The following is a 70,415-nucleotide window of genomic DNA, read 5'->3' on the forward strand; positions in this document are numbered from 1 at the left end:
ACGTTCAATCCTTGTTACTTTTGTAGTGTGGCCCACTTGATAGTTAGATCTATCTTTTTTTTCTTCTCAAGCCTTAAGACAAACTCGCCAAAAGAGTGGACGGTTTGGATACAACACATATCTCATGATCAGATTTCTACTTTTTTGTTATATATATATATATATATATATATATATATATATGTATGTATGTATGTATGTATGTATATATATATATATATATATATATATATATAATGGTGTGGGCCACCTGAGTCCCGTGTACGGCTTATTTTTGGGGTTGACCCATTTTTAAAGGGGACCCATCAAATGCACGGTGTAGATGCTTGACATGCATCATGGTGGGACCAGTGGCGGGACCCACCGTCCCTGCCCGTTCCAACAAGCAGCAGCCGCTGCAGCGTCCTGGACGCTCGTACGTCAGCAACAAGGGGCTGATGCCCCTTGCATATATGTATTTTTAAAATTTTTTTGTTTTATTGTGGTTTTTCATAGGTGGGGCCCTCATAAAGACAATCCAACCCGTCTGTTGCATTCCCTGGCTCGTGACAAATCAAACGAGTCCAATATTCAGTATATTTTGGTGTACGGCAGGCCCTAAAAGTTTATCACTATTAAAATATTTTTTTTGATGGTGTGGCCTACTAGAGATTTGGATTAACTTCATTTTTCCTCTCAACGCCTAAAATGATCTAAAAAACATGATGAACGGTGTGGATCAGATACATACATCAAGGGGGTGGACTTGTGGGCCCATAGCCCCTCCTTTCCAATTCAAGCAGCAGGGATGCTGCTTGCTACAGCGTCCCCTAGATGCTGGCAGTAGTGTCTCTCCCTTAATTTTTTTTAATTCGTTGGATATGTGCCCGTGTGTGCATTAGTGTACATATGTGAGTTTGGCCACCCAAATGGGCTAATATTTGGATGATTTGGATGTCATACAAACATTTTTGTGGGGCCCATTATCAATGGTTCCCACATGAACTTTATAATAAATTGATTTTATATGTTTTCTCCTATCCATCCACACCATTAATAGCATCATCATCATTATTATAATTTTCTTCACCATCAATCATACTATCTCATCATCTACACCATTCCTAACATTTGAGTATCATATTCACCATCCATAAACATAATAAAAACAAAAATAAAAATAAGTGGGGAGGGTGTACTCACCTTGATGAATTACATGGATGGTTGAGATGGATGGAAGGGATGGAATTGATGGTTGAGATGGATGGAAGGGGTAGGATTGATGGAGTTGATGGCCCACTAAGATCACTCCTCTCTCTCTCTCTCCATGTGTAGAAAAATGGTGAAATGTTAAGGGATGGAGGGGTATTTGTAGAGAAATTCATAAAAATTTGGTTAAGTTAGGCTAATGTGATTAATATTAGCATAGGCTAGGATTATGAAAATTAATTCATGCTTTGTAATTAATGTTGGATTAAAGGAACATGAGATGGCATGGTGTGATGATGTCATACATGAGGTGTGACATGGAGGAGAGTTGACTTGAGGTGTACATGAGAGATGGGAAGTATGGGTGTGTGACATCACACACATGGGTAGAAATTCTCTCACCCATGTGTGGTATGTGTATTTGTGCATGACATGTGTTGTGCACATGTGTGGAATGGAGTACATGGCGCATTGCGTACATGATACACTATTGATTCTTCATGGCGTATCTCACTAACGGAGTATCGTATAGACGCACGGGTTGTACCTCCACGATCGCGGTGACGGGGCGGTCGATATGAAATAGGTTTCGGGGTCTTAAGGTTCTGGTCAGTTGGGTGTGTACTATGAATGGCCAATTCAGGTCTAGCTAAGGGCGTCAATCATTGTGTACATAAGCATAGAAAGTCGTACGGAATAGACGGGGTCTTACAACCATGAGTATTGGTTAAGAATACATGATTGTTGTATGTGTGGCAACTCCTTTGTGAAAGGATTTGCTATAATATAGGTTATAACTAATTTATTTCATCTATGATGGAATGTGTAGACTAAGTGTTCAATAAAATGTTTGAATGAGAAATTGTCTGATGAATTGTATTTATTTAGGGCGTTGAGATAGGATTCTCAACTACCTTATCTAGATATATAATTTCCTCCATGTAGTCTTAATTTCAACTATGTGATTTATGTATAAAATGCATATGTATAATGACATGTTCTATGTGGTTGATAAAATGTCTGAATGAGATATCATTTGATGAACTGTATTTAATAAGGGTGTTGAGATAGAATTCTCAACCACCTTATCTATATGCATAGTTTCCTTTATGTAATATAAATTCCGATTATGCAATCTATGGTGAAATGCAATATATGGCAATATGTGCAATGTGTTCGATGAAATGCTCGATCAGATTTGTGTTGGGAATGTTTGTTAAATGCCTATATGATTATCACATATCTCCATATGCTGCATTTGAATATGATTGGGACTACTACGTAGTCCAGGAAATCGGTAATAATTCCTGTTTGAGTGGCCGAATTAGTCTCCCCACAATTGATGCGTTCGATGAATCCAAGTCGTACGAGGAACGTCGATAGTGGTACCTTGTCGATAATTCAGCGTACGCTCGTACTAGTCAAACTCGTCTAATAAACCGATTGGCCTATTGTGTGTTTACCATGTATAGACAGTACTGCTTGAACCTAAGGTACCCCTTACCAATATAAAGACCCGTTTCAGCCATGACACCACGATCCGCTAAGACTCAAGAGCCGGGCATGGTGGTATGGGACACCGTGGTTGAGCTGTCGGCCTACGCTAGGGTGACGAGCCTCCCCATAGTAACCAGTGAGCAACCCAGACTCGTGAGCCGAATATAGCGGTATGGGACACTGTATTTGAGCTATCGGCTTACACTGGCACAGCCTGAATGTGGTTCCCAGTCAGGTTGGTGATGAGCCTTTGAAAATAGACTGTCAGTTGGTAGGGCATAGTGTTGTGACCTCGAGTACATAATAGGCCTACCCCGTCGCAGCCTGGCTGTGGTCCCCAGTCGGGTTGGTGACGAGCCTTTGAAAATATACTGTCAATTGGTAGGGTGTTTGTGGGGTGACCTCGAGTGTGAATTAAGCCTATGCTGACGGTGACGAGCTTCTCGTAGCGACCTATAGTGTAAACTCGTGAACTTGCCTATTGTATGTGATTAACTAGGAGTGACGACCCTAGATGGATCATTGTTTGGTTAAGTGACGAAAAGGAAGGTACCTTAGCTTCCCGAACCTACTGTATGAATAAACCTAATTAAGAACTTGGCTAATCACACACATGCACGGCATTTGCATGTGCCTTTGGCGTTGGAGTTGAGCACAGAGGAAGAGGTGCATACCGCGATCGTGAGATGATGTCACAGAGGGAGTATAGGCGAGGGCATACATCATTAACTCATATCATCCTTGCATTAACCAGAGTACCTAGGAATGCTTGTTGTATTGTTTTATCATTACTACTTAACTAAATTGATAACATGTTAACCTTTACCTTATAGCTCCACTGAGTTGATCACGCACTCCCACTCTGGGACGGTGTTTTAAAACACCAACCAGACTCTGTTATAGTTTTAGGGGATGACGAGGCTTGCGGGATGGAGCCTATCTTCTATAATGACGAGGGGGAGTTCTCCTACATGCAACTCTCTGGCGAGTCTACGTAGACCTAGAGTTACGCATCGGGGCTACAGGGATATGGATAGATGACATTACACTTCACCATTTTATATATTTTGGAACTATACATGTAACTATTTAACTTGGTGATGTTCATACTCTAAGGACTTACAATCACTTATATGCTTTATATACATATCACAGTCTTCCACTTGCGTAAACTAACTGTCTCTAGAGTATGATATGTTGTTTTGGTATAATCCCACTCATGTTTAATGCACTAATATGGATAACATTTAATCATCATCATCTATGTTACATAAGTGATACATTAGAACTCGGGAGTTGAGCTTCTGCTCGACCCCCAATTTTCAAGGCGTTACAAGTTGGTATCAGAGCATGATTTAGATTAAACTGGACTTGGGTTATGGTAACATAATGCACATTAACATACTTTAACTTAGGACAATGCGATGAAATGTAGAAACAGTCATAGGATGCCCAGTTTCACCAATCGAAGAAAGTGACCAAAATTGACTGTTGAAACCGGGCCCGTAGGCCTCGGTGATCATGTGAGATGGCACCAAACCTTTCCCAGATCATCTATCAACAAGTTTAGAAGAGGATTTGGTGCATTTTGCACTCAAAGAACCTAAAAGGTGTGAATATACGTGTGGTGGGACCTGAAAATGCTTCAAACGGACTCGGGGGCCCAAATGACGCAAATTGGAGGGATCTAAGGTGGGTCCCACGCACATCCGGTGTCCCCAGGGGGGGATAGCATCCTCGAATTGGGGAGGCATCCCCCAACTATCCAGCGACCGGGGATGACATCCCCGAATCAGGGATGCATCCCCGATTTTGGCCAGCGGGCCTACCGGGTCGCGCCGGGCCAGGCGGGCCGACGTGTGTGGGTCGCTGTGGGGCCCACGAAATCATGTGGGACCTCTTCCATTTCCCCTTTATGCTTCATTTCCCTTCCTCACACCACTTCAAGCTTTCCAAATTTCTCAAAACCTCATCTTTCTCTCTCAAATCCCCCTCCATTCTACCATCTTCTTCATTTTCTTCACCACCTACTCTCTTTCCCTCATCCTTGTAACGCCCTGAAATTCGGGGGTCGAGCATAAACCAGTTCCCGAGTTCCAAAACATCACTTATGCAACATATTTAATGATGGATGTATGTTGTCTGTATTAGTGCATAAAACATGGAATAGATTAACCCAAAACACAGATATAATTCAGGGATAAGTGAAGAAAGCAAGCGGAAGACTTATAGAAATATATGTGTACAAGTGCAAATCCCTGAAGTACATATACATACCAGGTCGTAATGAAAGTGTTACTATCAAAATTACAAGTATTAGATTACATCATTTAATTTCCCAAAAGAAATCCCAGCATCCCGCGCATCAGAACAAGGCTCACTAGAACCCGTCTGAAAACTGCATAAAAGAGAAAGCAGCCTCATCATCATCCATCTCCCGCTCTGCCTCAGAGGTCGCCTCAACATCTGCAACATCAACAACTAAGACAGAGTCTGGTGGGTGTTTAACACCACCCCAGAACGTGAGAGTGAGTGATCAACTCAGTGGAACAATAAGGCACAAGTTAACATGTTATCAGTTCAATCAAGCAGTAATAATAAAGCAGAACAATTAAACATGTCCTAAGTACTCTTGTTAATGCAAGGATGCATGTAGAATGATGCGTGCCCTCACACGTACACCCTCAGTGTCTTCATCTTACGTTACGCATGACACCACCTCAAAGTGCGCCACGTCTACAAAGCACATGCAAATGCGGTGAATGAATATGATTACCAAGTTGTTATTAGTCCTTTTCACACAGCAAGATTGGGAAGCTAAGAGACCTTCCTTATATCACCATCCAAACAGTGATCCATTCTAGGGTCGTCAGTCCTAGACATCTCATACGATCATATGGTTTGAGGTCGTTGCAAAGGGCTCGTCACCAATCAATGCACGCCTATCATACCTCCGTTACTACACCAAGGCTCGTCACCTCGATGCGGTATCCAGGTATGCTCGAGGTCACTACAAAGGGCTCGTCACCAATCAATGTAGGGCGACAGCACGAATATAGTGTCCCATACCACCATAATCGGCTCACGAGTTTAGTTGCTCACTGGTCACTACGGGGAGGCTCGTCACCCCAGCGTAGGCCGACAGCTCGACCACGGTTGGGTTGAACGACATAGAGTGCGCAAACACTCCGCGACCACTGCCGACAACTCTAATACGACTCGGGTTCGTCTAATCACGTCCTTCGTGGCGAAAGCAATCTCAGCCACGAACTTAAGGTCGATTACCGATTTCCTGGACTAATGCATAGTCCCACACACATTACACTACCACAGATATTCATATTGAATGTAGAACTGTAAAGGAACAACAACTCAAATCATGTAGTACTCAAGCATTTAAAGAATATCAACTTAACATGAATGGAAGCATAAGTAATACTTGAATTTAAACAACAAGGAATGTAACTTACATGAAGGAAATCATACACACTAGTGGGAGAGTTGAGAATCGCTTCTCAACGCCCATACTAGGTTGAAATATCACACTTTAGATCATTCAGACATTTCTACAAACACTTAGAATACATAAACAACATACATGACGTATGTTGAAAATACAAGCATTTGGACAATTCCTTTCACCAAGGAGTTGTCGCACATACATCTAGCATACATACTTGACAAATAATCATGGCAAACATAAGTGCATATTTTATACATATACGGTACTTTATACATACACATAGAATACACAAATCTCAATATAAAACATGCATATCAGGAACGCAAAGCAAACATAACATTTGGCATGTGAAATCTCATCCATAGTAGGAATAAACCATTAACTGGCATTGAAAGCCTTGAAAACCATAACCTATACACTTAAAGTCCGCACCTTAAGCCAGAAAAGAACACTGAACTGATTTCAGACGAGTTATCTTCGTCAACGGCGATAGAATACCCTAAAGTAAGAATAGAAATGAGATACAACAACACCAAGACTATTTTAAGCTCTAACACAGATTAGGGTTAGGTTAACTTACCCAAAGATGAACTCAGAATCGTCAGAATAACGATTCTAAAGTGAAGGTTTAAGGGTGAAGAAGAACAGGAAAGAATCTAAGATGATTCACCAACTTCTCTCTCACTTTCTCTCTCTTTTCCTTTCTCTTTCCAAGCTAGGGTTAGGGAATTTGTATGGAAAAGAGAGCTAGGGTTTTCAGGACTATAAATAGGCCTATTATTGATGAAAATAACTCCAGGGCCAAGGTATACTTAGGGTATAACCAAAACCAGCCTCTCTCGATCCAACGAAGCACTTCCGGTGGGCCTATTACCATGAAAGTTCGGACTTAAGCTCACTGACCATGGATCTAGGTCAAGCTGAGTTTCCGTACCGATCGGATCTTCAGATCAGCCGTGGCGGACCACACTCAATTCAACGGTCACAGAATATCGATCAAGTCCACAAACATAAGGACATGCCTGGGCCACCTTCCCTGATCAGAGGGTGAAATTGGGTCAGAAACCAACGGTTAGATTGCTTAAAATCGTCGCGCAAGCGACACGACTCAGATTTCATAAAATCTTAATTAATTTCCAACCGTTCTCACACTCTTCACTCTAGACTCAATCAAATCGACCCAGAACATCACATGGACTTGATTTCGAGGTGATGACCAAGTCCAACATGGTGACCGCAACAGCCTAAGATCATCGCTATCGGACTTTCGACGCACGGTCCAGGTCCGATCTAGAACTTCCAAAAATTTCCCAGAACAACTGGATTTAGCGATGGATCCCAGATTTCAGAGTAACATAGCGCTAACTAATCTACAAGTTTTGAGTCATGCAGATACAATTTAAAGTGATTGTTGCAGATTTCACAAGCAATCGAGTATAGCGCTAAATTACCCAAAAGCAACTACTTAAGGAAAGATTAGCACAAAATTTTTCGGGTCATTACAATCCTCCTCAAAACCCAATCTTCTACTATTTCCATTTTCCCTATTTCTTACTCATTTAGGCACAAAGTCCATAGCTTTGTGTCTCATCTTTCAAAAAGACCCTAAATCCACCTTCATTATAAGGCTATTTGGTTTCCACGGCTCTTTTGAGCTTGTGGCCGCCATTTTCTCTCTCTCCACAATTCTTTCCCTTATGGAAAAAAAGAGAGCTCCTATGGATGAAGTTGGGCCTAGCCACCCAACCCATCCGAGGAAGAGATCGGGCGCAGAGCCAAGTACGAGTGCCACACAAGAGCTGAGGATGAAGTGAGAGTTCGATCCCCAGGTTCCCAATGAGAGAGCTCTATAGCCTGGCATTGCGCATGATAGATTTCAGGGCCGTAGGGTTCTCTTCGAAGCGCATGTGGACGAGAAGCTGTTTGGGCTTTATTTGCTAATAGACCGCCTGTCGGAAGCCGGATGGGGCCCGTGTTCAAAGGCAAGTCATGTGCAACTGTGGACACTGTCCGAGCCTTCTACGCCCATATACGGGACCCATCGCTGGAGCCTCTACAGTTCAAGATTCCCATGGCAAGGCGGGAAGCAGTCGTCGATGTCGGTTTGATAGCTCGGGTCATGAGGATACAGCGTGGTGAGGTGCATGCTGATGAGAAGTATTTCAAGAGTGCGCGTAAAGAGATCGCCGCATGCGATACCTCTGCGGCCGCTTGGTCCACTGAAGCAACCGAGGCACTTGCCTCCCAGCGATCAAGATGACTTCTGACTTCCGACTACTCTACCATATATTCACATATAATGTGTATCCCAAGTGGAGCAACCACACTAACTGCATGCACTTGATGGTAGACTTCTTGTACCGTATTGGGCAGGGAGATAACTTGTGCTTACCTACGTTTGTCCTATGTGAGATAGTCCTGACCGCCCATTCTACTAGGACGGCTACTTCACTTCTCTTTGGCCGACTCATATGCAAGCTTGCTTGTGAGTTCGGCTACAGACTTTGCCCCGATGTGGTGACGTCGATTCACTTTAGAAATGACACCACACTCGCCAACATGAAGATTGGGCCGCGACCACAACGTGATGGGTCTAAGGACGAGGAAGGCAATGAAGAAGATGAAGGGAGTGAGGAAGAGGAAAGTGATGGAGAAGAGGAAGAAGGAGAGTAGGAAGAGGAAAGGGAGGCCCAGGACACTGACGAGGGCTCTCCTCCTGCTACACAGGTGCGCGATAGTGAACGGGCTGCTGTAGAAGCCTGCTTGGCTCGACTTGAGGAGGGTCAGGTCGCCCTGCGGCAGGAGGTCAGTGAGACCCGAGCCTTTGTAAAATAAAATTTTAAGAAGGCATCTCGCACCCTGAGAGCTATCCTGTACTGTTTACAGGACAAGGGTGCACCTCCACCATCGCCAGATTTAGACGACTAGTCGCACATGTAGTCGTCTTTCAGTTTGCTTTATTTCTTGTTTTGTTTCTATGTATAGCCTTGATAGGCTTAGTAAGGTGGTAGAGCAGTCTGTAGGTTTTAGTGTGTGGAACCTTGCTTAGATTAGCTCACATGCATCTTCTGTCATGATTCATGTAAGGCTACATCCCATGTATTGTGACGATTTTGGTTAAATGAAATGCATGAAGCTCCTTTGTTCATGGAATGTGTAGAATGCTTGGCAAGTTGAGTAATGCTATGCTAAATCTTACACATGTTGCACCTTATGTTGTATATAGGGAACGACTCCGAAAACCCCTTGGAGTGTGACTCGTCTTGCACTTGACGGATTGATTGACGGGGCATCTCCCCTGAACGGTAGCCATACGGACCCTAGCTTGGGCCCAGAATTTGAGACGATGCCGGATTCACAACTGGCCACTAGCCCCACCAATGGGCCGACACCTTTTACACCACCGGTTCCTGAACAGAACCGTGCGTCCACTTCGACGCCACACATACCTCAGTCAACTCCTCCTCCTGATGGGTTGGAGCAGATGATGCTCTTGATGCAGTAGCAGCAACAACAGCAACAATAGTTTTTCGCCACCATAGCAGGGGCCCTTGCCCAGAATATGAGTGTGGTTCCACCTGCATTACCTACACACCCTACTGGGAACATAAATACCAGTGGACTTTTTGAGCTGTAATGACCCGAAAAATTTTGTGCAAAGACCTGAGTATTGACTCTCTTTTCCTTAGAAGTTATTTGTGGGTTAATTAGCACTAAACTTGATTGCTTGTGAAATTAGCATCAATCACTTTAAATTTGATCTGCAGGACTCAAAACCTGTAGAATCGTTAGCACTATGTTACTCTGAAATCTGGGATTCAACGCTAAATCCAGTTGCTCTTGGGAATTTTTAGAAGCTTTGGATTGGACCTAGACCACACGTCGAGAGTCCGATAGCGATGATCTTAAACAGTTATGGTCACCATGTTGGACTTGACCATCACCTCAAAAATCTAGTCCAGATGATGTCTTGAGTCGATTTGATTAAGTCCGGAGTGAAGAGTGTGAGAACGGTGAGAAATTAAATATGATTTTATGAAATCTGAGTCGTGTCGCTTGCGTGACGATTTTAAGCAATCTGACCGTTGGATTCTGACCCAATTTCACCCTCGGATCAGGGAAGATGGCCCAGGCATGTCATAGTGCTTGTGGACCTGATCGAGTTTCGGTAACTGTTGAATTGAGAGTGGTCCGCCACGGCTGATCTGTAAATCCGATCGGTATGAAAACTCAGTTTGACCTAGATCCATGGTCAGTGAGCTTAAGTCCGACCGTACGTGAAGAAAGGACCACCGGAAGTGCTCCATTGGATCGAGAGAGGCCTGATTTGGTTATAACCTAAGTATACCTTGGCCCTGGGGCTATTTTCATCAATGATAGGCCTAATAAAGACCTTAAAACCCTCACTCTCTTTTCCATACGAATTTCCTAACCCTAGCTAAGAAAGAGAGAGGAAAAGAGAGAGAAAGTAAGAGAGAAGTTGGTGAATCATCTTAAGATTCTTTCCTGCTACTCTACATCCTTAAACCATCACTTTTGAATCGTTGTTCCGGTGATTCTAAGTTCATCCTTGGGTAAGTTAATCTAACCCTAATCTATTTAGAGCTTAGAATAGTCAATGTGTTGATGTAGCTCATTTCTATTCTTGCATTAGGTTATCTAGTCGCTGTTGACGAAGACATATCGTCTGAATCAGTTTAGTGTGCTTTTTCTGGTTTAAGGTGCGGACTATATTCGTATAGGTTATGGTTTTCAAGGCTTTCAATGTCAGATAATGGTTTATTACTGTTATGGATGCAATTTCACATGCCAAATGCTATGTTTATTTTGCGTTCCTGATATGTATGTGTGATATTGAGATTTGTGTATTCCTTGTGTATGTAGAAAGCATCGTATACTTATAAAATATGAACATGTGCTTGCCATGATTAACTGTCGTGTATTTGTGCTAGTTGTATGTGTGTCAACTCCTTGGCAAAAGGAATTGTCCAAATGCGTGTATTCCAACATACGTCATGTATGTTGAACTACATAGTCTAAGTGTTTGTAGAAATGTCTAAATGGTCTAAAGTGTAATATATTATCCTATTTGCGGGCGTTGAGAAGCGATCCTCAACTCTCCTATTGGTGTGTATGATCTCCTACATGCAAGTCACATTCTTTGTTGTTTAACTTCAAGTATTACTTATGTGTAAATCCATATTAAGTTGATATTCTTCAAATGCTCACATACTACATGATTTGAATTGTTGTTCCATTACTATTCTAAATTGTATATGCATATCTGTTATAATGGAATGTGTTTGGGACTATGAAATAATCCAGAAAATCGGTAATCGGCCTTCAGTTCGTGGCTGAGGTTGTTTTCGCCACGAAGGATGTGATTTGATGAACCTGAATCGTATTAGAGTTGTCGACAGTGGTTTGGCCACACGGAGTGTTTACACACTCTATGTCGTTCAACCCAACTTGCGCTCGTACTAGTCGAGTTCGTCAAGTAACCCGATTGTCCGATGTATGTTCACTATGTATGGACGCTATTGTTTGAATCTTGGGTACCAAACTTACCTATGAAATCCCGTTAACCGTTGTACCTTGATCCGCTAAGACTCATGAGCCAGACATGGTGGTATGGGACACCGTGGTCGAGCTATCGGCCTACGCTGGGGTGACGAGCCTCCCCATAGTGACCAGTGAGCACACCAGACTCGTGAGCCAATTATGGTGGTATGGGACACTATATTCGCGCTGTCGGCCTACGTTGATTGGTGACGAGCCCTTTGTAGTGACCTCGAGCATACCTTGATACTGCATTAAGGCGACGAGCCTTAAAGTAGTAACGAAGGTATGATAGGCGTGCATTGATTGGTGACGATCCCTTTGCAGCGACCTAAAACCATATGATCGTATGAGATGGCCTAGGACTGACGACCCTAGAATGGATCACTATGTGGAAATTGATATGAGGAAGGTACCTTAGCTTCCCAATCCTGCTGTATGAAAAGGACTAATAACAACTTGGTAATCATGTTCATGCACTGCATTGCATGTGCGTGGAAGTCGTTGGCACTACAGGAGGTTGTCATGCGTAACGTAAGATGAAGACGCTGAGGGAGTGCAAGCGAGGGCATGCATCATTTATACATACATCATTGCATTAACAAGAGTACTTTAGACTTGTTTAATTGTATTGCCTTATCATTACTGCTTGATTGATTTGATATCATGTTAACTTTTACGGTATTGTTCCACTGAGTTGATCACTCACTCCCACATTCTGGGGTGGTGTTTCAACACCAACTAAACTCTGTCTTAGATGCAGATCATGACGCGACCCTTGAGGCAGAGTAGGAATTCGAGGATGATGAGGCCGCGTTTTCTTTTATGCAGTTCTCAGGCGGGTTCTTGTGAGCCATGTCCTGATGTGCGGGGATTCTGGGTTTTCTTTGTAATTGTACTAGATGATGTCATTTAAAACTTGTACTTTTGAAAGCAACACTTGTAAGTATAACCTGGCATGTATACATATTTCAGGGACTTGCACATGTACACATATGTTTCTTTAAGTCTTCCACTTGTGTCTTTCACTTATCCCTGAATTATGTTTGCAGTTTGGCTTAATCTATTCCATGCTTTATGTACTCTTACAGACAACATACATCCATCATTAAATATGTTGCATAAGTGATGTTTTGAAACTCGGGAGCTGAGTTATGCTCGACCCCCGAATTTCAGGGCGTTACAAGTTGGTATCAGAGCATAAATTGGATTAAACCGGACCTGGGTTATGGTCACACACCACACGCTGTCGCCACCTTAGTGTAGGAGGGTACGAGTTTATTGTAGAATTTGTGTATGTGTTTTCGTTGCTTCTATCGGTGAAAGTTTACTAAAAACGATTGCCAAAATCTCTTCTAAACCGTTCATTGACAAGTTTAGATGGTTTATCTTCCCATCTCAGCCCTTAAAATGTTTGTAAACTCAAATCTGTATCAGATTCTAATCCTAGTGGCCCAGTATGCGTCGAATCGGACTAAGGGCCCGATCGGGGCAATTCCAGGGAGACCCAGGGGGGACCCACATCATTTTGGACCTAGGGGCCCGGAGGACCTCGCCCAAACGGCGAGTCATCGCTGGATTGTCCAGAGACCGGCGATGACCTAGCCAGTTCAGCGAGCCCTCGCTGCCCAGCGGGCCGGCTCAGGTCGACGCCTGTGGGGTCTTGTGTGGCCCACTCCTCCATGGTTGCTCGATTTTAAACCCTTCTAAACCCTATTTCCTTCACAAACTCACCCTCCAAGCTTTCCTTTTCTTCAAGTCTCTCTCAAAACTCCACAAAAATCCCTCCCTAATCTCCTTCTTCTTCCATTTTCGTGCACACCCATCCAACCCATCTCAAAAATCCATCCCCATTGCTGTTTTCTCTCTCTTTCCCTTCCATTTGAGCACCCAAATCCTTCCTTTGGGTCTCCAAATCGTGGGAGCATTACCATTCTTCCCATTCCTCCCTTTTCTCTCATTTTCCATGGCCCTATTTGAGTTTGTCACGGCCATATTTTTCATTTCCACCTTTCTCTCTTTGATAAGGAAGAAGAGAGCGCCCGTGGATGAAGCCGGGCCTAGCCGCCCAACCCGTGCACGGAGGCCGAGAAGTGCCGCCGCGAGCACGACCGCCACCCGTGAGTTTCAAACCAAGCGGGACCTTAATCCTCAAGCTCCCATTGGAAGAACCTTGTTGGAGGATCTATCTCATGGAGTCTATGAAGGCCGTAGGGTCCTTTTTGAGGCTCATGTAGATCCGCGGCTATTTGGCGAGTTTCTCTTGTTGGAGCGCCAGGAAGGGGCCGGTTGGTGTCCCTTGTTTGAGGGTGAATATTGCGCCAATGCAAGCACTGTTCGAGATTTCTGTGCCCTCATTCAGGAACCTTCGCTGGAGCCTCTGCAATTCAAGATCCCTTGTGGTAGAGATCGGGAAGCCACGATCAACGTCACTTTGATATCCCGACTCCTGAATGTGCCGCTTGGTGATGTTCATGCCAGTGAGAAGAATTTGAGCAGTGCGCGTGAGAGGGATCGCCGCACACGATTCCTGTGTGGTCGTTTGGTCGAATGGCAGCCGAATAGAAGCCTTCTAGCTACCAACATGACGGACGACTTCCACTTGCTTCACCACATGTGTACATTCAATGTTTATCCAAGGTGGAGCAACCGCAGCGAGTGTACACGCCTGATGGTAGATTTTCTGTATCAGGTGGGGCAAGGAGAGAAGCTATGTGTGCCAACCTTCATCTTACGTCAGATTATCCTTATCGCTCATTCAAATAGGAGGATCGAATCACTCCCATTTGGCTGACTCATTTGTAAGCTTGCACGTGAGTTTGGCTATAGGCTTGGGGCAGAAAAGCCGGTACCTGTTCGCTACATTAATGAGACGACCCTAAATCAGATGGACATTGGGCCTCATCAACGACAAGCCTCAAAAAGTGAGGATGAGACAGAGAGCGATGAGGAAGAGAATTATGGCGAGGGTGGAGCTGAGATTGAAGAAGAAGATCAGGACGGGGACAGGTCATCTCGTATGCGAACACCTATGATTCCCAGACCATGACCTGACTTTTAGAGTGCACCATTTCTCGGTAAGAGACCGCGGGCAGATTCTCCTCCAAGGCATTCAGTGCCGCCCGCTCAGCAAGTGCGACCTGATTTTCGTTGTTCGTACTGTGGGAAGATGGGGCATTCGGATCGCACTTGCGTTTCACATATGCGGGATAGTTGGTTTACTCCACTGCAGAGGATCAGCCGTCCGATGCCTCAGGTTATATCACCTCCACCTCTTCATTCAGTGCCAGCTCATCCATCCTTCAGACCTCCTGTACCTCGCTTCAGGCCACCTCAGCGGCCCATGGTTCCTCCGCCGAATTGCTAGCAGCAGGCTCGAGTTCACGCGCATTCAGTTAAAGCGCCTGTGGCTGACTTGGTGCCGAGATCCTTTGAGGTTACTGCTCACATCCAAGGTATTCCCGTTTCTATGTTGGTGGATACAAGGTCCACTACCTCTCTTATATCGTATATGGTAGTTAGGCGCCTGAGTTTGGGCACTGTTACTATGAAGGGAGTGACGCTCACTACCGCTACAGGGATCTCCTCTGCTATGAACAAGCGTTGTATGGATTGTTTGATTGATCTAGGGAGTGGATCGATTCTTGTTGACCTTTTTGTCACACCTCTTTACCATTACGATGTCATTATGGGTATGGATTGGCTCACGAAGATGCGGGCAGAGATTGATTGTGAAGCTAGGTCGGTGACAATCCACGGACCTGAGGGCGAGACAGTTACTTTCCCAGTTCAGGTCAGTTACCCTTTTCGTCTTGGTTATTATACTTCTCTATTGGAGAGTATTGCTGGATCGACATTTGAAAGCACACCAGTTGTTCGGGAGTTTGAAGATGTGTTCGAGTCGATTCCTCGATTACCCCCTCAGCGCGAGATTAATTTTACTATCGATCTCATGCCTGGTGCGGCACCCATTTCTTTGCCCACCTATCGTATGCCTCTGAGTGAAATGGAGGAATTGAGGAAGCAGATAGATGGCTTGTTGAATTTGAGTTTTATTCGGCCTAGTGTGTCTCCTTGGGGAGCACCTGTTCTGTTTGTGAAGAAGGATGGTTCCTTGCGATTATGTATTGATTATCGCAGGTTGAATCAGGTGACTGTGAAGAACAAGTATCCTTTGCCCAGGATCGATGATCTAGTTGATCAGTTGAAGGGGGCACAGTACTTTTTGAAGGTTGATTTGCAGTCAGGGTATCATCAGTTGCGCGTCAAGAATGAGGACGTGCAGAAGACCACCTTCAAGACTAGTTTCGGCCATTATGAGTTCCTTGTGATGTCGTTCGGTCTTACGAACGCATCGGCCGTGTTCATGGATCTGATGAACAGGGTGTTTCAGCCATTCTTGTTCCGATTCGTCATTGTCTTTATCGATGACATTTTGATATATTCTACGAGTCGGGAAGAGCACGAGGAGCACTTAAGAGTGGTCTTAGATACTCTTAGGAAGAATCAGCTTTTTGTGCAGTTCAAGAAGTGCGATTTTTGAAAAGAGGATGTAACGCCCTGAAATTCGAGGGTCGAGCATAACTCAGCTCCCGAGTTCCAAAACATCACTTATGTAACATAATTAATGATGGATGTATGTTGACTGTATTAGTGCATAAAACATGGAATAGATTAAGCCAAAACACAGATATGATTCAGGGATAAGTGAATAAAGCAAGCGGAAGACTTATAGAAAAATATGTGTACAAGTGTAAATCCCTGAAATACATATACAAACTAGGTCGTATGAAAGTGTTATTTAACAAAATTGTAAGTATCAAGTTACATCATTTAAATTCCCAAAAATAATCCCAGAGATCCCGCGCATCAGACCAAGGCTCGCTAGAACCCGTCTGAAAACTGCATATAGGAGAACGCAGCCTCATCATCATCCAGCTCCCGCTCTGCCTCAGAAGTCGCATCCACATCTGCAACATCAGAGCCTAAGACAGAGTCTGGTGGGTGTTTAACACCGCCCCAGAAATGTGGGAGTGAGTGATCAACTCAGTGGAACAATAAGGCACTGGTTAACATGTTATCAGTTCAATCAAACAGTAATGATAAAGCAGAACAATTAAATAAAACCTAAATACTCTTATTAATGCAAGGATGTATGCAATATGATGCGTGCCCTCACGCGTACACCCTCAGCGTCTTCATCTTACGTTACGCATGACATCGCCTCAAAGTGCGCCACATCTACAAAGCACATGCAAATGCGGTGCATGGATATGATTACCAAGTTGTTATTAGTCCATTTCACACAGCAGGATTGGGAAGCTAAGATACCTTCCTCATATCACCATCCAAACAGTGATCCATACTAGGGTCGTCAATCCTAGACATCTCATATGATCATATGTTTGAGGTCGTAGCAAAGGGCTCGTCACCAATCAATGCACGCCTTTCATGCCCTTACTACCACAGTTCGGCTCGTCACCTCCTTGCAGTATCCAGGTATGCTCGAGGTCACTACAAAGGGCTCGTCACCAATCAATGTAGGCCGACAGCATGAATATAGTGTCCCATACCACCATAATCGGCTCACGAGTTTAGTTGCTCACTGGTCACTATGGGGAAGCTCGTCACCCCAGCGTAGGCCGACAGCTCGACCACGGTGTCCCATACCACCATGTCCGGCTCATGAGTCTTAGCGGATCAAGTACCATAGTTAATAGGATTTCACTGGTAAGTTCGGTACCCTAGATTCAAGCAGTAGCGTCCATATATGGTGAATATACATCGGACAATTGGGTTACTTGACGAACTCGACTAGCACGAGCGCACATTGAGTTGAACGACATAAAGTGTGCAAACACTCCGTGTGGCCAAACCACTGCCGACAACTCTAATACGACTCGAGTTCGTCTAATACGTCCTACGTGGCGAAAGCAATCTCAACCACGAACATAGGGTCAATTACCGATTTCCTGGACTAAGGCATAGTCCCAAACACATTACACTACTGCAGATGTTCATATTGAATGTAAAACAGTAATGGAACAACAACTTAAATCATGGTACATACGCATCTGAAGAATATCAACTTAACATAAATGTAAGCATATGAAATGCTTGAATTTAAATAACATGGAATGTAACTGCATAAAGGAAATCATGCACATCAATAGGAGTGTTGAGAATCACTTCTCAACGCCCGCAATTAGTGTAATAAGTTACACTTAGATCATTCATGCATTTCTACAAACACTTAGCATACATGGAACAACATACATGACGTATGTTGAAATACATGCATCTTGACAATTCCTTTTACCAAGGAGTTGTCACACATGCATCTAGCATACATACATGACAAATAATCATGGCAAACACAAGTGCATATTTTATACGTATACGGTACTTTATACATACACATAGAATACACAAATCTCAATATAACACATACATAACAGGAAAGCAACGTAAACACAACATTTGGCATGCAGAATCTCATCCATAACAAGAATAAATCATTCACTGGTGTTGAAAGCCTTGAAAACCATAACCTATACACTTAAAGTCCGCACCTTAAGCAAGGAAAGAACACCGAATTGATTTAGACGAGTTGTCTTCGTCAACGGCGAAAGAATACCCTAAAACAAGAATAGAAATGAGATACAGCAACACCAAGTCTAATCTAAGCTCTAACACAGGTTAGGGTTAGGTTAACTTACCCCAAAATGAACTCAGAATCGTCAGAAGAACGATTCAAAGTGAAGGTTCAAAGATGAAGAAGAACAAGGAAGAATCCAAGATGATTCACCAACTTATCTCTCTCACTTTCTCTCTCTTTTCCACTCTCTTTCCAAGGTAGGGTTAGAGAAAATTCGTATGGAAAAGAGGGCTAGGGTTTAAGGACTATATATAGGCCTCAGAATGATGAAAATAACCCTAGGGACAAGGTATACTTAGGTTATAACCAAAGCATGCCTTTCTCGATCCAACGAAGCACTTCTGGTGGGCCTATAACCACGAAAGGTCGGACTTAAGCTCCTTGACCATGGATCTAGGTCAAGCTGAGTTTTCATACCGACCGGCTCTTCAGATCAGCCGTGGCGGACCACACTCAATTCAACGGTCACGGAATCTCGATCAGGTCCACAAGCACTAGGATATGCCTGGGCTAACTATCTGATCAGAGGGTGAAATTGGGTCAGAATCCAACGGTCAGATAACTTAAAATCATCGCGCAAGCGACACGACTCAGATTTCATAAAAACATAATAAATATCTAACCGTTCTCACACTCTTCACTCCAAACTCAATCAAATCGACCCAGAATATCACATGCACTTGATTTTCGAGGTGATGGTCAAGCCCAACTCAGTGACCGCAACAGCCTAAGATCATCGCCATCGGACTTTCGACGCGCGGTCCAGGTCCGATCCAGATCTTCTAAAAATTTCCCAGAACAACTGGACTTAGCGATGGATCCCAGGTTTCAGAGTAACGTAGCGCTAACTAATCTACAAGTTTAGAGCCATGCAGATACAATTTAAAGTGATTGATGCGAATTTCATAAGCAATCGAGTATAGCGCTAATTACCCCAAAAACAACTACTTAAGGAAAGATTAGCACAAAAATTCCAAGGTCGTTACAGAGGAAGTCAAGTTCCTAAGACATGTGGTGTCCAAGGAAGGGATAGCTGTCGATCTTGCTAAGGTAGCTGCAGTTCAGGACTGGAAGCAACCTAGTTCAGTTACTGAGGTGAGAAGCTTTCTGGGTCTAGCAGGCTATTATTGATGCTTCATACGAGACTTCTCGAAGATAGCCAGACCGTTGTCTCAGTTGACACGGAAAGATTTGAAGTTTGCTTGGAATGAGAGGGCGAAGATAGCTTTTCAAGAGCTGAAGGACAAGCTGACATCCGCCCCTGTGCTAGTATTGCCAGAGCAAGGGGTTAAGTATACGATATATACTGACGCCTCTCGCATTGGTCTGGGTTGTGTCCTTATGCAGAAGGACAGGGTGATTGCTTATGCTTCGAGACAGTTGAGGAAACATGAAGAAAATTACCCTACACACGACCTGGAGTTGGCAGCTGTCATTTTTACATTAAAGCTCTGGAGACATTACCTCTACGGAGAGGAGTTCGAGCTCTTTTACGACCACAAGAGCCTTAAGTATATTTTCACGCAGCGTGACTGGAATATGGGCAGCGCCAATGGATGGAAACATTGAAAGACTTTAAGTTCGATGTTTCTTACCATCCGGGCAAGGTGAACCTTGTGGCAGACGTGTTAAGTCGCAAGAAGGCTATAGAGTTTGCGGCTCTGCTAATGATAGCAGAGTGGGACATGTTGGAGTTTGTGTGAGACTTTAAGCAGAAACTTATGGTGGAAGAGCCGTATGAGGTTATCGCACACATTCGTATACAGCCCCTCATTGATGAGAGGATCATTGCAGCTCAAGCAGATGATGAGCATTTGGCAAAGATGAGAGAGCGGGTTGGTACTGATGAGGACTCTGAATGGAGTGTTAGTTCAGATTAGGGGCCTACGATTTCGTGGTCGGTTAGGTGTCCCAGACATTTCTGACTTGAGACGGGAGGTTCTCGAGTCAGCCCATAATTCTAAGCTTGCGATGCATCCAGGTAGCACGAAGATGTATCAAAATATGAGAAGATCTTATTGGTGGGACAACATGAAGGTTCACATTACTGAGTTCGTATCTCATTGTCTCACGTGCCAGCAAGTCAAGGCAGAGCATCGCCGACCTCCTGGGCTGCTTCAGCCTATGCCCATAGTGGAATGGAAGTGGGACTTCATCTCTATGAATTTTATTTTAGGGCTACCGAGAACGAGGAAGGGACATGACTCTATTTAGGTGATCGTCGACCGATTTACGAAGTCGGCTCATTTCTTACCGATCAGAGTCACAAACTCTGCAGACGAGTTGGCTAGGTTGTACATCAAGGAGATTGTACGGCTGCATGGAGTTTCCTTAGAGATTGTGTCTGATAGAGACACGCGTTTCACATTTATCTTCTGGACTCGTATCCAAGAAGCGATGGGTGTGAAATTGAAGTTTAGCACCACGTTTCATCTGCAGACAGACGGGCAGACGGAACGTGTGAATCAGATTCTGAAAGATATGTTGCGAGCTTTTGTTTTGGATTTCAAAGACAGTTTGGATGATTGTCTCCCTTATGCAGAGTTCGTGTATAACAATAGCTTCCAAGCGAGCATCGGCATGGCTCCCTACGAGGCATTCTATGGTCACCCGTACAGAGCACCGCATTGCTGGGCAGAAGTTGACGAGCGTAGTTTAATTGGCCCAGAGTTGGTGCAAGCGACTTCAGAGAAAGTTGACATTATTCGACGTCGACTTCTGACAGCACAGAGCAGGCAGAAGAGTTACGCTGATACGAGGCGGTGACCGCTTGAGTTTGAGGTTGGAGACCATGTATTTCTTAAGGTTTCCCCTATGAAGGGAGTTCTGCGGTTCGGTAAGAAGGAAAAGCTTACGCCGAGATTTATTGGTCCATTTTAAATTTTAGATCGAGTGGGAGCGGTAGCATACCACCTTGCTTTGCCCACACCACTTGCGGGCATGCATAACATATTTCATGTTCTATGCTGAAGAAGTACGTTCCTAATCCTTCGCATATTATCAGTTGGGAGCAGGTGCAGTTGAGCAAGGATGCCACATATGTAATGCGACCGACGCGTATCCTAGACAGGAAGGAGCAGGTATTGCGTAGCAAGGTCATCCCTCTTGTGAAAGTACTATGGGCGCATCATAGTGAAGAAAAGGCTACTTGAGAGACTGAAGCTGAGGTCAGAAAGAGCTACCCTCAGATCCTTGAGGAATATGAGAAGGTACGAATTTCGAGGATAAAATTTTTCTCTAAGGGGGGTAAATTATAATGACCCGAAAAATTTCGTACAAAGACCCGAGTATTGCCTCTATTTTCCTTAGAAGTTATTTATGGGTTAATTAACGTTAAACTCGATTGCTTGTGAAATTAGCATCAATCACTTTAAATTTGATCTGCAGGACTCAAAACCTGTAGAATCGTTAGCACTATGTTACTCTGAAATCTGGGATTCAACGCTAAATCCAATTGCTCTAGGGAATTTTTTGAAGCTTTGAATCGGACCTGGACCACGCGTCGAGAGTCCGATAGCGATGATCTTAGACAGTTATGGTCACAATGTTGGACTTGACCATCACCTCAAAAATCAAGTCCAGACGATGTCCAGGGTCGATTTGATTGAGTCCGGAGTGAAGAGTGTGAGAACGGTGAGAAATTAAATATGATTTTATAAAATCTGAGTCGTGTCGCTTGCGCGACGATTTTAAGCAATCTGACCATTGGATTCTGACCCAATTTCACCATCGGATTAGGGAAGATGGCCCAGGCATGTCATAGTGCTTGTGGATCTGATCGAGTTTCGGTAACCGTTGAATTAAGAGTGGTCCGCCACGGCTGATCTGTAAATCCGATCGGTATGAAAACTCAGTCTGACCTAGATCCATGGTCAATGAGCTTAAGCCCGACCGCACGTGGAGAAAGGACCACCGGAAGTGCTCCGTTGGATCGAGAGAGGCCTGATTTGGTTGTAACCTAACTATACCTTGGCCCTAGGGTTATTTTCATCAATGTTAAGCCTATATAAAGACCTTAAAACCCTCACTCTCTTTTCCATACGAATTTCCTAACCCTAGCTAAGAAAGAGAGAGGAAAAGAGAGAGAAAGTAAGAGAGAAGTTGGTGAATCATCTTAAGATTCTTTCCTGCTACTCTACATCCTTAAACCATCACTTTTGAATCGTTGTTCCGGCGATTCTAAGTTCATCCTTGGGTAAGTTAATCTAACCCTAATCTGTTTAGAGCTTAGAATAGTCTATGTGTTAAGGTAGCTCATTTCTATTCTTGCCTTAGGTTATCTAGTCGTCGTTGATGAAGACATATCATCTGAATCAGTTCGGTGTGCTTTTTCTGGTTTAAGGTGCGGACTATATTCGTATAGGTTATAGTTTTCAAGGCTTTCAATGTCAGATAATGGTTTATTATTGTTATGGATGCAATTTCACATGCCAAATGTTATGTTTATTTTGCGTTCCTGATATATATGTGTGATATTGAGATTTGTGTATTCCTTATGTATGTAGAAAGTATCGTATACGTATAAAATATGAACATGTGCTTGCCATGATTAACTGTCGTGTATTTGTGCTAGTTGTATGTGTGTCAACTCCTTGGCAAAAGGAATTGTCCAAATGCGTGTATTCCAACATACGTCATGTATGTTGAACTACGTAGTCTACGTGTTTGTAGAAATGTCTGAATGGTCTAAAGTGTAATATATTATCCTATTTGCGGGCATTGAGAAGTGATCCTCAACTCTCCTATTGGTGTGTATGATCTCCTACATACAAGTTACATTCTTTGTTGTTTAACTTCAAGTATTACTTATGTGTAAATCCATGTTAAGTTGATATTCTTCAAATGCTCACATACTACATGATTTGAATTGTTGTTTCATTATTGTTCTAAATTGTATATGCATATCTGTTATAATGGAATGTGTTTGGGACTATAAAATAGTCTAGGAAATCGGTAATCGGCCTTGAGTTCGTGGCTGAGGTTGTTTTCGCCATGAAGGACGTGATTTGACGAACCCGAGTCTTATTAGAGTTATCAGCAGTGGTTTGGATACATGGAGTGTTTACGCACTCTATGTCGTTCAACCCAATATGCGCTCGTGCTAGTCGAGTTCGTCAAGTAACCCGAATGTCTGATGTATGTTCACCATGTATGGACGCTATTGTTTGAATCTAGGGTACCAAACTTACCTATGAAATCCCGTTAACCGTTGTACCTTGATCTGTTAAGACTCATGAGCCGGACATGGTGGTATGGGACACCGTGGTCGAGCTGTCGGCCTACGCTGGGGTGACGAGCCTCCCCGTAGTGACCAGTGAGCACACCAGACTCATGAGCTGATTATGGTGGTATGGGACACTATATTCGCGCTGTCGGCCTACATTGATTGGTGACGAGACCTTTGTAGTGACCTCGAGCATACCTTAATACTGCATTAAGGCGAAGAGCCTTAGAGTAGTAACGAAGGTATGATAGGCGTGCATTGATTGGTGACGAGCCCTTTGCAGCAACTTAAAACCATATGATCGTATGAGATGGCCTAGGACTGACGACCCTAGAATGGATCACTATGTGGAAATTGATATGAGGAAGGTACCTTAGCTTCCCAATCCTGCTGTATGAAAAGGACTAATAACAACTTGGTAATCATGTTCATGCACCGCATTGCATGTGCGTGGAAGTCGTTGGCACTACGGGAGGCTGTCATGCGTAACGTAAGATGAAGACGCTGAGGGAGTGCAGGCGAGGGCATGCATCATTTATACATACATCCTTGCATTAACAAGAGTACATTAGACTTGTTTAATTGTATTGCCTTATCATTACTGCTTGATTGATTTGATATCATGTTAACTTTTACGGTATTGTTCCACTGAATTGATCACTCACTCCCACGTTCTGGGGCGGAGTTTCAACACCAACCAGACTCTGTCTTAGATGCATATCATGACGCGACCCCTGAGGCAGAGCCGAAGTTCAAGGATGATGAGGCCGCGTTTTCTTTTATGCAGTTCTCAGGCGGGTTCTTGTGAGCCATGTCCTGATGTGCGGGGATTCTAGGTTTTCTTTGTAATTGTACTAGATGATGTCATTTAATACTTGTACTTTTGAAAGCAACACTTGTAAGTATGACCTGGAATGTATACGTATTTCAGGGACTTGCACATGTACACATATGTTTCTTTAAGTCTTCTGCTTACGTCTTTCACTTATCCCTGAATTATGTTTGCATTTTGGCTTAATCTATTCCATGTTTTATGTACTCTTACAGATAACATACATCCATCATTAAATATGTTGCATAAGTGACGTTTTGAAACTCGGGAGCTGAGTTATGCTCAACCCCCGAATTTCAGGGTGTTACATGAGCGCTTTCAGCATTTCCATCCTCCCACTTTTATGGGTACTCACAAACCCGAGGTGGTTGATTACTGGCTAGATCGCATCTCTAAGATGTTGAAGCCGCTACACTGCACTGAGTCATAATAAGTTGAGCTAGCCACCTATATGTTCGAGAAAGAGGCTAGTTTATGGTGGGACAGCATCTTACGAATAGTTCCCACAGGACACGTGTAAACCTGGGATGCATTTGAGACACACTTCCAAGGGAAGTACTTCCCCCTCACATACCATAATGAAAAGGAGAGTGAGTTTCTTCACCTACGACAGGGAGGGATGACCATGTCAGAATATGAGAACAAATTCGCGGAGTTAGCCAGATATGCCCCTTTGATACTAGCAGATGAACCGATGAAAATGCAGCATTAGGACGTATTGCACTAGCATCCCCAATTACGCTGAGCTAATCAAAATGTCTTTACGAGCTGAGCAAGATGGAGACAGAGTTTCTCAGACATGTATACCAATGGGCCCGAGGCCTCGTCCTGAATTACAGCACCGGCCAGTCTTAGGTAAGAGGCCACATGTAAACTCGCCTCCCAAGCTCATGGCTCCGCCGACCCATCAGAGACAAATGGGCTGTTAGTGTACATACTACAACAAAGGGGGACACACTCTTCTGTTTTACCAAGATGAAAGATAATGGTATCACGCCACCTCAGAAGATCAACCATCAGCCACCACGTGATATAGCGACTCCACCTCTACGATCTGCACCACCAATGCAGCCACTTTACCGACCACCTGTACCCCGAAATAGGTCACCTCAACGACTTATAGTAGTGCAACCAAATCATTCTCAACAAGCCCGTGTGCATGCATTTATAGCTAAAACACCTGAGTCAGCAACTACAGCGCCTTTGGCCTTTGAGGTCACAGCCTACATTCAAGGTACACATGTATTCCTACTGGTAAACACTAGGTCTATTAAACTAATTCATATGAAAGAATAGGCCTAACAATGGATTACTATAAAAATAATATGGTAACTAGAGGTGACAAATATGTTATAAATAATAGAAGGGTTGAAAATGAAAAACTTCTACAACTTCGAGTTACCAATAGACTAGTCATACCTTTTCATATTAAAGTTTAGTATTTGGTGTCTATTTAGAAATTATTTGTAATCATACTAGGAATCATCCTGTGATTAAATTTAAATTATAAATATATATATATATATATATATATATTAATCATTTTTGTGCAATTAAATTAGGACCCTTGAGTAGGATTGAGTTTCATAGTTTAATACTCCGTAAGCTCATATTAGTGGCAGACTCCAGTAAAATATTATAAGTTTCCTATTCCCTTGAAAATTTAAGATTCATACCGCGTCGAGGAGATGTCCCTCTCCTTTCCTTTCCCGTGACCTTATGTTGCTAACATTCCAAACTTTTGAAATATTTTAGAACTCTCGACTCTTCCTGCCCTCCCGAAGTTAATGAAACCAAAGGTGTGATCTGCTCATAACCCCCTAACCGTACGATCGAAATGGTGACATACAAATATAATTTTAGGAGATTGAAAACCCTTCTAGTATAGTCTTTTGACTATGAGCACCATAGAAGAACTTATTATTTGAATAAGACCCAAAGGACAACCTCATAAACATAAGGCTTGAACCTCCTAATGAATTATAATACTCCTTAGATAATTAGGATTATCAGATTTTGGAATTTCAGAACCATATCCTTACGAGGCATTCATGGCTTAACTCAATTCTCAATCCTAGGTGATTACCAAAGGACTCACTGTTTTGACTGAGCAGAAGACCAGGATCCATCAGGATTAGAAAGGGATATAACGAGTTGTCTGCCGTGGTCAGGCAGGCAATCGACGTATCGGATTTGAGCCTACCACAACTGTCTTTCCATATTAGCCCAATCATAAAGAGTGGATTATACCACCCTTAGGTAAACTTTATCATCAAACACTTAGCAATAATAATGATTTGGACATTTATTTCCAAACCTTAAAGGTGGAAACTTTTAAGGGGGGTAGATCAATATGAGCTAGGCTGATGTAGTTATTATATACCCTAACACGTATATAAACCTGAAACCAATAAGACTAAGTAAAATGAAATAATAAAACCTTTACTTAATACCCTTGAGCAATTTTGGAGACGAAATTGTTCTTTAAAGGGGGTAGATTGTAACATCCCGAAAAAATCCGTACAAAGACCCGAGTACCACCTCAGGTAGATATCACTTAGGACCAAATCCTTTAAGAATTAGATGAAAATTAATTAAGTGTTAAACTAAATCATCGGTGAAATTAGCTTAAACCACTTTAAATATGAACTGCAAGACCCAAAATGAGTAGAACCGCTAACGCTACATTACTTAGAAACCTAGGATCAATCTCTAAACCCAGTTGCTCTCGGGAGCACTTTGAAACTCCGTATTGGACCTAGACCGCGCGTCAAAAGTATGATTATCGCGAAACTATACGGTTATGACTGCTTTGCTAGACTTGACAACCATCTCAGAAATCAAATCTAGATAGTATCCAGAAACGCATAACTTGAGCCTGAAGCTAAGTGTATGAGAAACGCGAATATGTTTAAAAAATGAACTAAAACTTAAGTAAATTGAGTCGTTCGCTTGCAGGCCAAATCTAAGGAATTAGACCATCAGAATATGACCCAATTACACCCTCAGATCAGGAAAAATTTCTAACAAATGTTAGTGTACTTGTGGCCCTGATCGAGTACCGGTGACCATTGAACTGAAACTAGTCCTCCACCGTCGATCTGTAAATTCGATCGAACTGAAAACTTAGCCTGACCTAGATCCAATGTTAGGAAACTTTCCCCAGATCGTATATAGAAAAGGGGCCTCCAAATGTGCTCCGTTAAGGCGAAACAGCCAACTTTTGGCTATAACCTAAGTATATCATGGCCTTTGGGCCATTGAGGTCGATTCTAGGCCTATATAAAGACTTAAACCCACCCCTCTCTCATTCCATACGAATTTCAACCTTAGGAGAGAGATGAGAGAAGAAAGAAAAGAAAAGAGAGGAGAGAGAGAAAGTGGGAGATCGTTCCCGGGATTTGATCCTACCACTCCACGTGCTTAACCACCGCTTTCGTGTCGCTATACCGGCAATTTCGATCCTGTTTTGGGTAAGGAATCCTAACCCTAATCTGTTTTAGGAATTCAAATAGAGTAACTGGTGAAATAGCTAACTTATTTCATGTTATAGGTTGCTGTTGTGTCATGGACAAAGACGTAGTGTTCGAACTGAGTTCAATACGAGTTTACCGGTGAAAGGTGCGGACTATAAATGTTTAGGTTATGGTTTTCAAGGCTTTCAATGTCAATTAATGATTTATGACTGACTTAATTGTTGTCACATGCGCTTAGATGCGATGATTTTCATGTATTATGCATATATATATGAACTATGTTAAAAATAATATATTCTATGTGTTTGTTGAAATGTCTGAATGAACATTGAATTATGATTTGTGCCCGCCATGAGTATTGGTTGAGAATACATGATTGTTGCATGTGTGGCAACTCCTTTGTGAAAGGATTTGTTATAATATAGGTTATAACTAATTTATTTCATATATGATGGAATGTGTAGACTAAGTGTTTGATAAAATATTTGAATGAGAAATTGTCTGATGAATTGTATTTATTTAGGGCGTTGAGATAGGATTCTTAACTACCTTATCTAGATATATAATTTCCTCCATATAGTCTTAATTTCAACTACATAATTTATGTATAAAATGCATATGTATAATGACATGTTCTATGTGGTTGATAAAATGTCTGAATGAGATATCGTTTGATGAACTGTATTTAATAAGGGTGTTGAGATAGAATTCTCCACCACCTTATCTATATGCATAGTTTTCTTCATGTAACCTAAATTCCGATTATGCAATCTTGGATGAAATGCAATATAAGGGAATATGTGCAATGTGTTCGATGAAATGCTCGAATGAGATTCGTGTTGGGAATGTTTGTTAAATACCTATATGATTATCACATGTCTCCATATGTTGCATTTGAATATGATTGGGACTACTACGTAGTCCAGGCAGTCGGTAATAATTCCTGTTTAAGTGGCCGAATTAGTCTCACCACAATTGATGCGTTCGGTGAATCCGAGTCGTACGAGGATCGTCGACAGCAGTACCTTGTCGATTAATTCAGTGTACGCTCATACTAGTCGAACTCGTCTAATAAACCGATTGGTCTATTGTGTGTTTACCATGTATGGACACCACTGCTTGAACCTAAGGTACCCCTTACCACTGTAAAGACCCGTTTCAACTATGGTACCACGATCCGCTAAGACTCATGAGTCGGGCATGGTGGTATGGGACACCGTGGTCGAGCTGTCATTCTACGCTGGGGCGACGAGCCTCCCTATAGTGACCGGTGAGCAACCCAGACTCGTGAGCCAAATATGGTGGTATGGGACACTGTATTTAAGATGTCAGCATACACTAGCGGAACCTGCCTGTGGTCCCCAGTCGGGTTGGTGACGAGCCTTTAAAAATAGATTGTCATTTAGTAGGGCGTTAATATTGTAATCTCGAGTACAAAATAGGCCTACCCCGGCGCCACCTAGCTGTGGTCCCCAATCGGGTTAGTGATGAGCCTTCAAAAATAGACTGTCAGTTGGTAGGGCGTTGGTGGGGTGACCTCGAGTGTGAATTAAGCCTACGCTGATGGTGATGAGCCTCTCGTAGCGACTTATGGTGTAAACTCGCGAACTTACCTATCGTATGTGATTAACTAGGAGTGACGACCCTAGATGGATCATTGTTTGGGTAAGTGACGAAAAGGAAGGTACCTTAGCTTCCTGAACCTGCTGTATGAATAAACCAAATTTAGAACTTGGCTAATCACGCACTTGTACCGCATTTGCATGTGCCTTTGGTGTTGGAGTTGAGCACAAAGGAAGGGTGCATGCCGCGATATTGAGATGATGTCGCAGAGGGAGTATAGGCAAGGGCATGCATCATTAACTCATATCATCCTTGCATTAACCAGAGTACCTAGGAATGCTTGTTGTATTGCTTTATCTTTACTGCTTGACTGAATTGATAACATGTTAACCTTTGCCTTATAGCTCCACTGAGTTGATCACTCACTCCCACTCTAGGACGGTGTTTTAAAACACCAACCAGACTTTGTTGTAGTTTCAGGGGATGACGAGGCTTGTGGGATGGAGCCTGTCTTCTATGATGATGAGGGGGAGTTCTCCTACATGCAACTCTCTGACGGGTCTATGTAGACCTGGACTTGCGCATCATGGCTACAGGGATATGGATAGATGACATTACACTTCTCCATTTTGTATATTTTGGAACTATACATGCATTGTTTAACCTGGTGACGTTCATACTCTAGGGACATACAATCACTTACATGCTTTATATACATATCACAGTCTTCCGCTTGTGTAAACTAACTGTCTCTGGAGTGTGATATGCTGTTTTGGTTTAATCTCACTCATGTTTAACGTACTAATATGGACAATATTTAATCATCATCATCTATATTGCATAAGTGATGCGTTGGAACTCGGGAGTTGAGCTTCTGCTCGACCCCTGATTTTCAAGGTGTTACAAAGAAAAACATGATTCCATGTCTAGTGGTTCGATTGATTAGCTGATCGGCGACAGGCATGAGGTATTCATATATGGGCGTAATCAGGTTTAAGTTTCTAAAATCAATGCACACTCTCAGCTTACCACTTTTCTTCATTACCAGGACCACATTCAATATCCAATCTGCATATTTAATCGGTCGGATGAAACCAGCCTTTTGGAGCTACTCGATTTCTTTTTTAATCTTAAGAGTGACTTCGGCTGTCATCTACCTTGGCAATTGCTTATACGGTTGATATCCCTCTTCAATGGGCAATCTATAACTAGGGACTTGTCGAGCCCTAGCATATCATGGTAATCTTATGCGAAATAATTTGTAAATTCTAGAAGCAGTCTTATTAACTCCTCTCGCTCGAGTGGTTGTAACAAATTGCTTATAAATGTTGGCCTCAGATTTCAATCCATTCCTAGATTAATCTCGACCAGCGGATCCTGAGTCTGCGGTTGGTCATCTTCTACTTTGCTTGAGAGGTCTTCCAACTTAAGCTATCTTCTTCTATTGGTTTATCTAACTTAGCTAAGTTGACAAAAATTCCTCCGTCGGTTTCCTTTAGTCTTTCTTCAATCCTTCTTATTCTAACCATGAAGTCGACCCCAAGCTCTTTAGTTTTTAGTGTTCCCATCATGGAATTTTCTTAATGACACAATGGGAAACCGGCCAATAAAGGACATTGTCCTTCGGCTGGGTATCATTAGTACAAGTTATCTCTGGGATAGCTTGTACAATAATATCCAAATTCTTTTTTACCGTAATTCCAGTAGGACAATCGAGTTTGTTTCTCTCGGTACATTTAATAGGTCCTATTCCTTCGCCATAGTAATAAGCCTTATTAGCATTTAACACAGCCAAAAAATGTTTATTATTGACCAAGACCAATTTGAATTTATCTTATTCCAAAAAATTACAAACTGGTGGAGAGATGATGGAATGCACGCAAAGGAGTGAATCCAATCTTCGGAGAATTTTGGGTGAGTGATTCGTCTCTAGGCTCCTCACGTGGTAGGAGGCTTGACCATCCTTGTTAAAGGCGGCCTCCACTGTGATCGATGGTTAGAAGCTAACTGCCTTGGTCAATAATAATCTCGACCGGAGTGGCAGTTGTTGCCTATTATTTGCGAAGAGTTTCTCGACTGTGGGGGGATTTCCCGAGCGCATCGATTGCAAAATTGAGATCTTGGATACTCATGTTGCTTGTTGACCGAACGATTAACTTAATGGTGGGGAGTCCATCGTTGCCTTGATGGGGGTCGATCGGACGTTCTCCATGGATTATTTGGGTTAAGGTCAATCTTTAGTCTCGAAGATCCCTCAAATTGGTAGTAATTGTATTCACCTCCATGTTAGATGAGAATGGGTCAGTATCGATCAACATGGCTTCTTTTTCCTTTTCTGGGAACTTCAACAGCCTGCGATCGATGTGATCTTAGATGAGATTCCTGAAAATAACACATTTGTTAGTGGAATGAGACCAAGATCCATGCCGCTTGCAATACTCGACTTTTTGTAATTCATCAGCCAAAGGTACATGCCACTTGCAATACTCGACTTTTTGTAATTAATCGGCCAAAGGTATCTTATGATTCACAAGAACTTTGATAAACTTTGCGTCTAGCATGAAATCAAATATCTATTCGGCTCAGGTGATATCGAAAGTATACACTTTTTAAGCTTTTTGCTTAGTCGAAGAGGTCGATTCCGCTTTGATCGATGCCATACACACTAATGGATTTTTAACCACTACTTTTGTTATCCTAATTTCATAATTAGGATCGTTGTAATACGTTTTTAATGACGAATTGGCTCGTCTGGATCCTTCCTGTATGAGTTCCTCATAGCAAGAAACTTTTTTAGTCAAATCACATAGGTCTGTAAATTTTATGCTAATAAATTTCTTGTGGAGTTTGTAATCTAGGTCGCCTTGTGCAAGTTGCACAAACTCAGTCTCAGTCATGACTACTTTGCAGTGGCTCTTTACTCGCTTAAGCCGCATAATATAACTTTCACATGGTTCTCCTGGTAATTGTTGGAAACGCATGAGATCAACCATAGTTATTTCTCTGTCTTTGGAAAAGAATTGAGCATGGAACTTCTCTTTCAACTCTTGCCAAGTGTGTATCGAATCTGGTAGCAAGTTTAAATACCAGGTAAATGCTGCGACGATCAAAGAGTGACCGAACAACTGAAATTTATAGTAATCATTATTGGCTAATTTACCGCATTGCATTGTGAATCGGCTGACATGTTCGATAGTCGACTGACCGTGCTCGCCAGAAAATAAAGCGAAATCCGGTCTATAATTCATTGGCAACGGATGCTGCCGATCTACCTATTCAGGATATGGTTTATGATACATAAGAATTGTCACGCCCCAAACTCGGAAACCAGGCTCACAAAATTCCCAATCATCGAATCCGGTGCTGACAGCCTCCGTAGTACCCCATTCTCGGCACCCAGCGTCCATACGCCAGATTTCGATCCTGAGATCCTACAAGGAGGATTTTCCAATGTACATTTAACTCGTAATAAGCATAACCACAAGTATACCCAAATCACAAAGGCAACATCATCATCATATATCCACTAATATAAACATTTGAATACAATATTGAAAGGGAAATACATATATCGAAGTCAAAGCTCCAGAAGACTGCTGTACGCTCCATGCTCGACGCTGCTGCAACCTAACGCCACCTGCACGCATCTATCATGCATAAGCTTATAAAAAGCTTAGTGGGTGGTGAAAGTGTGTGAGCAGTATATGCGTGCTCAGAATGTAATAACAGAGTAAACAGAAATACTAGTGAGTTCATAAAATATCATTAATCTCATCCAGCATATGCGATGAAAAGATGTAGCAAAACAATGTCATATATTGAGAAATATTGACAAGCAATATCAAAGTAATCAGAGTAAGCGGAAATACTAATAGGCTCATAAATTATACAATATCAAAAATACTGGTAAGTTCATAAATCGTACGATATCAGAGTAATGCAAAAATATATTGATAAGCCCATAAATACCATCAGCCTTATACAGGCTATGCGATGCAGAAATATAATAAAAATAATATCACATACTGATGAAGCAATGTAGATCAGCTGTGCAATGTGGAGACAGCAAGCCAAATATTAGATGTCGATGATGCAATGCAATATGCAAATCCTGATGAGTCCAAGAATACCGTCAGCCATATCTAGGCTATATAAATGCAGAAACGCAGCAACCCAAAATGTTAAATGTTGCAGATGTAATGCAATATGCAATGCAAATGAAATGACCAAGCTAGAGTGAAGTCGGGATGATAGTACGTAGTATCGCAGGCTATGGGGTCCATCACAAGGGAATTCTATCCAAACCAGTCTCATACCTAAATTTGGAGAGTCAGACTCAATGTGGTATACTCCTAGTCTCAGGTTAGTCACGCGCCCCAACCGAAATCATACCCATTGCGAAGGCACACTAACAAATAGTTGTGCACCACCAGCCCAAGTGGATAGTAAATGAATGAATGAATGAGTATGCAACTCTTGCCCAATAAGTCTACATATCAGTACTGTTCATCTCTGAGATCATCACCGGGGTTTAGTACACTTTACACCAGCTTGCCACCCCATCAAGCGCACAACTGGGTAAGTGGAAAAGACCTCACTATCAGCTTGGCCGGTAGTCAGCCAATGTTTACCCGGCACGTCGATAATGGACCCATTCATGAGCTAGTCAAACTCAGCCTACCTATGCCTACTCCCTCAGGCGAGTAAGGTCACACCCCCTCCCAACCGACCACTACACAGTGGGAGACGTGGCGTATAGGTATGCGGCCCTCATGCGCTCATATACATCCACTCGGTCTCAACGTTGGGGCATCCTCTGGTACCAAGAGGGTTTAGAGATTTTGGCCTAGGGCCATCTATGACAGCCCGATTCTAATAACATATTTTTGGTGTCCCATTTGGCCATCCACGATATGCCTATGGAGGCTACGGCCCTAATGTCGCTAGGGCGTACAGTAATCACAACACACAATGCTAGATCCATGAGTCATACAATCCAGTCATGCATCAATCCTGCACATACCGTGCACTCATGTGAGACAATCTCCGCCTATTAGGGAGTCTCATAACAACCTGCCTAATGATATATGCAATGGTCAACCACATCTCATAAAAAACATGTAGATGATGCGTATGGGCATGTATCATGATGCTATATTGTGATATACTCATAATCGGTATCAATAATCAACATTGACAATCAGCGTCGATAATGTGGACATTTAACCAACATTGCCTCAAGGGAATGACCCGCATAGAGCCTAACATATAGTGGACTCATGGCCTCACACAAGGGCCTAATATACAACACTATGGGCCTCACTCAAGAGTTTAATATACATCATGATGGGCCTCTCACATGGGCCTAATATACAACACAACGGGCTCCATCGCCTAGCCCTCAAATGCACCACAATGGGCCTCATCACATAGGCCTCTCATGCATCAAGCCGAGGCCGAATGCTCATCAGAATGGGCCTCAAATACGGGCCGCATATACATCATAATGGGCCTCGACAATTGGCCTTGACAATCGGAGTCGATCGATAATCGGAATTGGCAAATCGGTCACGTTAATTGGAATCAGCAACCAGTCACGACAATCGGAATCGATCGATAATCAGAATCGGCAAATCAGTCATGTCAATCAGAATTGGCAATTAGTCATGATAATTGGTCTCGATCGTTAATCGGTAATCGGCCATGACAATCGGAATCGATCGATAATCAGAATCAGTAAATCGGGCACGTCGATCAGAATCGTCAATCGGTCATGATAATCACAATCGGCAAATCAGTCATGTCGATCGAAATCGGCAATCAGTCACGACAATCATAATCGATCGATAATCAGAATCGACAAATTAGTCACATCAATCAGAATCGACAATCGGAATCGGCCTCGACAATCGGCCTAATAAGGCCTAAGGGGAGGTCACAATGTGGACTTTCAACCATCATTGCCCATCAATGTGGACATTTTACCAACATTACTCCCCAAGGAGTGGCCCATACAAGGGATTCATACAGAACATAATAGGCCATACATACATCGCATTGGGCCGCAACCATGGGCCTCAAATACATCACAATGGGCCTTACGCATAGGCCACGAATATGCCACAATGGGTCGTGCCTAAGGGCCTTGAATACATCAAGTGGGTCGCATCAATGGTCCACACCAATGGGCCATAAATACATCACGTTTGGCCTCATATATGGGCTGCAAATACATGTCAATGGGCCTCATGCCTGGGCCCTAATTACATTTCATTGGGCGTCATCAAATGGTCCACATACACATCAAGGTAGGCCCCATGATCTAGATGATCTGGGTGACCCAGATGGCTAGACGGTTTGGATACAACACGTACCTCAAGGTAGGCCACATGTCCAAGGGGCTGACGACGAAGATGTATAATACATGCATCAATGGTAGGCCCCACATGACACCGTCCAACGATGGACGGTGTAATCATAGAATACATATATCAAGGTGGGCTGCATTGCATAAGATGAACAACGTGGATAACAAATACATCATGGTGGATCCCTCGTGGTGGGCCATCCCACTGTCACACATGTTACACGTGTGTACAACACATAACACAAGGTGGAGCCCTACGTGATGGTCGGTATAGATAAAACACATATGACCTGGTGGGGCCAACACAACATTATCCAAACATTCCAGCACCATCTAAACTGTCTGGACGGTGTGGATAATATCATACATCAAGGTGGGTCCCATGTGGGGCCCACCATAATATAATATAATATAATATATATAAATAAATATATACACATCATGGTGTGCCCCACCCAGACTGTCCAGATGGACGACTGGGAAAGGCACACACCCCACGGTGGCCCACCATCAAACGGTTCATGTGGGTCCACGTGGTGTGGCCCACACATGATATATATAAATTATATTATATATATATATATATATATGTATTTTATTATCTTATTTTATTTTATTTTTCTCCTTTGAGCAGCAACCAGCGTCCAGATAGATGGATGCTGGACGGTGTGTATAAAGCATATAATTCATGTGGGTCCCACTATCTGGACAAGTGAACGGTGTGGATAGGAGGTGGGTCCACACGTGTGGGACCCACCAGCTTACGTACGATGTGGTATTTGAAACACATGCATCACGGTAGCCCTCAGAACTGGACGTCAATTGCAGCAGCAATGTTGCTGTACAATCAGATGGACGGAGTAGATTTAGAATAAATACATGCGGGTCCCACCATCCAACCATCTGGATGGTGTGGATGAGAACCCATTCATCATGGTGGGGTCCACACGTCCCATGTGTGTGGACGGTGGACATATGGTTTGGATAAGATAATAAAATAAAATAAAAATGCATCATGGAGGGTATCCATGTCACTCACAGGGATGACATGAATTATAAAATACGTAAATCAAGGTGGGTCCTACCTGCCACACATGTCACAAGTATGGGGTGGACCCACCCTCTTAAATAGATGGACGGCATGAATAATACACATACCACGTGGTGGGGATCCAAGCTTGCTGACGTACTCCCAGCAGTTACGTTGCTGGTATGCTATTCCAACCAATGTACATCCACCGTCTAGCAGATCTGGACGACGTGGATGCAACACATCATACAAGGTGGGCCCACATGCTGCCATGGTGGGGTCCACGTCCATTAGATGGGCGGTTAAGATGTAACACATACATCAAACGATGGTTACCCACCATTCAACAGCTATTGGACGGCTGGGATGCAAAATAAATACAATAAATACATTAAGGTGGGATCCACTCCACACACCACGTCTAGATGATCAGACCCCATGTACTGATGTCAACACATCAGCTAGGAGGTGGGGTCCATATAGATGGATGGTCTAGACTAACAGGTACATCAGGGTGGCCCACAACATCACTGCCTAAACAATCCAGCACCGTCCACACTGTCTGGATAGTGTGGATCAAACAAATACTTCACGGCGGTCCACATAGGTGGACGGTGTGGATCAACATCATGGTGGGCCACAAAATGGAGAGAGAGAGAGAGGGAGAGAGAGATAGAGAAAGGAAGAGAAACGATCATGAGAGGGTAGGGACCCCGCCACTATGGGCCCTCCCTATACATGAATACATCAAGATGGGTCCCATATATGTGAAGCACCCACCTCAAGATCTCTTCTTCCTTCTTCCGCCAATGCATGATAGAGTCCCAAAGGGACAATTTCAACGGTTGAGATGGGCTTAGGATGGTGAGATCGAGTGGTAGAAAGGTGGGCCACACTAGCTCTCTCTCATGGAGCTTGGACGTGGGTTGCTCTCATGGGATTTGCTTGGAATGAAAATGAGAAAATGAGAGACAGAGAGAGAGAGAGGAGATGTAAGGGAGATGGGATGGAAGGTATGGGCTCTTTTGACTTGTTGGTAGGAAAGGGAAGGCTAAGCATGGGTTGCTTTGACTTTGGGTAAGGAGAGGTAAGGGTGAGTGATGGCTTGTGATGGGATGTACTTGACTTATGATTGATGGGATTGATGTGATATGTCATAGAGATTCCCTCATTATTTGCAATGCGTGACATTTTTCTTGAACTGAACGCTGGCCTACATCTCCTGGCCCGGATATCGCCTCGGCGCGTAATACGCGACATCGGAACCGCGGCGACGGCGCGGTCGCAGGGGTACAAGTTTCGAGTCAAGCCGACTCTGATATACAGGACACGACTCAGGATCGCGCACAAATGCTGATAACAGATCACTGGTCGCCAGAATTTGAACGGGGGGAACCGCGGAAGCCTATGGAACAGTACGGGCTATGATACGGGTCTTACAGGAATAGTATTACGGCCCAATACTTGGCCAACAACCTCTTGAACAAGCTAAATGATTTGTTCTTGATCGACTCATTGAGGCTCTCCGACTGACGGCTGGTCTAGGCCGAACCGATTGAAATTATTATGAAACCCGAAGCCCTGCTGTGGATTGAATTCGACTGGAGGTCTTTGGTTTTTATTGTTGGTGTAAAATCTCTAACTTCCTATTCAGGTCGCATAACTTTCATAGGAGGTGGCGCACTCCTGATCTTTGGGACTGGAGTTAACGGTGGATTATGTTGTGATGGTGGCATAGGTGGCATTGGAATTGCATTGCCAACTGAGCTACCATTATGCTGGGGTAACGATTGCATCCGTTTTGTTATTACAACTAGCAACTGTTCATGGCCTCAGTTTGATTAGCCTTAAAGCATTTGGTACCTTCGGCCTAAATATTGAATTGGTCAGCTTGGGCCCTTCCATATTCTTACATCATTTGAAGGTCATTTGGACATCCCAAAGTACCATAGATACCTTGTTCGGTAGCATGACTTGAGACGTAGATGGCCCAGCCTGACTTTCGGTCGGATTTGTATTTAAATTAGGTGCCCTCAGAGAGGGCACCTAGACCTGCACATCATCGCTAAAAGGTAGTGCGGTCGGCGTTGCGAGTTCAGTACTTAAAGCGTAGGTCATTCTTCTCATTTTCAGCATAAATCTGGTATTTAACTAAGCAAAGTCCCACCGGGCATGCTAAAAAAATTGTTCGTCGTGGTTTTTCCCAGCACTAGCGGCTTGCGGGCATGTCAGAATTGGGATTGTGGCTCTAATTCAAAATGAACAACTATAACCCTGTAATGACCCAAAAAATTTTATGCCAAGACCCAAGTACTACCTCTATTTTCCTTAGAAGCTATTTATGGGGTAATTAGTGCTAAACTCAATTGCTTGTGAAATTAGCATCAATCACTTTAAATTTGATCTACAGGACTCAAAACCTGTAGAATAGTTAGCACTATGTTACTTAAAATCTGGGATTCAACACTAAATCCAGTTGCTCTTGGGAATTTTTAGAAGCTTTGGATCGGACCTGGACTGCGCGTCAAAAGTCCGATAGCGATGATCTTAGACATTTATGGTCACCATGTTGGACTTGACCATCACCTTAAAAATCAAGTCCAGATGATGTCCTGGGTCGATTTGATTGAGTCCGGAATGAAGAGTGTGAGAACGGTGAGAAATTAAATATGCTTTTATGAATTCTGAGTCGTGTCGCTTGCGTGACGATTTTAAGCAATCTGACCATTCGATTCGGACCCAATTTCACCCTCAGATCAAGGAAGATGGCCCAGGCATGTCATAATGCTTGTGGACCTGATCGAGTTTCGGTGACCGTTGAATTGAGTGTGGTCCGCCACGGTTGATCTGTAAATCCGATCGGTACGAAAAATCAGCCTGACCTAGATTCATGGTCAGTGAGCTTAAGTTCGACCGCACGTGAAAAAAGAACCACCGGAAGTGCTCCGTTGGATCGAGAGAGGCCTGATTTGGTTATAACCTAAGTATACCTTGGCCCTGGGGCTATTTTCATCAATGTTAGGCCTATATAAAGACCTTAAAACCCTCACTCTCTTTTCTATATGAATTTCCTAACCCTAGCTAAGAAAGAGAGAGGAAAAGAGAGAGAAAGTGAGAGAGAAGTTGGTGAATCATCTTCAGATTCTTTCCTATTACTCTACATCCTTAAACCATCACTTTTGAATCGTTATTCCGGCGATTCTAAGTTCCTTCTTGGGTAAGTTCATCTCACCCTAATCTGTTTTAGAGCTTAGAATAGTCTAAGTGTTGTTGTAGCTCATTTCTATTCTTGCCTTAGGTTATCTTATCGCCGTTGACGAAGACATATCATCTGAATCAGTTCGGTGTGTTATTTTTGGTTTAAGGTGCAGAATATATTCGTATAGGTTATGGTTTTCAAGGCTTTCAATGCCAGTTAATGGTTTATTCTTATTATGGATGAAATTTCACATGCCAAATGCTATGTTTATTTTACGTTCCTGATATGCATGTGTTATATTGAGATTTATGTATTCTCTATGTATATGTAGGAAGTACTGTGTACGTATAGAATATGAACATGTGTTTGCCATGATTATTTGTCGTGTACTTGTGCTAATTGTAAGTGTGTCAACTCCTTGGCAAAAGGAATTGTCCAAATGCGTGTATTTCAACATGCGTCATGTATGTTGAACTATGTATTCTAAGTGTTTATAGAAATGTCTGTATGGTCTAAAGGGTAGCATACTATCCTATTTGCGGGTGTTGAGAAGCGATCCTCAACTCTCCTATTGGTGTGTATGATTTTCCACATGCAAGTCACATTCCTTGTTGTTTACTTTCAAGTATTACTTATGTTTAAATCCATGCTAAGTTGATATTCTGCAAATGCTCACATACTACATGATTTGAATTGTTTTTCCATTACTATTCTAAATTGTTGATATGAATATCTGTTGTAGTGGAATGTGTTTGGGACTAGGAAATAGTCCAGGAAATCGGTAATCAGCCTTGAGTTCGTGGCTGAGGTTGCTTTCATCACGAAGGACATGATTTGAAGAACCCGAGTCGTATTAGAGTTGTCGGCAGTGGTTTGGCCACACGGAGTGTTTGCACACTCTATGTCGTTTAACCCAACGTGCGCTCATGCTAGTCGAGTTCATCAAGTAACCCGATTGTCCGATGTATGTTCACCATGTATGGACGCTATTGTTTGAATCTAGGGTACCAAACTTACCGATGAAATTCCGTTAACCGTTGTACCTTGATCCGCTAAGACTCATGAGCCGGACATGGTGGTATAGGAAACCGTGGTCGAGCTGTTGGCCTACGCTGGGGTGACGAGCCTCCCCGTAGTGACCAGTGAGCAACTAAACTCGTGAGCCGATTATGGTGGTATGAGACACTACATTCGTGCTGTCGGCCTACATTGATTGGTGACGAGCCCTTTGTAGTGACCTCGAGCATACCTGGATACCGCGTGGAGGTGACGAGCCTTATTGTAGTAACGAAGGTATGATAGGCATGCATTGATTGGTGACGAGCCCTTTGCAGCGACCTAAAACCATATGATCCTATGAGATGATCTAGGACTGACGACCCTAGAATGGATCACTGTGTGGAAAGTGATATGAGGAAGGTACCTTAGCTTCCCAATCCGGCTGTATGAAAAGGACTAATAACAACTTGGTAATCATGTTCATACACCGCATTGCATGTGCCTGAAAGAGGTGGAGCACTTGAGGACGGTTGTCATGCGTAACGTAAGATGAAGACGCTGAGGGTGTACAGGTGAGGGCATGCATCATTCTACATACATCCTTGCACTAACAAGAGTAATTAGGACATGTTTGATTGTTCTGCTTTATCATTACTACTTGATTGAATTGATAACATGTTAACCTTTGCTTTATTGTTCCACTGAGTTGATCACTCACTCCCACGTTCTGGGACGGTGCTTAAACACCAACCAGACTCTGTCTTAGATGCAGATGTGGATGCGACCCCTGAGGCAGAGCAGGAGTTCGAGGATGATGAGGCCGCATTTTCTTTTATGTAGTTCTCAGGCGGGTTCATGTGAGCCATGTCCTGATGCGCGAGAATTTTGAATTTTCTTTTGGGAATAGATAATGTCATTTAATGCTTATATTTTTTATAGCAACACTTGTAATATGACCTGGTATGTATACGTATTTCAAGGATTACACATATACACTTATGTTTCTTTAAGTCTTCCGCTTGCGTCTTTCACTTATTCCTGAATTATGTTTGCAGTTTGGCTTAATCTATCCCATGTTTTATGTACTCATACAGTCAACATATATCCATCATTAAATATGTTGCATAAGTGATGTTTTGAAACTCGAGAGCTGAGTTATGCTCGACCCCCGAATTTCAGGGCGTTACAAGTTGGTATCAGAGCATGAATTGGATTAAACTGGACCTGGGTTATGGTCACATACTGCACGCTGTCGCCACCTTAGTGTATTTAGGTGCGAGTTTATCGTAGAATTTGTGTATGTGTCCCGTTACTTCTATCGGCGAAAGTTTACTGAAAACGATCGCCGAGATCGAGTCTGTGCGCACTCCTGATCACACACAGCGACCCAAAATCTCTTCTAGACCATCCCTTAACGAGTTTAAATGGTTTATCTTCCCATCTCAACCTTTCAATTGTTAGTAAACTAGTGTTTGTATTAGATTTTAACCCGAGTGACCCGGTAGGAGTCGAATCGGACAAAGGGGCCGATCGGGGCATTTTCAGGGGGACCCAGGGGGGACCCACATCATTTTGGAGCTAAGGGGCCAAGAGGACCTCGCCGAAATGGCGAGTCATCGCCGGATGGTCCAGAGACCAGCGATGACCTCACTGGTTCGGCGAGCCCTCACCGCCGAGCGGGCTGGCTCGGGCCGACGCCTTTGGGGCCTAGTGTGGCCCACTCCTCCAAGGTTGGCCGATTAAAACACCTTCTAAAACCCCTTTCCTTCATAAACTACCCTCTCAAGCTCTCCTTTTCTTCAAGTTCCTCTCAAAACTCCACCAAAATCCCTCCCCAATCTCCTTCTTCTTCCATTTTCGTGCACACCCAACCAACCCATCTCAAAAATTCATTCCCATTGCTGTTTTCACTCCATTTTCTTCTCATTTGAGATCTCAAATCCTCCTTTGGGATCCCAAGTGTGTGGAAGCTTCACCATTCTTCCAATTTCTCCTTTTTCTCTTATTTTTCATGGCCCTCTTTGAGTTTATCACGGCCATATTTTCCATCTCCACCTTTCTTTCTTTGATGGAAAAAATGAGAGCGCCCGTGGATGAAGCTAGGCCTAGCCGCCCAACCCGTGCACGGAGGCCAAGAGGTGCCGCCGCGAGCACGACCGCCACCCGCGAGTTTCAGACCAAGCGGGACCTTAATCCTCAAGCTCCCATTGGAAGAACCTTGTTGGCGGAGCTATCTCATGGAGTCTATGAAGGCCGTAGGGTCCTTTTTGAGGCTCATGTTGATCTACGGCTACATGGCGAGTTTCTGTTGTTGGAGCGCTTGGAAGGGGCCGGTTGGTGTCCCTTGTTTGAGGGCGAGTATCGCACCAATGCAAGCACTGTTCGAGCTTTTTATGTCAACATTCGTGATCCTTCGCTGGAGCCTCTGCAATTTAAGATTCCTTGTGGAAGCGGTCGGGAGGTCACGGTCAACGTCGCTTTGATATCCCAACTCTTGAATGTGCAGTTTGGTGAGGTGCATACCAGTGAGAAGAATTTGAGCAGTGCGCGCAAGAGGGATCGCCGCACGTAGCTCCTGTGTGGTCGTATGGTCGAATGACAACCTAATAGAAGCCTTCTAGCTACCAACATGACGGACGACTTTCGTTTGCTACACCATATGTGTACGTTCAATGTATATCTAAGGTGGAACAATTGTAGCGAGTGTACGCGCCTGATGGTAGATTTTCTGTATCAAGTGGGGCAATGAACGAAGCTATGTGTACCAGCGTACATCTTGCGTCAGATTATCCTTATCGCTCGTTCGAACAGGAGGACCGAATCGCTCCCATTTGGCCGACTCATTTGTAAGCTTACACATGAGTTTGGCTATAGGCTTGGGGCAGAAAAGCCGGTACCTGTTCGCTACATTAATGAGACGACCCTAAATCAGATGGAAATTGGGCCTCGTCGTCGACAAGCCTCGGAAAGTGAGGATGAGACAGAGCGATGAGAAAGAAAGTTATGGCGAGGGTGGAGCTGAGATTGAAGAAGAAACAGAGCAGGACGAGGAAGAGCTTGAGGCACAGGATTCGAGTGAGAGTTCTCCTCCTGTGGCACCAGAGCAGAGCGCAGATCAGGCTGTCAGGGATGCCCGTATCGCTGGGCTTGAGGAAGGTCAGGCTGTTCTATGCCAGGATATCATAGATCTTCGAGGCCTTGTGAAGCATAAGTTTAAGAAGGTGACTCGAACTCTGAAGTATATCCTGTGTTGTTTGCAGGATAAGGGTGCCCCACCTCCATCTCCTGATTCCGACGAGTAGTTGCAGTTGTAGTCGTCCTTTGCTTTGTTTTGTTGTTTGTCGTTGTTGGCATAGTAGTTAGAAGTTGTTTGTTGTTTGAAATTTTATATGTTTTAGTTCACATGCTTTCTTTGTCACGATTCATGTAATGCTGCACTTCTTGTATTATGACAATTTTGTTAAATGAAATGCATGTTGTTTATCATTAAAGTTGTGTTGTGAATGCTGTGTGGGTAGATTATGTGGATGTTGAATCTTACAGGTTACATCCTCTATTAAATGTATGGTATGCCTCCTAAGGGTTCGAAGACTTCGGCCCGTCTCTCTTTGGTCGAGTCGCTTGTCGGGGTTTCTCCCCTAAGCGAAGCCAGACGGATCCACAGTCGGGCCCGTCTCATACCGGTGTTGGGCCGACACCTGTGATTCCACCTATGGCTCCTCCAGTCACGCCTTCGGTTCCTGAGCCGAACCGTGCATCTTCGTCTGCTCCTCCTCCTGATAGGTTTGAGCAGATAATGTTGTTGATGTAGCAGCAATAGATTCAGCAGCAGCAGCACCAGCAGTTTTTGTCTTCCATGGCTGTCATCTTTGCTCAGTCGGTAGGGGCGACTCCACTTGCTTCACCTATGCACCCATCTGGGATCGCTAGTGCGAGCGGCACATTTGAGCGATTCTAGTGCTTACGACCTCCCACATTTGCGGGTTCTCATAGACCCGAGGAGGCCGAGTACTGGATTGATCGCATCTCTAAGATGCTAAGACCGTTGCACTGTTCTGAGGTTGAGCAGGTCGAGCTTGCCTCCTTCATGTTTGAGAAGGAGGCCAGTTTATGGTGGGACAGTGTTCTTCGCACTGTTGAGGAAGGGTATGAGTGGTCGTGGCAGGCGTTTGAGGCACGCTTCCACGAGAAGTATTTTTCGGTTACGTACCGACACGAGAAGGAGAGTGAGTTCCTTCGCCTCCGCCAGGGAGGGATGTCGGTGACAGAGTATGAGAACCGGTTCACTGAGCTAGGTCGCTATGCTCCCTTCATTCTGAGTGATCAGCCGATGAGGATGCGGCATTTTTCTGAGGGGTTGAGGCCTGAGATCCGATCGAAGATGTGCTATGCTAGCATATCTTCTTATGCAGAGTTGGTGAGCATGTCTCTACGAGCTGAGCAAGACGGGGACAGGTCGTCCCATATGCGAGCACCTATGGTTCCCAGACCACGACCTGACTTTCAGAGTGCACCTTTTCTCGGCAAGAGGCCGCGGGCAGATTCTCCTCCGAGGCGATCAGCGCCGCCCGCTTAGCAGGTGCGAGCTAATCTTCGCTGTTCGTACTGTGGGAAGATGGGGCATTTGGATCGTACTTGCTTTTCGCGTATGCGGGATAGTGGATTTACTCCACCGCAGAGGATCAGTCATCCGATGCCTCAGGTTATATCACCTCTACCTCTTCGTTCAGCGCCAGCTCATCCATCCTTCAGACCTTCTGTACCTAGCTTCAGGCCACCTCAACAGCCCATGGTTCCTCCGCCGAATCGCCAGCAGCAGGTTCGAGTTCACGCGCTCTCAGCTGAAGTGCCTGTGACTGACTTGGTGCCGAGATCCTTCGAGGTTACAACTCACATTGAAGGTATTCCCGTTTCTATGTTGGTGGATACAGGATCCACTACCTCTCTTATATCGTATGCGGCAGTTAGGCGTCTAAGTTTGGGCACTGTTTCTATACAAGGAGTGACGCTTACTACTGCTATAGGGATCTCCTCTGCTATGAACAAGCATTATATGGATTGTTTGATTGATCTAGGGAGTGGATCGATTCTTGTTGACCTTTTTGTCGCACCTCTTTACCATTACGATGTCATTATGGGTATGGATTGGCTCACAAGGATGCGAGCAAAGATTGATTGTGAAGCAAGGTCGGTGACGATCCATGGACCTGAGGGTGAGACAGTTACTTTCCCAGTTCAGGTCAGTTACCCTTTTCGTCTTGGTTATTATACTTCTCTGTTGGAGAGTATAGCTGGATCGGCGTTTGAAAGCACGCCTATAGTTCAGGAGTTTGAATATGTATTTGAGTCGATTCCTGGATTACCCACTCAGCGCGAGATTGATTTTACTATCGATCTTATGCCTGGTGCGACACCCATTTCTTTGCCAACCTATCATATGCCTCCGAGTGAAATGGAGGAATTGAGGAAGCAGATAGATGGTTTGTTGAATTTGGGCTTTATTCGGCCTAGTGTGTCTCCTTGGGGAGCACCTGTCCTGTTTGTTAAGAAGAAAGATGGTTCCTTGCGATTATGTATTGATTATCGCAGGTTGAATTTGGTGATTGTGAAGAATAAGTACCCTTTGCCTAAGATCGATGATTTATTTGATCAGTTAAAGGGGGCACGGTACTTTTCGAAGGTTGATCTGCAGTCAGGGTATCACCAGTTGCGCGTCAAGAATGAGGACGTACAGAAGACTGCTTTCAGGACTAGCTTTAGCCACTATAAGTTCCTTGTGATATCGTTCGGTCTTACGAACGCACCAGCCATGTTCATGGATCGATGAACAGGGTGTTTCGGCCATTCTTGTTCCAATTCATCATTGTCTTTATCGATGACATTTTGATATATTCTGCGAGTCAGGAAGAGCACGAGGAGCACTTAAGAGCGGTCTTGGATACTCTCAGGAAGAATCAGCTTTTTGCGCAGTTCAAGAAATGCGATTTCTGAAAAGAGGAAGTCAAGTTCCTAGGACATGTGGTGTCCAAGGAAGGGATAGCTGTCGATCTTACTAAGGTAGCTGCAGTTCAGGACTGGAAGCAGCCTGGTTCAGTTACTGATATGAAGAGTTTTCTGGGTCTAGCAGGCTATTATCGACGCTTCATACGAGACTTCTCGAAGATAGCCAGACCATTGTCTCAGTTGACATGGAAAGATTTGAAGTTCGCTTGGAATGAGAGGGCGGAGATAGCTTTTCAAGAGATGAAGGACAAGTTGACGTCTGCCCCTGTGCTAGTATTGCCAGAGCAAGGGGTTAAGTATACGATATATACTGATGCCTCTCGCGTTGGCCTGGGTTGTGTCCTTATGCAGAAGGACAGGGTGATTGCTTATGCTTCGAGACAGTTGAGGAAACACGAAGAAAATTACCCTACACACGACCTGGAGTTGGCAGCTGTCATTTTTGCATTAAAGCTCTGGAGACATTACCTCTATGGAGAGGAGTTCGAGCTCTTCTGCGACCACAAGAGCCTTAAGTATATTTTCACGCAGCGTGACTTGAATATGAGGCAGCACCGATGGATGGAAACATTGAAAGACTTTAAGTTCGATGTTTCTTACCATCCGGGCAAGGCGAACCTTATGGTAGACGCGTTGAGTCGCAAGAAGGCTATAGAGTTTGCAGCTCTGCTAATGATAGCAGAATGGGATATGTTGGAGTTTGTGCGAGACTTTGAGCAGAAGCTTACGGTAGAAGAGATATATGAGGTTATCGCACATATTCGTGTACAGCCCCTCATTGACGAGAGGATCGCTGCAATTCAGGCAGATGATGAGCTTTAAGCGAAGATGAGAGAGCGGGTTGGTACTGATGAGAACTCCGAGTGGAGTGTTGGTTCAGATGGGGGCCTACGATTTTATGGCCGGTTATGTGTCCCAGACATTCCTGACTTGAGACGGGAGGTTCTCGAGTCAGCCCATAATTCTAAGCTTACGATGCATCCAGGTAGCATGAAGATGTATCAAGATATGAGAAGATCTTATTGGTGGGACAACATGAAGGTTCACATTGCTGAGTTTGTATCTCGTTGTCTCACGTGCCAGCAGGTCAAGGCAAAGCATCGCCGACCTCCTGGGCTGCTTCAGCCCATGCCCATAGCAGAATGGAAGTGGGACTTCATCTCTACGGACTTTATTTCAGGGTTGCCGAGAACCAAGAAGGGACATGACTCTATTTGGTTGATCGTCGACCGATTGACGAAGTCGGCTCATTTCTTACCGATCAGAGTCACAAACTCTGCAGACGAGTTGGCTAGGTTGTACATCAAGGAGATTGTACGTCTGCATGGAGTTCCCTTGGAGATTGTGTCTGACAGAGACACGCGTTTCACATCTATCTTCTGGACTCGTATCCAGGAAGCGATGGGTGTGAAATTAAAGTTCAGCACCGCGTTTCATCCACGGACAGATGGGCAGACGAAACGTGTGAATCAGATTCTGGAAGACATGTTGCGAGCTTGTGTTTTGGATTTCAAGGACAGTTGGGATGATTGTCTCCCTTATGCAGAGTTCGCGTATAATAACAGTTTCCAGGCGAGTATTGGCATGGCTCCCTACGAGGCATTGTATGGTCGCCCGTGCAGAGCACCGCATTGCTGGGCAGAAGTTAGCGAGCGTAGTTTGATTGGCCCGGAGTTGGTGCAGGCGACTTCAGAGAAAGTTGACATTATTTAACGTCGACTTCTGACAGCCCAAAGTAGGCAGAAGAGTTATGCTGATACGAGGCGGCGACCGCTTGAGTTTGAGGTTGGAGACCATGTATTTCTTAAGGCTTTCCCTATGAAGGGAGTTCTGCAGTTCGGTAAGAAGGGAAAGCTCACGCCGAGATTTATTGGTCCATTTCAAATTCTGGATCGAATGAGAGCGGTAGCATATGCCTTGCTTTGCCCACACCACTTGCGAGCGTGCATAACGTATTTCATGTTTCTATGTTGAAGAAGTACGTTCCTGATCCTTTAAATATTATCAGTTGGGAGCATGTGCAGTTGAGCGAGGATGCCACATATGTACTGCGACCGACGCGTATTCTAGACAGGAAGGAACAGGTATTGCGTAGCAAGGTCATCCCTCTTGTGAAAGTACTATGGACGCATCATAGTGAAGAAGAGGCTACTTGGGAGACTGAAGCTGAGGTCAGAAAGAGCTACCCTCAGATTCTTGAGGAATATGAGAAGGTACGAATTTCGAGGACAAAATTTTCTTTAAGGGGGGTAGATTGTAATGACCCGAAAAATTTTGTGCCAAGACCCGAGTACTACCTCTATTTTCCTTACAAGCTATTTATGGGGTAATTAGCGCTAAACTTGATTGCTTGTGAAATTAGCATCAATCACTTTAAATTTGATCTGCAGGACTCAAAACCTGTAGAATAGTTAGTGCTATGTTACTCTGAAATCTGGGATTTAACGCTAAATCCAGTTGCTCTTGAGAATTTTTAGAAGCTTTAGATCGGACCTGGACCGCGCGTCGAAAGTCCGATAGCGATGATCTTAGACATTTATGGTCACCATGTTGGACTTGACCATCACCTCAAAAATCAAGTCCAGATGATGTCCTGGGTCGATTTGATTGACTCCGGAGTGAAGAGTGTGAGAACGGTAAGAAATTAAATATGTTTTTATGAAATCTGAGTCGTGTCGCTTGCGCGACGATTTTAAGCAATCTGACCGTTGGATTCTGACCCAATTTCACCCTCGGATCAGGGAAGATGGCTCAGGCATGTCATAATGCTTGTGGACCTGATCGAGTTTCGGTGACCGTTGAATTGAGTGTGGTCCGCCACGGCTGATCTGTAAATCCGATCGGTACGAAAACTCAGCCTGACCTAGATCCATGGTCAGTGAGCTTAAGTCCGACCGCACGTGGAAAAAGGACCACCGGAAGTGCTCCGTTAGATCGAGAGAGGCCTAATTTGGTTATAACCTAAGTATACCTTGGCCCTGAGGCTATTTTCATCAATGTTAGGCCTATATAAAGACCTTAAATCCTCACTCTCTTTTCTATATGAATTTCCTAACCCTAGCTAAGAAAGAGAGAGGAAAAGAGAGAGAAAGTGAGAGAGAAGTTGGTGAATCATATTCAGATTCTTTCCTATTACTCTACATCCTTAAACCATCACTTTTGAATCATTATTCCAGCGATTCTAAGTTCCTTCTTGGGTAAGTTCATCTCACCCTAATCTGTTTTAGAGCTTAGAATAGTTTAAGTGTTGTTGTAGCTCATTTCTATTCTTACCTTAGGTTATCTTGTCGCCGTTGACGAAGACGTATCGTCTGAATCAGTTCGGTGTGCTATTTCTAGTTTAAGGTGCAGTCTATATTCGTATAGGTTATGGTTTTCAAGGCTTTCAATGCCAGTTAATGGTTTATTCTTGTTATGGATGAAATTTCACATGCCAAATGATATGTTTATTTTGTGCTCCTGATATGCATGTGTTATATTGAGATTTGTGTATTCTATGTATATGTAGGAAGTACCGTGTACGTATAAAATATGAACATGTGTTTGCCATGATTATTTGTCATGTACTTGTACTAATTGTATGTGTGTCAACTCCTTAACAAAAGGAATTGTCCAAATGCATGTATTTCAACATGCGTCATGTATGTTGAACTATGTATTCTAAGTGTTTGTAGAAATGTCTGAATTGTCTAAAGGGTAGCATACTATCCTATTTGCGGGCGTTGAGAAGCGATCCTCAACTCTCCTATTGGTGTGTATAATTTTCCACATGCAAGTCACATTCCTTGTTGTTTACTTTCAAGTATTACTTATGTTTAAATCCATGCTAAGTTGATATTCTGCAAATGCTCACATATACATGATTTGAATTGTTGTTCCATTACTATTCTAAATTGTTGATATGAATATCTGTTGTAGTGGAATGTGTTTGGGACTAGGAAATAGTCCAGGAAATCGGTAATCGGCCTTGAGTTCGTGGCTAAGGTTGCTTTTGTCATGAAGGACGTGATTTGACGAACCCGAGTCGTATTAGAGTTGTCGGCAGTGGTTTGGCCACACGGAGTGTTTGCGCACTCTATGTCGTTCAACCCAACGTGCGCTCGTGCTAGTCGAGTTTGTCAAGTAACCCGATTGTCCGATATATGTTCACCATGTATGTACACTTATGTTTCTTTAAGTCTTCCGCTTGCGTCTTTCACTTATCCCTAAATTATGTTTGCAGTTTGGCTTAATCTATCCCATGTTTTATGTACTCATACAGTCAACATACATCCATCATTAAATATGTTGCATAAGTGATGTTTTGAAACTCGGGAGCTAAGTTATGCTCGACCCCCGAATTTCAGGGCGTTACAGACCCCGAGTGCCAAAGTAGGTAGACACAAAGTATGACCGAACCTGAGAAGATGGGTCACCTATTCAGCCACTCTGTCAATATGTAAATAGATCAGGCGATAGTTAGAGGGTGGGGTTCGTCCTCTGATAATGGGCTACTCATTTGCCTTCTATACGAAAGGACTTTCCAGTACAGATTAATCTAAATGAGAGAGAATTCCTTACAGTCAACTACTATTAGCTCTTCAAGAATACCCCTCCAATGATGGGATGAGATTCGACGTGCGAGTTTAGGCTCCAATTATAGCTATAATTATTAGCTATTGTGTTAACATTATGGATTACACTATGAAAAGTAAATGTCAGGTGCGAAAAGTAAATTGTTACGCTAAGAAAAGAAATTCATTGAGCAGAAAAAGTAACTGATTACATAAAAGAATGTAAATTGACAAGGATAATTGAAAGATAGATTTGGTTTGATTGGTTTGGTATGAGACGATTTTCTTTTTTGTATTCCTCTTCTATTTATAGCTTTAATCCTGTTGTTCTGTTTCCTTCCCACGTTCCGACGATTTCTATAACTGTTCCTCCATCATTCTAGTTCTAGATATTTCCCACGTTCTACTTCTTTAAATCCTTCTTTAGCCATTTATCTAGCAATAGTGTGAACTTAACCATTAGCTACTTGGCACTTGGTCATCTGGACTCGGTCGCACACATATTAACCATTTAATACAATTGATATGTTGTGGCTCTATTTTTGAAATGCAATCGTACATATCTACAGAAAATCATGCGACCATTGCACGCGCATCCGTACAAAATTACACGTAATCAACTTTGATTGGCTGAAAATAGGACTCGGCTGCATATGGTACAAATAATGTGGTGATGATGTTTTGTGACTTGGGTTCACTTGTTGTTATGCTCCTTTACAAATATCTATATATATATATATATATATATATATATATATATCACCCTGAAAATCCTCATTGTAGGATCCTAGATCGGAACATGTCGTATGGGAGATGGGAGCCGAAAATGGGGTACTACAGAGGCTATCGGCACCAGATTCAGTGGCCAGGAATTTTGTGAACCCAGTTTCCGATTTTGGGCCATGACATTACATCACTTAACTACCATTGGATCAGACATGGGAACAGCTTTATCAACCATTTGTAGATTGCTTTGCATACAATTTGAACGTGATACTCCAAAGGGTTTATCTTGTAGTCCTCAAACAACAATTTCTATTAGCTTACGTTGGATAATGGGGGGTTATGGTTGTCAGAATGAAATCATCTATTGATGATGAAGAACAAATCTCCATAATTGTTTATCTGGTGAACCCAAGCATATGTAGAACATTATAGATGTCATTGTTAGTACATTACAGGGGTTGTAGTTGTTATGTTGAAGGGGTTGCAGTTATTATATTATAGGGGTAATTGTTAATACATTTTTTTCCTTAAATTTCATTATATATATTTTAAAAGTTTTTATTTAAGAAGATTAAGAAAGCTTTTAAATGTTTATTAGTTAACTCTCTCTCTCTCTCTCTCTCTCTCTCTCTCTCTCTCTCTTTTATTATCATTTTTTAAAAGAAAAAATAAAAAGAATGAAAATAAGAAGGTAAGTTGTTTTATTTATTTGATATTTTTATTCTCTCTCTTTAAAATTTTTTTATTAAAAAGATTAAAAATATTTGTTTTTGATTTGTTTGTTTCTTTTTTTCAAAAAAGATTTAAAAGAAGAAAAAACAAGAATGAAAAAGGTAAGTTGTTTTATTAATTTGATATTTTTATTTTCATTCTTTTTTAAAAAATATATTTAAGAAGATTAAGAATTTTAAACTATTTATTTGTTAACTTTGTGATTTATTTATCAATTTTTTCAGAAAAAAAGAAGAAGAAGAAAAAAGAATAAAAAGAAGACAAATTTTTTATTTGATATTCTTATTTTTATTTTCCAAAGAAGAGAGAAGAAGAAGAAGATATTAAAGTTATATTTTATTTATTTATTATATATATATTTTAATAAAGAGTCTGGATCCTCTGTTACCAGGTAAACAGGGATTTCCTATTACCCTAATCCTCATTGGTCCATGTCACCACTCACTTAAAAAATAAAAAATAATAAAAGAAAGCTGCGGATGCCAAACCATTATAAAAAAACAAAGGAAAAAAAAAACCAGAAAAAGAAAATGGAAAGGGAGGGCTCTTTCCAAAGACCCACTTTCAGTCATCACTGTGAGTTAACCAGCATTTTCCAAACAAGCCATTAGAGAGAGAGAGAGGCAGATCTTCGAAGGGTATTGGAATTTCTCGTTCTTACTGTGATTCTGCGAATCACAATCTGCGCTGAATTCTTCAAGCCTTTCAACGTGAGCTACGATCACAGAGCTTTGATCATCGACGGCAAGCGGCGCATGCTTATCTCCTCTGGCATCCATTACCCTCGAGCGACACCTGGTGTATGGAAAATGAAAATTCCACACCCATCCGTTCTAAATTCCAATTCCGTTCCGTTCTTATTTCGAATATTATATTTGCATTCATCGTAGTTCTTATTTCGAATATTGTACTTGCATTCAGCGCAGTTTAATCGTCTTTGAGTTTCAGGATAGCTTGATGATTGAGTATCGAAATTTTCTCATTGTTCTTTGTAATTTAGTAGCTATTTGACTTGGCCTGCGGAGTTGCGCACTCCTTTGAAGTTTGCCCTGGATGGTGGGCCAGGCCTCTGGTGAACAAGGATGGTTGGATTGGCCCCTGTATCATCCTGATCGGATGATCCTAGCCATCCTATCAAGAGTATGTGTAATGGAGGTTAGTCTTTGCTCTTGTTGATGGACTCTGCCTTGACATATGAGGATTGTTGGATAGGTGGGGCCTCCCATTGATTGCCCTTCCCCACCTGTTATCTTGATCAGAAGATCCTAGCCATATGATCAAGAGCCTGCAAAGTGGTTATGATTGATAGGAAACATGACCAGTTTGGTTATTGTAAGCAGAGGCTAAAACACCTCAGTTCTGCTGGGCCCAATGACTTGTAGATGTGGCAGCCACTCAGTCCATCTAGTATCATTGTACATCTTAAAAATCAACTCCTCCAAAGCCTCAAACATAAACTTATGATGGACGTCTCCCTCATTGTTCTCAGTGGTGTGGCCCACAATTTTTATGCTACAGATGCCGCACACAAGTGTCAATGTAGGTCACGCAGCAGCATGCCAACCTTGGATGTTGGGCCAAAAGGGCTGGGTTACTCGGAGAATCCATTGTGCATTTTTGGAATGACTAATGACTAGTGTTGTTTATGGGTCTGGAGATTTTTCCTTTTGTCTCCTGTTTCTTTTTTCCAAATTTTGTTGTTCAGTTTTCAAAATTCTACATCAGTCCTGCTGGTTTCCATCTTCCTTGCTAGATCGAGAAAGACCATTGCAACGTGCAAGAGCTTCAAGAAAAAAGATATGTGCTTTGTTCTCACATCAATACTACCATTTCATTTAGCTATTTGTTTTTTTATTGGCGTCAATGCTGCCATTTCATTCACATATTGCTTAGAGCTTTTTTATGTCAAGTTGATTTATAGCATGGTTAACCTATGTTTGAAAAATCAAAATCAACGGGGAATTCTACTAGGTAGATTCAATAGAATTCAATTTAAAAAAATTAAAAATTAAAAATAGGACAAGTTGGATTTTTTTTAGTAATTGCATAAATGCACTGATTTTGTTACTCTCAATTCTCATATCTCAGTTGAATTAATTAACTCAGTTGTGGAGGACCTCTTACATGTTAGGATGCAACTAAAGGTTGTTTAGGTGGACCAACTATGTATGTTATTCAGTAATCTGGTTGTCTGTCCAAACATTATTTAGTACTTTGTATTTGTATGGTAGGCAAGGTTGGTGCACCCAAATAAAAATCCTAGAGATCCAAAGGCAACATGGGAACTAGAGCTATACACGAATTGAACCAAGTTAAGCTTGGCTCGGCTAGCCTGCTGTGAACCAAGTGAAGCTTGGCTCAGCTTGGCTCAGCTTAGCCAGCAGGCTACCCTATCATTTTGTACAATACTAATATTAATTTTGGCTTTTGGGGTTGGCTTCTCTGTGCGTCGATACTGATATTTTATATTCTCAGCACACAACTTTTGAATTTCATGTTTGTCAGGAGAAAGGTATTAAGGATAAGGAAAGATTTATGTATGAGATGGAGGAGTACAAGGAGAGATTGAAGACACACCCGATTATCAGAAATGTTGTGCTAATCTAGTAGCGGCCAGCAGTGCCGGTAGCAGCAGTTCCGAAGAAACATCCTATCCTAAATTGTCTGATTGGTGCATCAGGCTACATGACTGAATCTCAAGGCTGATTGCTTTTCTTTGCATTGGCTGAATTCTTAAGCGATGATCATTCTCTTTACATGAACATTATGTCTTGTTTGACTCACTTCTTTACATGTTTGTTTTCTTATACTTGCAGATGGAGATTTTGTCAGTAACCGTTCAAGATGGGTTCCAATGCTACTTAGTTGAAATGATGTGTGGACAAAGCAGCTGGAGATAGTTAGCCGTATTGACCAAGCTAGTAGTAGACCACCTGGAGCAATTTTTTTCTAATGTATTTGGATAAGTTTCAACTTATCATATTTCTAAGTGAAATCACTCCACACTTACACAACCATATCATATCCGCAAGTGCAACCTCATCATATAGTTTATCAATTGTATCACATTCTCAAGTGGATCCACCACACCATACTGTCACAAAATCATATCATATCCTCAAGTGCAACCTTATCACACGGTCCATAAAGTGTTTCACATTGTTAAGTGGAACTACATCACACTATTACACACCCATATCATATGCATCCTCAAGTGCAACCTCATCATATAGTCCATCAACTGTTTCATATTCTCAATTGGAATCACATCACACTATCGTCTCAACCATGTCATGCGCTCAAGTGCAACCTAATCACATAGTCCATCAACTATATCATATCCTCAAGTGTAACCACATCACATTATCATACAACCATATCTTTATCATGTTGTGGGTTGTTAAGCCTACTATCAGTATATGTTTGCAGATTTTTATTGATCTTTTGTACTTGACGACATTAGGTTATAGAATCTGTCTATGATAAATCACTAGAACTAGTACATATCAATGCCCATGCAAGCATCATCTCTTAGAATTGTTCTTTGTTGCATGTTTGTGGTCGGAGGAAGAATGTAAGGATCCACATTATAGAACGAAAGAAGGCCATCTTAAAAGGCCCACTGTGGTAAGCTCACTTCCATTAGCAATTCATTTATTTATTTTTAAAATTGAAATGTCTCAAAAAAAAAAAAAAAAAAAAAAAAGACTTCTATTTTCATGATATCATGATCAACTATAGGTTACTTCACAACATTAAGACTTTGAATCTTTAGAGTAAAATTTTCTTTTGTTCCTCTCTCTCTCTCTCTCTCTCTCTCTCTCTCTCTCTCTCTCTCTCTCTCTCTCTCTAATAGGAAAAAAACCAAAAAACTTGTATATGCCCCATAATGGGTCTTTTTTTTCATAACAACCGTTATGATCCCCTGATGTGTAACGGTTGCCACCATTACCTTTACGACACACCAAGCTAGTGAGTAATTAGATAGGAAAGCTTCTTTTTCTTTTTTTGCTTTTTAGATTAATCATGTATTGATGTGGATTTGACAGTTGGGTATTGGTACTTTAAAGACACTGCATCAATGGTAGTATGCTACACAATCCAAAAATGGTTGCCGTTTCAATTTTAAGTTGCTCATTACTTTTTTTATTGCTCTTCGTTGGTCAATAAAATACAATATCTTTTATTTGTCCGATTCTCTTGTTGTGCCCATTGGTCCCATCCAAAACAAAAGATGGTATCCCACATTTGGAAAATATTTGATTGTAAGATCTTACATATTCTTAACTAGCAATGTATATATTGGCTCGTTGCAGCCATGTAGATGGGCAAGGGCCTTTTGTGTTATGATCTTTTTCTCATTCACCTGCATTCTTTTCCATCATGTAGACTATATAGCTTTGAATTAATTAATTACTGTCAAAAGTTTGTTTTATTTTCTACCTTAGTTTTTAGACATTTATGAAATTGCCCATACTCTACTTTTCAAACCTGTTAAAAATAACATAGTGTACATCAACACAGCCATAACTGAGAACTTTCTTTTTGGAAGTTAGCATGACCAAGTTTCATGTCCCATGTAGAACTTGACACCTGTACACACGTAACATGGCATGTATCTTCATATACTCGATTTTCTTATTAATACTCAAACTAATAATACTCTCTTGCTGTTGGCCCACAGTTCCTGGGAAGTTGGTTCACGGTTTATTTTGCAGAAAATGCTGTCAATACTAGTAATTGTAAAATAACCGGCAACTTTCTCTGGGAGCTCATGTTAATGCAGTTTTTCTTACTGGTGTTCAAGTTCTAACAAAATCCTTAAAAATGATTCCAGGTGATTTTCCCCCCCTGATGTGGCCGAAGAGGGAATTGATTTGCATAACTGCTCCTGTGTGATCCATTTTGACTTGCCAAAAACAGTTTGTAGTTATGTCCAATGGTAAGATCATTGGCTGCACATGAGAGCAGGTAACTGGATCTTTCTTTCTTACTTGAATCAATCTGAGAATGCTTTACTATTTCTTTTGAAGTAGTCGAAAAAACTAGATGTGATATGCATGCAGTCTGTTGGTGGAACTTTTCTGCTGGAGTGTCTGTTTTGTCCCTATATTTCTAATCTGTGGGCATATTTTCTTCATTTTTCTTATTTTTTGGGGGTTTATTGGAAAGTTAGACAAATTCAATATATTTCACCAACACCGAAGGTTAGCTAAATCCTTGTGATTTGGTCTTTTCTATATATGAGAGTTTCTGATTTGGTTAATTTGATGCAATGCCTATGTTGGGAGGGAGGAAGGGAGGGCCACATCAAATTTTCATGTCCTTAAATAATCACTTTCATTGGATGATCCAAACCAGCTAGCAATGACAATTAAAACTGACAGTCAAAGCAACTATAAAAATCAATTTCTCTAATAACTGCTTTTATTGGATGATCCATACTAGCTAATGATGACCATCAAAATTGACAATCAAAATCAGCTATAAAGGTTTTATTCATGGATTTGAATTGTTCATCATATGGCAATTTTGATTTCATATCCCTTTGGATGATCACTCTGATTGGCTGATCATCAACACAAAATCAGTAGCTGCCAAAATGTATGGCCTATATCAAATTTAAGCAATTTTTCATATCCTTTAATATATCACTATCATTGGATGATCCAACCCGGCTAATGATGAACATCAAAAATTGACAGTTACATCAACTATGAAGGTTTGAATCATGAATCTAAAATGTCCTTCATATGGCACTTAACTTTGGTTGCATATGCCTTTGGATGATCACATTGATTGGCTGATCATTACCATAATATTAGTGGCTGCAAAAATGTACAGCTAGATCAAATTTATAAAAAAAAAGTCAAGTAATTAATTTTGACCATCCATGGATAAACTTTTTATAAGAATTTCATATTTGTGTGTTGGTGTGGTAAATGCTCTTTCTCTATTTCGTAGTTGACTGCGGTTGGAAAATCGGGAACTAAGTTTTGTAGGTCATCTATATTCTGCCCACATTAGGCTGCTGTTCTTGAGTTGTACTTGCTCCTGTTTGATTCTTGATTTCTTTAGCATCTCTTTATGACCTGTCCTGTATCATGTATTGTTTCTGATGGGGAGATATCTCCCGTTTGCATCTTTAACCTTTTTGAGGTGATGTTGTTTTGTTCTGTGAGTTGCCTAATCACCAAATCAATTTCATATAAATTTCTTTTCTTGTGGCAGGATTGGAATGGCTGTTATTTCTTCCCTCTCCAGATGCTCTCTTAGGCATAGGCACAACTACATATTGTCAGGTGAACACAGCCAGAAGAGGGATCTAGACGCTACCATGTTTGACAGGCGAGGCCAATAGAATTGCTGGGGACCACAGGACTTACTCTAATGATTCAAAACCATTAGAAATTTCTGATTCAATCAAATCAAATGATAAGGATGGTTCTGTTGAGTACACAGCCATATCCAACTTAAAAACATCCATGCGGCATGATCTACCCATGGTCTTCACTTGCAATGTCTGCAAAACGAGATCTGTGAAGACTGTCTGTCATGAATTATATGAGAAGGGAGTGGTGGTGATCCATCGTGGTGGGTGTAACAATCTAACACTTGATTGTTGATTAGCTTGGGTGGTTTGGAGAGCCAGGGAGCGTTAAGGAGCTCTTGGTAGCCCGAGGGGAAGAAGTGAAGAAATGTTATGTCCATTCTCTGAACCTAACTGTAGAATATTTACTTGGGGCAAGATCTTCATGATTTGAACAAGTTGCGGCATGTGATAAGTTCTCTAAACCAAAATGTATGCGAGTGTACACAGACTCACTAAGATTTGTATTTTCAACATTATTGTAATTGTAATTGATTGAATGAATAATTGTAATTGAATGAATGAATGAATGATTATGCAGGTAGTAATTGAATAAATGAAGGGTTATAATTTTTTTAAAATGTAGGAAACAGCTACGAATATTGACCATAGCTTGTAATCTGACAACTGTAGTTGTTATTAAATTCGGCATATAGCTACGGATCGAGTAATACTTTTAGCTAAAAATACTATCTGTTGCTATAGGAACTTTTCGCTACAGAAATAACTGCTACGGATTATATCTATAGCTATTGTAATCTATGGCTACGGTTTAAATCCGTAGCCATATGTTTTAGACCTATTGTACGGCACCTACGACTACGGTCATGCTATGAACTAAAACCATAGCCATAGGTATTTAGCTACGACTTTTATCCGTAGCCTTTTAAAGATTCCATTAAGTTCAACTTACTAGTGGACCCAAATGTCTGTCCAAATGAGAATGATTGTGGATGTATAAATGCAAATCTAACATGGAATAATTTCAATTCTCAACAATACAATGGAGACAATAGGTCACTTATACAAATGCAACTTGTACTACTCAATACAATCAATTCCCAGTTAATCTTCAGCAGCAACCGAGCTAACTTCTAGCATTCATATTTTCTTTCACACTTCATTTTCAGCTCCGAAAAATGCAAGGTCTTTCCTGGACATCTGTTCATCACAATGTAAGAGTTATGGGCCATTATGGTATAAAGTCCACTTACAGATAAGGTGTGATTGAGGGTCTTTACTCACAATGGTAAAGATGGTTTGCACCAAGGAAATGCTCTAAAAGGGACTATAAATTTTTTGTGGATATTAGCAAAATGAACTCACATCAAGCTTTAATTAGCTTCTTGTTCCGGAACAAATGGATTTACAAAGAGAACAAAAGGAATAGATAAATTGACATTATGTAACATGCTAGCATGAAAAATACTTCGCAGGAAAACTACTACATTGATTTGTATAGCTAGTAGGGCAAACCCGTTTTATGAATTTGATGGCGTGTATAAGATGAGTGGGCCCCACACTCTCTGAAAACCCTCTGAGGTTGTGCGGAGGCATCCCAACTAATCTCAATTAATGCACGGCTAATGAACATTTCTTTGAAAGCCTACAAGGCAAGGAAAGGTTTTCCATGAGTTTTTTTCCGTATCACATTCTCCTCTTTTTTTACATGTATATAGTAAATTTAAGCAAGCTATACTCTCTTAGAGAGACGTAACAAATTACATAATTAAATGCTCGTCGTTTCTAAAACTAAATTTATGCACAACTTCAAAACACTACAAGGAAAGGGACTTGAGGATATGATATGGTTGTGTAAAAGTGTGAAGTAGTTCCACTTGATAATGTGATATGGTTGATGGACTATGTGATGAGGTTGCACTTGAGTATATAATATGGTTGTGTGATAGTACAATGTGGTTACACTTGAGAATATGATACAGTTGATGAAATATGTGATTATGTTGCACTTTAGGATATGATATGGTTGTGTGACATTGTGAAGTGGTTCCAAATTGAATAATGTCATATGGTTGAATGATTATATGATGATGTTAAACTTAACGATATGATATAATTGTATGACAATGTAAAGTAGTTTCACTTGAGAATGTGATATGGTTGGTAGACTATGCGATGAGATTATACTTGAGGATTTATGATATGGTTGTGTGAGAGTGTGATGTGGCTCCACTTGAGAATGTGATACGGTTGATGAACTATGTGAAGAGGTCGAACTATGTGAAGAGGTTACACTTGAGGATATGATATAGTTGGGTGATAGTGTGATGTGGTTGCACTTGAGAATATGATATAGTTGATGAGTTATGTGATGAGGTTGTACTTAAGGATATGATATGGTTGTATGATAGTGTGAGTATATCAACTTAAAAATGTAATACGGTTTATGAATTATGTGATGAGGTTACACTTGAGGAAATGATATAGTTGTGTGATAATGTGATGAGGTATATCCACTTAAGAATGTGATATGGTTGATGGACTATGTGATAATTACATTTGAGGATATGATATGGTTGTGTGACAGTGTGATGCGATTCCACTTGAGAATGTGATATGGTTGATAGACTACGTGATGATGTTGCACTTGAGGATGTGATATGGTAGTGTGATAGTGCGATGATGTTATAGTTGAGAATGTGAAATAGTCGATGGACTATGTGATGATGTTGCAATTGAGGATGTGATATAATTGTGTGACAATGTGATGTGGTTGTTCTACTTGAGATTGTGATACGATTGATGGACTATGTGATGTAGTTGCACTTAAAGATGTGATATGTTTGTGTAATACTGTGATGTGGTTCTGGTTGAGAATGTAACAGGTTTGTTTATTTTAACAAAGATTATAGTTTATTTTTATATATCCAATTTTCAATATTCATTTATTTAAATCCCTCAAAAGAAATAATCGAAAAGAAAAAAATAGAAATTTTTAGGTCTTAAAGAAAAAATGACCTTCACCGGTAGTAAAAAAATGCCAGTAAAAGTTTTTTTTTTAAAAAAAAAAACACCGGTAAAAGTTATTGTGGTGGCTAGACAAACACCGAAAAATGGGGCATCACTAAATCCTTTGTCGGCGGCTAGTGACCTTTTCCAGTGCTTCTACTGGTCCCCGGTAAATCCTGAAAAAGCGCCACCAAATTCTTAAAAAACACATAAATTTTAAAAAAGAGTTAGTAAATCCCTAAATGTGATACAGTTGATGGACTATTTGCGCTTGAGAATATGATATAATTATGTGAGAGTTTTTTTTTTTTATGGAGAACTGAATTTCATTGATTTATAAACGGATTACATGAGTCTGAATTCGAGGATTCCCAGTTGAAAAGATCCAAGAAAACCTATCATATCTAGAAAACAAAAAACAACAAACCTAGCCACTATTTAACCTCTCTAATTGTCCCCAGCCCCAATTTATCAAGAAAAAGAAGACCTTGGATATGAGGAGGAAGCTCCGATAGAGTAACATAAATGGACGAGAGTTAGGAATTGCTCCCTTGACGGGCCAAGGCATCAACAGGGGCATTCCCTTCCCTGTAGATATGCGCAAATTCGTACGGCCTCTCTCCTTCAAGTGAGTAATCTGTCTAAGCCAGTAAGTCCATTTCCAGCCGGGACGGCCCAGGCCGTTTAGAACTTTCACTACTTGTAGAGAGTCAGATTCAATAATAATTTGATTAAAACCTATAGACAAGCATATGGCTAGACCATCATAGACCGCACGGAATGTGATACGTGCTAAACGATCTCCACTTGGAAATGTGATACGGTTGATAGACTATGTCATCATGTTGGATAATCCAAGGTAACCATATCACACTATCACTCAACCATATCATATCCTCAAGTGTAACATCTTCATATAGTTCATCAACCGTATCACATTCTCAAGCGGAGCCACATCACTCTCACACAACCATATCATAAATCCTCAAGTACAATCTCATCACATAGTCCATCAACTGTATTACATTCTCAAGTGGAACCACTTCACATTTTCATACAATCATATTATATCCTCAAGTTTAACATTATCATATAGTCCTTCAATTATATGTCATTATTCAATTTGGAACCATTACACACTGCCACACAACCATAGCATATCCTTAAGTATAACCTCATCACATAATCCATCAACTATATTATATCCTCAAGTGTAACATCTTCATATAGTTCATCAACCGTATCATATTCTTAAGTGGAGCCACATCACTCTCACACAACCATATCATAAATCTTCAAGTACAATCTCATCACATAGTCCATCAACCGTATCACATTCTCAACTGGAACCATCTCACATTGTCATACAATCATATCATATCCTCAAGTTTAACATCATCATATAGTCCTTCAATCATATGACATTATTCAATTTGGAACCACTACACACTGCCACACAACCCTATCATATCCTTAAGTACAACTTCATCACATAATCCATCAACCATATCATATTCTCAAGTGTAACCATATCACACTATCACTCAACCATATCATATCCTTAAGTATAACCTCTTTATATAGTTCATCAATCATATCACATTCTCAAGTGGATCCACATCACTCTCACACAACCATGTCATATCCTCAAGTGCAACCTAATTATATAGTTCATCAACTGTATCATATTCTCAAGTATAACCTCATCGCACTATCACACTACCATATCACATCTTCAAGTGCAACCTCATCACGTAGTCCATCAACCATATCACATTCTCAAGCACAACTACTTCGCACAACAACTTTCACGAATTCAACAATAAAAATTTCAAATGTAATATGGTTATCATACTATGTGATGAGGTTACACTGAAAGATATGATATGGTTGTGTGATAGTATGATGTGGTTATATTTGAGAATATGATATAGTTGATATACTATGTGATTAGGTTGTATATATGACATCATTAAGTGATTCCAGATTGAAGAATGTGATACGGTTTACATATTAAAATTTTACTTTCGAGATGTAATAACGATAAAGGAAGTTGAAGTCATGCAAGTGATAAGTTTGGAGATTGATGAAGCCTGTTGAGGCTCTTCAATTGAGTTGGTGCTTACTTTTGATGATTTACAAATACAACATACTTATATAATGAATATCACATCTCCAAGCTTAGGAGTTGAATTGTAATTGATGCAGGTTGAGGTTAATGTTTGTTAAGATGCTAGTATGGAATGGTTCTTAGCAAAATGGTAAGCTAAATAGTCTGGTCCATCCCGGTAGTTGAAGATGCTAAGCTAAATTGTCGGGTCCATCCTGGTAGTTAAAGATGCAAGTAACCACAGTAAGGTACAAGTTTTTGAAAAATTATGGACTAAACTTTATTGTTTAGTAACCACAGTGAAATCACTCCACACTGACACAACCATATCATATCCTCAAACTCATCATATAGTCTATCAACTGTATCACATTCTCAAGTGGATCCACCACACCATACTGTCACACAACCATATCATATCCTCAAGTATAACCTCATCACACACAGTCTATAAAGTGTTTCACATTTTCAAGCAGAACCACATCACATTATCACACAACCATATCATATGCATCCTCAAGTGCAACATCATCATATAGTTCATCAACTGTATCATATTCTCAAGTGAAATCACATCACACTATCGTCTCAACCATATCATGCGCTCAAGTGCAACCTAATCACATAGTCCATCAACCATATCATATCCTCAAGTGTAACCACATCACATCATCATACAACTATATCATATCCTCAAGTGTAAACTCTTCACGCTGTCCATCAATCGTATCACATTCTCAAGTGGATATATACCTCATCATACTATCACACTACCATACCACATCCTCAAGTGCAACTCCATCACATTGTCCATCAACCATATCACATTCCTAAGTGGACACATCACACTCACACAACCACATATCAACCACATATCATATCCTCAAGTGTAACCTTATCATATAGTCATTCTATTTCTTTCATTCTCAAGTGTAACCTCATTACTCTCCATCCAATCTGTTCATAAGGTCTCAAAGACCTGAATGAAGAGGAAGAACAAATTTCATATTGATGCATAACTTTTGTGACCCTAAAAAGGGTTTCAATGGTAAATGTTCAATCCCCCACTACTTTTTGCAGTGTGATCCACTTGATAGTTAAATTTGTCTTACTTTTCATCTCAAGCCTTAAGACGAGCTCACTAAATGGATGGATGGTTTGGATATAACACATACCTAATGATCAAACCCACAGAACTTGTTAGGTAGTTCTTTTATTGGGAAGTATATCTACTTGATACGATGAGTCATTTCTTATATACCTGTGTCTGGGCTATATGATAGGTGAGTTTCAATGGTAGACGTTCAATCCCCCATTGCTTTTTGTAGTGTGATCCACTTGATAGTTAGATCTGTCTTACTTTTCATCTCAAGCCTTAAGACGAGCTCACCAAATGGATGGACAGTTTAGATATAACACATACCTCATGATCAAACCCACAGAACTTGTTAGGTAGCTCTTTTATTGGAAAGTATATCTACTTGATACGATGGGTCATTTCTTATATGCCTGTGTCTGGGATATATGATAGGTGAGGAACTTTTTGTTTGTAGTGCCCACCTGAATATTTGTATGGTTTTTTCCTTACATGTTTAGATTTTTATAGATGGTGTACTCCCACTTTACGAAAAAAAAAGGTACGATTTAACATGTTTGTACAATGGAATGACTTGGATTATTAGAAGGCATCCTAATGCAGGTAAGATAAATAATTTTTTGTGTTTTTTTATAGGGTTGTAAATTTTCTAAATATAAATAAAAGAAGTGATAGACACCATGTAAGAGAGTACAATCTATATCAGAATAAGTACATGCATTTGTGGAAGTGATACGGTTAATGAACTATGTGATGAGATTATATTGAAGGCGTTGATATAATATTGTCCCAGTATAATGGGGTTACACTTGAGAATATGATATAGTTGACGGACTAAGTGATGAGGTTACCTTTAAGGATATGATGTGGTTGTGTGATAGTGTAAAGTGGTTCTACTTAAGAATATAATATGGTTGATAGACTATATGATGAGGTTATGCTTGAGGATATGATATAGTTGTGTGATAGTGTGATATGGTTCCACTTGAGAATGTGATATGGTTATCGTACTATGTGATGAGGTTGCACTGGAGGATATGATATAATTGTGTAATAGTATGATGTAGTTACATTTGAGAATATGATATAGTTGATATATCATGTGATTAGGTTGCACATATGCATATGATATGATTACGTGACAGTGTGAAGTGGTTCCAGATTGAAGAATGTAATACGTTTGATGGACTATTTGTGCTTGAGAATATAATATGATTGTGTAGTGTGATAAATGATCTCCACTTGGGAATGTGATATGGTTGATGGACTATGTTATGACGTTGGATAATCCAAAGTTGTGTGATAGTGTGATCATGTTACACTTGAAAATATGATATAATTGATGGACTATGTGATGAGGTTACGCTCGAGGATATGATATTGTAGTGCAACTATGTGATAAAGTTACACTTGAGAATGAAAGAAATTGCAAGACTGTGATGAGGTTACACTTGAGGATATGATAAGTAGTTGTGTAAGTATGATGTCTCCACTTGAGAAGTTGATGGACAACGTGATGGAGTTGTACTTAAGGATGTAGTATAATAGTGTGATAGTGTGATGAGGTATGTATCCACTTGAGAATGTGATATGATTGATGGACAACGCGATGAGTTTACACCTGAGGATATGATATGGTTGTATGATAATGTGATGTGGTTACACTTGTGGATATGATATGGTTGATGGACTATGTGATTAGGTTGCACTTGAGCGCATGACATGGTTGAGATGATAATGTAATGTGATTCCACTTGAGATTATGATACAATTGATTGACTAAATGATGAGGTTACACTTAAGGATGCATATGATATGGTTGTGTGATAGTGTGATATGGTTCCACTTGAGAATGTGAAACACTTTATGGACTGTATGATGAGGTTGCACTTGAAGATACGATATGATTGTTTAAAAGTTGGTGTGATGGATCCACTTGAAAATGGGATACAATTGATACACTATATGATGAGGTTACACTTGAGGATATGATATGGTTGTGTGAGTGTGAAGTGATTTCACTTAGAAATGTGATATGGTTGTTTATTTTGGTGAAGATTATAAGATTTTATATTTATTTCCAGTTTTCAATCTTCATTCGTTTAAAACCCTCAAAAGAAATAAGAAAAAAATAATAATAGCGAAAAGTAAAAAATTTAATAATAATAATAATCTTAGGTGATAAAGCTGAGTAATTCCTACCAGAAAAGGGATAAAGGCTACGAATAAAAACCGTAGCTAAATAACTATGGCTACGGTGTTTAGATCTAAGGCTATGGCTATTAGCCGTAGCTAGCTTCTATTTTTTTAAAAAAAAAACAATAAATAAATAATGGCTTACCATTGCTAGTGCATGCCCTGATAGATCAACTCATCTAAAAATTTTGAATTCAACAATAAAAGAAACATGCACAACAACTTTCTTGAATCAGATATAATACACATTGGCCTGCACATATACAGACCTTTTACTGGCATTTCCACATGCCTTTACCGGCGGTTACACAAGCCTTTACGGGATTATTAGAAGGCATCCCAATGCAGGTAAGATAAATTGTTTTTTGTATTTTTTTATAGGGTTGGAAATTTTCCAAATATAAATGAAAGAACTGGAGACACCCTGTAAGAGAGTACAATCTATATCAGAATAGGTACATGCATCTGTGGAAGTAATACTACCTTCAAACATAATAATGCTCATAAAATGTGTGCCTTGCCATGGCCCACAAGAATGCCTGATCTTATCATGAACCATACTTGAAGCTAGGACCCACAACACATGACCACCCAAGCAACCAGATTTTAGGAAGCTATAAGAAGCCAAGGTATCTCCAATTTGTTTCCAGGTACCTAAGTATTAGGTAACAGTATCAGCCAGCGTATTGGCATGTTGTTGTTTCCTTCTTTAACATTCATACAGTGCATCAAGGCTTCAAATTGCAGTCACATTACTTCCAAGTTTCAAGTTGGACCTGTGAAGAACATAATTGCAATTTGAAGGCTACTTCCTCATTACAAACATTTGGAAACATGTACTTTGACCAAAGCCAAAATACTCTCAGGAGAAATGTAAGAACAAACAACAAGCATTAGAAAACCAGATTACAGAGAATGAGATAACAATAAAATCTTTGGAATGTGTTTTCTTTCCATACAAACTTGGGGATGGTGCATCTCATGCCCAAAGATCGGGTGTAGTTGGCCTTGGCCGTGCAATTTGACAAGGTAATCTATTGATTCCATTCACAATAATTTGGAAGGAATCTGCACATCTAATGCTGGTAAACTAAAAGAACATTGGAATTTCAAAAGGCTAGAAAGATAACATCAAATCAAAATATGTACGTTCTGTGCCAACTAATGCAAAAAAGACCATGGGATATTTCAGGTTACTGGGGCGAGGGCCAGTCATCTTTTAGTGATACCATAAATATTTCCTCAATTATGAGAAGGAAAGATAGCATTCCTCATCGGTAAATGAACGCTCATTTTTTGTTCTAAATCTGAAATGACCTAGAGAAACTGATGAAGGGAGTGCATTTCTCAAGGATTTAGCAGCAGCCCTTGTAGAGCTTTTAGGTTAAGAACTTCGAGTAAACTTTTTTTTTCCTTTTTTCTTTTTCTTTTCTTTTTTAATAAAGTAGGAAATTCCTGAAACTCGCATCTGAGATGATCTGTACAATTATCTGAATTTTTTAATCCATCTGAGATGATTTGTACAATTTCAGAGCATTTCACCAATTTAAAGCTTTAAATTCCACCTAATGTGCATTTAGAAGGACCGAATCACATCTAATGTGCAAGTAGGTGCAAGCTCCTCCAAGGATTCTTCAATCTATAACCGAGGCAAAATAAAATTCATTTGTAATGATGAAACAAGCTGTTGTTTCAGGGTGATATTACCATGGAGGAAAATTCACATCTAATGTGCAAGCAGGTGCAAGCTCCTCCAAGGATTCAACTAGGTTGCCTTTTCAGCTTGTACTTGTGATATTGATTTGCTCCAAGCAGGACATATCATTATGAATTTCCAATACTGAAATATGAAAATCAGAGTATTTAATCACAAAAGTATAAGTAATGGTGAAATTTCAGCAATTAATATGAAATTCCAGCAAGTTTATTCAATTTCTATCATCAATAGTTGGACCATTTGGGTAAGACTACTAAATTTAAAATGGAAAATCTTGCAAGCGAACTTGCTAGAATTCCTACTCCATCATGTCCTATGTAACAAAATACATAAATGCAATACGATATCTAAATTCACTCAAAAACAAAAATGGTAGACATGGGCAATCATAAAACTCAACTTGGTATTCTTTTTTCTTTCCTTTTTTCCTTTCTCTTCCACAAATAACCCTCTAAAGAAAGGGATCAACTATTTACACCCACCCTTTTGATTTACAAACACCACACCCATTTCCATTTTTGGACTAAAAAAGTGCAAATACTTTACTTCGGTCAGTCATAAATCTAAGGACCAATGAATTAAAGTTTTCTTCGGTCAATCATAAATCTAAAGCCCAAAATTCTTCTTTGCTTCGATCAGTCATAAATTAAAGTTTTGATTCTTAACCGCCATCAATTTGCAAAAGATAATGAGGTTGTTTGTGTCATGACAACTATATACAAACCTATGAATATGAATGACGATTGCATTAAACAAAAATCATAAGATACAAATGGTAAGAAAGGAAAGAAGGAATAGGAAACATATGTATGGGATTTGTATAAGAGGCATTATAGTAATCATTGATTGAAAGTTTAAAAAAAAAAAATGCAGAGAAGGGAAGTCAC

General features: G+C 41.4%; 1 long non-coding RNA gene across 3 annotated transcripts; it reads left to right on the plus strand.

Moving 5' to 3' along the window:
• The first annotated feature begins 53,470 nt into the window (after positions 1-53,470).
• On the plus strand, positions 53,471-59,414 carry LOC131255412 (uncharacterized). Of its 3 annotated transcripts, XR_009176010.1 has the most exons (4): positions 53,472-53,869; positions 54,018-56,023; positions 56,637-56,696; positions 59,301-59,414. It is a non-coding gene; the product is annotated as an uncharacterized LOC131255412 (long non-coding RNA). The 3 variants fall into 3 exon arrangements; XR_009176008.1 differs by having other exon boundaries at positions 53,471-53,869; positions 54,018-56,696; XR_009176009.1 differs by having other exon boundaries at positions 53,471-53,869; positions 54,073-56,696.
• Positions 59,415-70,415: the final 11,001 nt, after the last annotated feature.

The sequence above is a fragment of the Magnolia sinica genome, chromosome 9 (assembly GCF_029962835.1).
Source record: "Magnolia sinica isolate HGM2019 chromosome 9, MsV1, whole genome shotgun sequence".
Classification (NCBI taxonomy): Eukaryota; Viridiplantae; Streptophyta; class Magnoliopsida; order Magnoliales; family Magnoliaceae; genus Magnolia; species Magnolia sinica.